At 45.5% G+C, this 62,269-nt stretch overlaps 2 protein-coding genes across 7 annotated transcripts; one reads left to right on the top strand and one right to left on the bottom strand.

Annotated features, from left to right (window-relative positions):
- The first annotated feature begins 1,762 nt into the window (after positions 1–1,762).
- On the top strand, positions 1,763–27,513 carry LOC123017944 (killer cell lectin-like receptor subfamily B member 1B allele C). Its single transcript, XM_044419636.1, has 6 exons — positions 1,763–2,335; positions 16,365–16,466; positions 20,970–21,119; positions 21,874–22,028; positions 25,549–25,661; positions 27,097–27,513. Exons 1-6 carry the CDS (start codon positions 2,218–2,220, stop codon positions 27,218–27,220), a joined length of 762 nt encoding a protein of 253 aa, XP_044275571.1. The 5' UTR covers positions 1,763–2,217; the 3' UTR covers positions 27,221–27,513.
- Positions 27,514–34,164: 6,651 nt separating this feature from the next.
- Positions 34,165–47,826, bottom strand: LOC123017941 (C-type lectin domain family 2 member D-like). Of its 6 annotated transcripts, XM_044419630.1 has the most exons (7): positions 47,752–47,826; positions 47,465–47,652; positions 41,735–41,931; positions 40,061–40,138; positions 38,112–38,296; positions 35,800–35,897; positions 34,165–34,682 (listed from the first exon to the last, which is right to left on the bottom strand). In XM_044419630.1, the coding sequence occupies exons 3-7, from the start codon at positions 41,811–41,813 to the stop codon at positions 34,547–34,549; spliced, it is 576 nt and encodes a 191-aa protein (XP_044275565.1). In that variant the 5' UTR covers positions 41,814–41,931; positions 47,465–47,652; positions 47,752–47,826; the 3' UTR covers positions 34,165–34,546. The 6 variants fall into 6 exon arrangements, with proteins under 6 accessions (XP_044275565.1, XP_044275567.1, XP_044275568.1 ...); XM_044419632.1 differs by lacking the exon at positions 47,465–47,652 and having other exon boundaries at positions 47,752–47,770; XM_044419633.1 differs by lacking the exons at positions 47,465–47,652; positions 47,752–47,826 and adding an exon at positions 43,402–43,472 and having other exon boundaries at positions 41,735–41,865.
- Between the last annotated feature and the right edge of the window lie 14,443 nt (positions 47,827–62,269).

Genomic DNA, 62,269 nt, shown 5'->3' with positions numbered 1-62,269 from the left:
AATAAAGGAGCTTCTCCTCCTCTCCACTCTGGTCTTGTGGTCTGTTTGCCAAGGACTGACAAGGCGTCCTTTGGGATATAACATTAGGTTAGAGACCACTGCTCTAATTAAAGAACACTTAATGACAAGCTTGTTAATGTTTTTTCCCCTCCTCCATTCATATGCCATCTTCTTTCTATCCTCTTTCACACTTAACTTGCACCGTATCCCTCATATCTGTCTGCCTGCCTGCGCCTTCCTTTCTTTCTTTCTTTCTTTCTTTCTTTCTTTCTTTCTTTCTTTCTTTCTTTCCTCCCTCTCTCCTGCTGCTTTTATATGCATCTCCTCTTATAACAATTTCCCTCCTTTCTCCATTTCTTTTTTATTTCCAGCTTTAAAAATGGCTGCCGCCACTGCTGCTGTTGTAGAAGTAAAAGCTGTTCAGGCCTTGCCTATTTTTCCAGTCAGCTTGGCCTGGTGGGAAAGTGGCCACACATGTGTCAAGAAGGCAGTTAGTACACAAGTTTGAGTGGGCTCAGGATGCAGCAACTCACCTCTGTCTGCGATGTAGTCCAGGTCTGCAACATCTCATGCTGTGTTTTTGATACAAGATGGGGTCTGTGCCTGCTGTAAATCAGTATCAAAGTAAGCAGGTAAGTGTGTTTTAATTAGTGCCTCTGTAATAGTTCTAAGTTGCACACATAATCACTGGATAGGATTCTCTTTCCCTCTGTATAAATGAGGAATGCAATACAAGCAAAGTGGTTTCTTTGTGGGGAGAAACACTTGTTGCTTTCAGGGGGTGTCCTGCCAGTTTCAGCTCTCATGCAATTGCTGATGTGCCTGGTGGATTAAAGCAGCTCACTTGGATGAACCTACAAGCAGAGTGAAATTCCTTTTCTTCCATGCTGTTGAAATTATTAGCCCTGCTTTTTTCCAAACTCCTCCCACCACACCTGCAGGGCACCTGTTGCCGCCAAAGCCAAGGTAGTCCAACAAAGAGGCACAGAACACTGCTGCACTGAGACCCACCTTATGGGGAAATGAGGCTCAAGCTGGGTCCCAGCCCACAGTTTCTCCACCGGGATACACAGGGTGTACCAAGAAAAGCCCTTCACTGGCCCTTGCCCCTCTCACACTCCTTCTGAAGCACAAATCCACCTGTTCTCTCACAAATGGCACACTTTTTGCCACCTTATCACTCTCAGTCCTGCACTTTTCTCTTCTTTGTTTACATTTTAGCAAACAAAGTTAGGCACTGCAGGCCAGGCTGTAATGTAACTTTCAGATCGTCAAATCTAAAAAAGGATGAAGAAGGGATGTCCCCTCAATTCAGAGCTCAGTGCCTGTAGGAATTTAATGTATAGCCACCCTGATGTCTCTATAATCCATTTCCCCAACTGACCTACTTTAAAGCACTTTTATTATGGTGAATGAGATTAACAGCCTTGTACTGGGTGCACATAAGTCTCTGTGTTCAGAGGGTTATGTACATTAAGGGCGGAGGATATTGGATCATGTATTTATTTATTTTTGGATTTATATCCTGCCTTTTTCCTACAAAGGGCTCAAGGCAGCTTCCATCATTCTCCTCCTCCATCTTATCCCCACAACAACAACCCTGTGAGGTGGGTTGGGCTGGCCCAAAGTCACCCAGGTGGCTCCATGGCCGAGCGGGGACTAGAACCCAGATCGCCTGAGTCCCAGCCCCAGGCTCTTGACCACTACAGCACACTGGCACATGCTCTAAAAGGCTTTACCAGTCCTTCAAGATATGGCAATCCCACTAAAAGAAAAAATATTTATGAACACAGCATCACTAATGCACGTAGCACTTTATGGGACAATGTAAACAAAAGAGAGGAATCTGATCCAAGGAGTCCACAATCTAAACTTAGCAATTTTATAAATGAAAATGGCACAAAAGCTGCAAGCTACAGAGGAATTGGAGAAGCAAGGCAGAAGTTCACCAGTATACCAGAAGTGGGACTTTATCTCCCCAGAAGTGATGTTCTGAACCTGAAACAGAAACCTGTTTGATTTCAATTCTTAACAATTGCTGTTGGCAACCTTGAGTAATCAAAAGCTTCAATCAGAGGTGTCAACAGGTGGTCAAGAGCTCAGAGGCCCCACTTCCTGTAAGATCTTCTGCTCACCTCAGAGAAGTTGAAGCTGCTTCACATGCAGAGTTGAGCTTGGGATCACAGGAGCGCTCCTCCACCTCGCTTATTTTATACCATGATTAGGGAATCACGTCCTGCTCAAGCTGCTTGTCAAATGGAAGGTACATCCTGTTACTTTAACTTCCGCCCAAGGAAAGAGCCATCAAGATTCCAACCTGAATCTCAACTGCAAGGTAAGCAACAGCATTTGTAGGAATCTGAGATGTCTGGGTTGTTACCATCCAAGCTATTCCAACTTAGGAACCTTGCTAGGGAACTCGGCATCTTAGGGCGAATGCAACCAACTTACCATGTAGCAAGGTTTTTCACAGGTAGGTTTCATGGAAATCTGTATTAATGCAAATACAGTATGGATTCTTTTCCTGCTGTGCATTCTAATATGGAATAAATGTTGGGTGTCTTCTCAATGACTAGCAGTCCTGATGGATCTATGCTAGCTCCACCATCAGAAACACATGTCTATGTACACCTACTGCTGGGGAACATGGGCAGGAGAGCACTACTGCACTCATGTCCTGCTTGTGGATTTCCCATGGGCAGCTGGTTGGCCACTGGGTGAAGAAGATGCTGGACTACGTACAGCCAGCTGAGCTCTTTTTTGGTTCTTCAGGCTTCTCTACATTTCCCACCTGACTGGATGGTCATCTGTATTACTGATCAATGGCTGGAGAGAACAGAAGTCTCTTGAGACACGAGCGTAAAAACCCTTTGAGACATTGCTGGGGCTGTACAATCAACAGAACATTCACAGTTTATTCAGACATACAGGAAATAGATGTGGCAAGAAGGTAGCACCCTCAAAGGGACTACCAAGATGGAGTGTGTTCTATTCTGTTCTGTTCTGTTTATTTATTGTAAGCCATCCCTAGATGTTCTGTAGGGGATGGGATAGAAAAGCTTTTAATAAATAAGAAGCTTTCATAACTGAATAATTATGTTCAGTTTGGAGGAAGGCCCAGGGGCAGCTTCGAGGCCCCTGCTGCGCTCTCTTTAGGGTCCCTTGGCTTTATCCCAGGCTGCAGCCACACACCCTTTCAAACAGGGGGCATCTCTTCGGAAACAGGACAGTGCTGTGTAAAGTAGGACACTGAGCCAACCAACACCTTGGCAGCCTCTAAGCAGATGCACCCACACACCTCACCTCAGGGCGAGAAATGCTTATCCCCACACCGGTATGCAAGTGCCATGCGGCAGTGAAGGACTGGCCCTCATGGCTGTGTAGGAACGGAATTTTAGTCCAGACTTAATTCTCCTACCGGGAAGCCCGTCTTCAGACAGGGATGTCCATGACTTCACTCACTTCAGACTGTTGGAAGTGAGTCTTCATGCTCTGTGGGCCCTTCTGCTGAGAAGCATCTTGGACATCTGCCCCAGAGTCCCACCCATACAACACCACACATTCTTCTGTCCAATTTCCTGTCTGTTACCCCAAATGCTTCCCCTTCTTCAGTCCTGAGTCACTCTGCCAAGATGGGGACAGCCAAGATGCAGCATGTGATTTCCAGAGGCACACCAAGAGCAGAGGAGCGGCCTTCTTATGAGAAGCCAGTCTCCGAGGATGCAGGATTGCACCTATTGTGACTGTGTATGATTAAATGCTGAGATTAATCAGCTTTTAGTTCACTGCATCAGCTTTCTATTCCAGCACAGAAATTTGATCTAAGCACCACACAGGGAGTGTTTCCTGTTTTCCCACCACATAACCTTTAGGTGGCATTGGGTCATAGTGGAGTAACACAAATACACAAGAGTAAACAGCACTACCTTTCTCTTTTACAATACTGCATTTTCTCTGCTCTAAAAATGCTTGCTAAAGCAGTCTGTAGTCACACCAGTTAAACTGTAGGGTCACAATTTTGTCGTAAGAACCTGTATGCCACTGTTAGTAAGGTATAACAACCACGTGATAAATGCCTAGTGTAGAAAGGTTTCACATCTTTCCTTCCATATTTTTTCCTGTAATAAAAAGACAGATAACACTATGGGGATACACATTGGAAAACAATGTCAGTCTATGCCCTCCATACAGTGATGTAAATGAGTCAAGGTCAGAGTACAGTAAACGGGTTTTTTTCCATCAAAAAGTACAGGGAAGAGAAACCTGTGTTAATATTGCTATCCCTGGATCCCGCCAATGGATGCCATTTGAATGGCTACTACCAGTTTTGGTATTTGCCAACCAGAAGTGGTACCATGAAGACACAATGAGTTTTGACAAGCTTCACAAGTATATTGTCAGAATATCTAATTCCTTCTGTTAACCCACAAAATTTGGTAGCTACAGCAAAAATGTTGCAGAAAATGGAAGTAGAGTTTTTTGAGAGTTGTAACCATGACAAAGTCTTTAGCATGGATGAAGGTCTGTGAAACCTGACAGTGACAGGCATGTGAGCAGCCCAAGTATACAGACAAATTCATTTGGTGGTCAGTTATAAGCAAATTCAAAACTGGGCTGGTGGAATAAATTCAATCTGGTTTGGGAAAAAAAAGTCCAAAGCAAGAGGAGAAGGGCAGGGGTAGAAAGCAAGAGCGAGAGCAATTGGTTTTGGACTGAAAGTACATGTTATGGAGACGTGAGGCAGCTACCAAAAATGGTCTTTTTCCATAATGGACCCTTCCCCAAGTTGGTACTTTTCAGGCCACAGCTGAAAAGCTGTGTTCTAGACTACAGATCCCATCATCCCTAATCATTTGTTGCAAAAGCTAAGATTAGTGGACACCTATGCTCATTCTATATTCTTTAATGTAAGGGTGGAGACAGAAAAATATTTTTCAGAGCAAACAGAACTCTCACTTGATAGTTTAGCACTTGTCAGTACTTCAAATGCCAACTCCTCCTTTTTCCTTTTTGAAGACACTGTGGGTAGATGTGTAAAAAAGCTCTTGTTATGACATGTTGACACAAGAGATGCTAGGAAAGAATTTGCCCCCTGATGAAATTGACTCTTGAGTCTGAGGGGGCTTTTCTCATTTCCTGTAGAATATGGAGCAATTTTCCATTCCTTGATCTTTTTTTCTTGGTGCAAGTGTGTGTCACAGCAGGGGTGGCAGACTTCAGGATTTCAGGGTCCACCTTTTAATTAGGACACTGAGAACTTGATCCGCATGCAAAGTATTGGAGTAGGCAGACTTACACGAGAAATTAAAGAACAAGGAGCTTCTGGGCACATGTTCAGCCCAGGATTTATGATCAGTACAGAAACCAAATATTCAAATCCTTTTTTGAGACCATAAGAAAAAGAAAAGCCATGCTGGATCCGATCAATGGTCCATCCAGTTTGTCACTCTATTCACATGGCTGAAGAGCTGCCCACAAGTTCAATCCAGATTCAGGCGAGACATCAGGAAAAGCTTCCTCATTGTCAGAGCAATACAACAGTGGAACCAGCTGCCTAGAGAGGTGGTGGGCTCTCCCGCACTGGAGACGTTCAAAAAGAAACTGGACAGCCATCTGAGTGGAATGGTGTAAACTGGTGTCCTGCAACAGTAGGGGCCTGGACCCGATAGCCTTCTTGGCCCCTTCCAACTCTACTATTCTATGATTCTGTGATTCTGCAATCCCTCGAGCAGGATGTGTGCAAGACTTACTCCTGCCAAGCTCCTCAGAAACTAGGGGAGGAGGCATGCTGCCTCTGGTCAAGGAGACAGCACACAGCCAGCAAGGCTAGGAGCCACCAATAGCCTCCTTCCTCATGAATCTATCCAATTCCTTTTTAAAGCTGTCCTGATTGGTGCCCATCACACTTCCTGTGGCAGCAAATTCCATAATTTAACTATATGCTGTGTGAAGTACTTGCTTTGATCTGTGTTAAACCTCCCACCAATTAGCTTCATGGGATGACCTCAGTGTCTTGTCTCATCAGAGAGGGGGAAATGTCTCCCTCTCTGCTTTCTCCACACCGTGCATAATTTTAAAGACCTCTATCATATCCCCCCTGACTAACCGTTTTTCTAAGCTAAACAATCCCAGTTATTGCAGCTGCTCTTCGTAAAGAAGTTGCTGTAGCCTTTTCATAATTAGCTACCCTTCTCTGCACTTTTCCAGCTCAATAATGCCCCCTTTCAGGTAAAGCAACCAAAACTAAAGCAACATTCCATGTGGGGCCAGACCAGAAATGTGTATAAGGGGATTATGAACTTGGAAGATTGGAGGACATATGAAAATGCTGGGCTGGGGTTCTGTGTTAACTATGGGGTTCTGTGTTAACTATAAATCTAGAATGTGCCCTTTTCACATTTGCGAGTGGCAGCCCAAAACCAGCATAAGAGGGGATTAGCAGATTTGGGGTTGTACATGCTCTTCATCCCAAAATATTCACTTTTCACTGTGTTTGCCTACCTGCCTGCTCAGAATGAATATCACATTCATACCCTTTGCAGGTACAAATAAGCACAGACATGTTCTCACAGTCTAGGAGTTTGCAGGAAGCAGTTGTGACTACCAGATTCCCCTGTTATGAAAGCATCCACACATATGGACCAAGATAAAGGCATGCACCTGTTGGTTCAAATACATTTTGGCAGATCACATACAGACCTCCTGCTTCGGGGGAATGCAGTGCACACTCGTACCAGGTCTCTTGTATAAACTTAGAACATGGTTTTAAATGCCTTTTAGCTTTAATATTCAAATTTCATACAAGAGTATGCAAGACACATTCAGGGAATAAAGATTAGGGATCGCTCTTGGTTGTTCCAATGTCTGGCCTGGCCCATGAAAGCTTATGGCACAATAAGAGCTCAGTCCTATACATGAGCTGGCTAGAGTTGCAGGGCTTTTTCCTGTGAAAACATGCATAGGGTTGCACCTTAAATCTGTTAGTCATTAAAATGTGATTTTTTAAATTGATTAGCATGCTTTGACACAGATAAACGGGATGCATGCCAGACACATCCTGTGTTGACCACAATTTTTAAACCACATTTCAAAAGCTGAGAAGAATCTTTGCTGAATCTTTGCTTCAATGATAATGAATCCTATCAGCCATAATTTCTGACCTTTCGACTTACCTTCTTTTTCCATAGTTGTAAATCAGCATTCCTTTGTAAGGTTATTTATCATGGGGATATGAATTAAACTGTATTCCATGTTATAGATCTTTAGATGTCTCCCACAGTAGGGATCGTAATTAAGAATAAAACTTCAGTATTGTAATTTCTTTATGCAAATCAATGTTGTGATCATTTTCTCAATTCTGTGTACTGTCACCACACCTCAAAAAAGGACACTGTAGAACTCGAAAGGGTGAAGAAAAGGACAACCAAAATGATCAGGCGGCTGGAGCAATTCCCCCATGAGGAAAGCTTGCAATGTCAAGGGCCTTCATCTTTAGAAAAAAGGGCAAATAAGAGGACGATGGGATTACAGAGGTTTTACAAAAGGAGGTATGATGTACAGAAAGAGAAGAGTTTTTCTCCCTTGCTCACAAGATGAGAATTCAAACCATCTGATGGAAATGATTGTGAGGAGTGTCTGGAAAGAGAAAAGAAAGCACCACTTCACAAAGCATGGAGTTAAACTAGGGAATTCACTGCCACAATTTGGTTTGGGTGGTCTTTCCTTGCACTGTGTTTATCTATTAGTGATTCAGCACACAAAAAGAAAAGAGAAGCGTGTCAGATAAATAAACACTGCCATACTGTGTGGAAGGAAATGGAGGAGGAGCTATTTTTCTCCCCTCTCCTAATGCTAGAACCCACTGGGAGCATCCCATGAAACAGATTTTGGGAGATTCAGGACTGATAAAAGAGAGTCCTTCACACAATGCATAGAGAAACTACGGAATTCACTATCACAAGATGCAGTGCCGGCCACCAATTTAAATGACTTTAAAAGGGGAATTAGACGAATTCCTAGAGAATAAGGCTGTGAGATTTAAAACTCCTTGAGACAGGATTTGAGTAGGTACAAGCAGTTTATTCCATACAAAAAGCGTTTGCAAAGGCTGGCTCAATGCCTCAGTAGTCTGAGAAACAAAGAGCAATCTTTTACTGTTTACAAGAGATTTTATACATTCCTTTCCCCGATGCTCAACACTATCCCCGCTTTGCCATTGGCTGGTTACTAAGAAGTCACAATCTTCCCCATCTGCCTATATCATACTACTCCTTAATATGTTTCCCCCTCCCACTCATACATCCCATGTTCATGCTAATGAGCCTATTACCTATGAGAGGTGTGTCGTTTACTATTCATGAGCCTATTAAGCAGTACCTTCTAAGAGGTCAACAGGCCGAAGTGGCCTTGAAAATTCTTACTTGAGGCCAAAATGTTTCTTAAATCTTGTGGGGAGGATGAGATAATGAAAACAGGCCTTTCTCCAGGCTCCTTATCACCAATTGTAAAGTAATCCATTGTCTGCTTTCCTCCACTGAAGGTGACAGTTTTACCACTGTCCCCCAATTTTACCCCTTCTGGTATTTTTCGGAACTTTTTATATAAGAAGCACTATTACTCTTAGAACAACCATTTACATGTTTTGATTCTCAGGCTTTTTTTACCTTAAGAGACTGTCGGAGTCCAGCTCCGACAACGGCGCGAGAAAGTTACACGAGAGAAAGAAAAACTGCAGTCCGGAGATCAGTTACAGAGCATGCTCGGTTTTAGTTGCAGGGGAAGAACAAAGAAGAAAAATCTTCCCCCTCCCCTCTGGCACCTCCTGTTATTACTACACAGCTTTACATAGGCATTTGCATACAACCAATTGGTCATCGAGTACAGGCGGCCAACACCCTAGTGCTTTGCGCAGACACAGAATACACAAAGCTTACAAATAGCTTTATATGGTTACAAGCCTTATATGGTTACACAGCTAAATTACAATACTATTGGCTGTCGTGGCGTACGTAACTACAGTGTGACCCAGCGATGAATTCCCACATCTCCTCCGTTTTGTTTATTTAAATGGACAATCACTTCTGCACTGGCGAAGTCAATTTTTGCTAATTGTATACGTCAGGAAGAGATGATTCCAAAGAACCTCTACGAACAAGCGGGGGGTACCCCACATCCTCATAAGGAGGAAGCAGAGGATTATGATCTTCATCATCACGCGAGTTCAAAACGTGATATTTCACTTGATATAGTTGCTTCCCTGTAAGGCCAGTCGGCGGGGAGGGCATGCGAGTGCAACAGCTCCTAAAAGTATTAAGGAGTGCAGGAACGCACTGGATACAGCAACATAGCATGATTAAAAGCACAGCAACAATGATAACAGACATGATTAGGGACCGAAGCCAGGAAAGATCAGGCAACCAAGACCAGAGCCAGGTCCACCATGACATGCCAGGGGTGGAGTACGTTTTGTGAACCTGGTGGGCAATCTCATGCAGTTTAGCTATGTCTGTCTCTATGGCACCAGAACGATTAATAAAATGACAGCAGGTGGTGTTCAACCAAAAACAGAGGCCACCCTCCTTGCTAAGGAGATAATCTAAGGCTAATTTATGTTGGGCAAGCTGTCCCGCGAGGGACTCAATCTCGACCTGGAGGGTCTCCAAGCCCACTGTGGTAACATTGGCCAGGGCCTCTAAATTATAGGAAAGAATACGGAGCTGTTTAACATTGCGAGCCACCCCATAATGGGGAAAAGCAATAGCTACGAAGCGTTCCCCTTCTGTCAAATAAGTATCATCAGGGTCATATCCCAACTTTTTGTCATAGGCGCGTTTAGGACGAGACCAACGGAAGTGAGGGTCCCATGCAGCAGGGGGCTGGTCCTTAGGATGAAACGCCAGACCCTCAGGTGCCACCGTAGCAATAGTGCAGGTGCCATTCCATACAGCCGACAGAACCGAGCCGGCCCATTCACTGCACGCCCAAAAGTACCCATCAGGCAGGCCATGGATGTAAGCTCCACCGTGCATAAAAGCCTGCTCCGTGAGGGCGATGAAGATTGACCAACCGCTCATGGACCCATTCAAAGTGGCTTGGCATTCGCGCTGTCGAGCAATGGAAAGGCCAAGCGAGGCATTATTAATGGTGGTATTGCAGGGGTTTCCGCTAACGCAGTCATCACAAAGATCAAGAGTGAATTTACAAAAAGGATAATCCCCCACTGCGGCACGGGGTATCGGCACCTGGACTTATTTGTTACTAGTGTCCATATAGGTAAAATACCCTGAAGGAGTAGAATTGTGCCAGCGAAAACAAAGGCTCGCAGTAGGCCAGGAGGATTTCCTGGTAAGGACGAACTGAGAGGCGTCGAGAAATCGACACCGGCTCTATTAAGTACAAGGAGACTTGCGCACTCTAAAGGCAGCGTAGCCCGTAATGTTCAGCGTGGCAGTGGGCACCACCGGCCATCCCTGAAGGGCGGAAGACGGGCCATGGGAACAAACCCAACATTCGGATTGATTAAAAGATGACAAGATGTCATGGACCAGTTGGTGAAAAACGTTCTTATGCCATCCCGCCCGGGCAACGGTGACAAAAAGGAGGATCACAGACACCCGGACAAAGACCTCCATGGGCGGACGCATCTCGCAAGAATCCAAAGGGGGCCGTTATCCAAGGCTACCGCGGCATATCCACGGCCCCAAGTTATCAACGGCACAGGTCCCTTCCACTTAGGATCAGGTAATTTTCGATAGCTCACAAGCAGTCGTGGAAGTTGTTCTTCAGTCCTGAAATGAAGCTCAACAGGTGTATGAGACCTATTATGGGGAGTGAACAAAAAATTCAAGGTATAAAGGACCTTAGCTACAACAGTTGGTATATCAACGGTGGATATCCCTCTCCCTTCCGTCTGCTTATACAGCACAGATTTGAAGGTGAGGTGTGCTCTTTCCACAATAGCTTGACCTGTAGAATTAAAAGGAATACCACGAGATAACTTTATTCCCCACAAATTGCAGAATTCTGAAAATGAATGAGAACAATATGATGGGCCATTGTCCGTTTTTATAGCCAATGGTTTCCCCATTACAGCAAATGTCCTGATGCAATGTTGAATAACATGTCTTGATGTTTCCCCCTTCATGGGTGTTGCCCAAATAAATCCTGAGAAGGAACCAACAGTTAAATGTAACTTATTGAAAGGAGCCAACGATGGTACATGAGTAACATCCATTTGCCAAGTCTGATTAGCTTGCGTTCCTCGAGGGTTCACTGCATCGAAAGGAAAGTTTATCGGTGATTTACAACATGATGGGCAGGCTGATACAATGTCCCTTGCTTGTGACATAGGAATAGAAAACATTTTATGCAAAACTTTAGCTGACTGATGAAATGTATCATGAGATAGGATGGGGTCATCAAATAAAGAAAAAACATTCTGTTTAAGTGCACCATCAGCTCGAGCATTTCCTTCTGCCAATAAGCCTGAGAATCCTGTATGGGATCTAATATGAGCCACATAGCAGAAATATGATCGTTCTTGGATCAATTGTTGCAGCTTGCAAAACATTCCATAAAGTTCTCTATCAATAGCAGGTGACAAATATGACAATGGTAAATGTAGCAACAACTTATAAACGTATTGAGTATCTACAATAAGATTAAAATCTTCTTGCGCAAACAATTGAAATGCTAAAATTACAGCTGCTAGTTCAGACCGCTGTGCTGATGATTGATTTTCAGTGAACTTCGATGACCAAGAGCCATCTGGCATCTGCCAAGTAACCACTCCTCGGGTAGGAGAACCATCTGTAAACAAAGTTATTGCATGTGACAGTGGCTGTAAAGAAAAGCAGGAGGTTAATTTATATGAAATCTGTGAAAATAGCTGCAAACGTTTATCCTTCGGTGGATTATGGAGCACTCTCCCTAAAAATCCGGCGAATGCAACTTGAAACTCTGAAGATGTCACCAACAATCGTTCTACTTCCCCCTGGTTAAAAGGAAAAAACACACAGTCAATATCTTTTCCAGAAAGCTGTAATGTTCTATTCCGGGCTTTAAAGAACAAGTCTGACACTGCTGTTATCCAAGGATATAAATTTCGTGATGGTGTATGTGGCAAATAGATCCATTCTATTATGCAGATTGTCTCTTTATCTTTGGGCACGTAAAGAATGGCTGTTGGTAATAATGGTGTTGACAAAATAAAACAAGACAATTGTGAATCCTCGTTTGGCAGCTGATCAACTGCCCGAACACGAAGCCTTTGAGCAAGTAATCTAAAAGCAGTTTTCATTTCTGGAGTGACAGGGATTTTATCTGCTGGAGATGAATGACTTGTCAGGGCCAAAAATAGTGGTGAAAGGTCATCAGTAGTAAGGGCTAAAGATGGCCTAGCCCAGTTAATATTCCCCAGCAAACTTTGGAGCTGTACCAAAGTCAATGTTTCTGGAATATGAAACTGTGGCAACACTGGCACTGAGGCCTTCTCCGAGAGCTGGTGTCCCAAGTATTTGAACGGAGGGACTTCTTGGACCTTTTCTGGTGCTACATAAAGTCCATATGCTTCCAACGAAACAACGAGAAAGTCCAGGTGACATTTATCAACATTTTTTCCTGCTATTAAGATGTCATCCATGTAATGATACACCATTAAGTCCAGAAATGCTGATCGAAATGGTTGCAGGGCCAAAGCAACAAATAGCTGACAGAGGGTGGGAGAATTTGCCATTCCTTGAGGCAAAACACACCACTCATATCTTTGCGTAGGGCGATCGTTGTTCAGCACTGGAACTGTAAATGCAATTTTTTCCCGATCTTGAGGGACTAGTAATATATTAAGAAAACAGTCTTTCAAGTCAATAATTTTCAATTTATAATTTTGTGGGATCAAGTTTGGATTTGGCATCCCACATTGAACAGGTCCCATCACTTGCATACATTCATTCACTTTTCTTAAATCTTGTCGTAATCGCCATTTTCCTGACTTCTTTTTTATCACAAAAATTGGTGTATTCCATGGGCTGGAACTAGGCTGAATATGACCCAACTGAAGTTGCTCCTGAATAAGGGCCTCCACCACCTGGAGCTTTTGTAAAGGCAGCGGCCACTGGTCTACCCATACTGGCGCATTTGTTTTCCATTGGATGGGCAATTCATGCAGTGGCGCTGAGGGGGAGGCCCTTAGGATAAATTTGTACTGATGGTAGCTCCTAAGGAGGAAAGTAAATCTCTGCCCCATAAGGTAATTGGGATGTCCATTATTAAAGGTCGTAAAGTCACGATGCGGCCTTCAGAGTGAAAAGTAATTTGCTGTACACTTCGGGAAGCAGCTGTAAAGCCTCCCACTCCATAAACAAGCGATGCAGGAACTGTGGGGAACTTGTCAGGCCAGTCCTTTTTTGCTATAACAGTCACATCTGCCCCTGAATCCAGCATCCCTTTTATACAGCGTCCTGCCATGGTGACAGATAAATAAGGTCTGTCCGTTGTCAATTGGATAGTTGCCATAGCAATGGGAGTAGTTTGCAAATTACTCGGCATAGGCTGGCAAGACTGCCGAGAGTCCCTTTCGCTTGACAATGGTATCAAAATCATACGAGCCACGGGTGATTCTGCCAGAACTTCCATATGCATAGTGGCCCAGAGATGCAGCACAACGTCTGTTGAACCGGATGGCTCATATAGTCCAGGAACCACATGCCAATGATCCAGGCCCATTATAGGAAGTAATAAACCAATATGACCTGCAGGTACCGGGTGGGATACTCGAGCAGGTACAGGCACGGCAAACCCCGGATTGAGCGTAACCGATGAAGCAAGAACCACAGGTAGTCCAGAACAACCTGGGTTATACTCATGTGGCTTTTGATCATCTCCTATAGTGTGGAGGCGAGGATTTGACAGGCTGCAAAATGGCCACTCTGCCCCCAAGGCCAGCTCAGGAAACGAATTACTCTGCAGTTCCCCTATTGTTTTCCCTGGGCCCGGGGTTGGCCCTTCCTCTCGTTTCCCTGGCTACTGCCGGATCCTTGTTGTCCCGCCTCGGGGCGTGAGCGACACTGGTTGGCCCAATGGAAACCCTTCTGGCAAATAGGGCATTTTTTCGAAGGACGGGCCGCGCTTCTTTGAACAGAACGGCAGTGTGCCCGGAAATGGCCTTCTTTGCCATACCCAAAACATTTCTTTCCAGCAGCAGGATTATTAGACTGTTGAAATGTCTGTACTGCAGCTGCAAGCAAACGTGCCTTATGAGTTTGCGAACCAACATTCTGGCACACCCGAAGCATAGATTGTATATCGGTATCTGGATTATTATAAATAGGTGTGGGGGCCGTCTTACAGTCCTCATTTGCATTTTCAAACGCTAGCTGCTTGAGCAATAATTTTCGGGCTCTAGGACTGTCAATTTGGCGTTCCACTGCCTGCATTAGTCTATTAATGAATTCTGTATATGGCTCCACGGCACCTTGTCTTATATTAGCGAAGCTGGACAAAGAATTATCTCCAGGTTCCGGAATTTTTTTCCAGGCTTTAATGACTATATTAGCCACTTGACTTAGGGCTTGATCTGTTAATGCAACTTGTTGTACGGCCGTTGCAAAGGCTCCCTCTCCTAGCAGCATATCTTCCGTAATATTGATATTATTCATTGCATTTTGGTATGTTTGCACAGCTGCCTCTTGCCGCCAGGCCTCCATACAAAGGAGACCTTGGGCAGGGGGGAGGAGAGAGCGGAGAATCATTTTCCAATCCGTTGGCGTTAGCCTCTGGAGGGACATGCTTTCCAACAAAGCCCTGGTATATGGGGCCTGTATGCCATTATCCCGAATAGACCGCTGTAACTCCTTCAATGTCTGCAATGGTAAGGGTTCATATCTATCCGGGACAGCTTGCATGCCTCTTCCCCTGGGGGCCCCTCTGAGCACCGGAAACGCTGCTGGGATCTCTTGTGATCCCGGATCCCCTTCCTCCATAATTGCTGTTTGCAAGGCAGCGGCTAAAGCGGCTGTACGCTGCATAGCAGGAGCCAGGGTTATGACAGGTTCCTCATTATCCGATCCCAAATCGTCAGGCGGTTTTGATGGCGGAAAGTGGTGGTGCCCCTCATATTTTGGAGGGGGCTTGGGTATTGGGGGCGGTGCAGGTGGTAATAACTGCGGCAGCGGTGCAGACGGAATGGTCCCAGTTTCCAATTGTTGGTTAAACAATATATTAGTTGGTGTTAGTCCTTTTAAACAAGCGCGGACTTTGCACCATGTAAACAAGATTCTTGATGTTATGTGGGGATGATCTTGAAAACATGTACCAATTTTACACCAATCCTCCAGCTTTAGCATGCCGGACTCGGGTACCCAGGGGTAAACATCATCAATTGCTTTAATTAATTCTTCGACCTCCTTTTCAGTGACAGAATGTCCCTCTTTAGTAAGTAAAAAATGGAGGTCGTGTTTAAACGCCTGTTGCTCGGTAGACAATGAGGAGCCCATTTCAGTGGCGTTCTAACTTGACCAGTCACACTCACCCGGGATCCGAAGATGCGTGGCGCCTGAAACCCTTGCCGGGCGTGGGGAGTTGACGATCGCGGGAACCGTCAGCTTTGCAGCCGAAGGTTGAATCGAGGCAATCCGTTTGCCTCACACGGGGCACCACTTGTCAGAGTCCAGCTCCGACAATGGCGCGAGAAAGTTACACGAGAGAAAGAAAAACTGCAGTCCGGAGATCAGTTACAGAGCATGCTCGGTTTTAGTTGCAGGGGAAGAAAAAAGAAGAAAAAACTTCCCCCTCCCCTCCGGCACCTCCTTTTATTACTACACAGCTTTACATAGGCATTTGCATACAACCAATTGGTCGTCGAGTACAGGCGGCCAACACCCTAGTGCTTTGCGCAGACGCAGAATACACGAAGCTTACAAATAGCTTTATATGGTTACAAGCCTTATATAGTTACAAGCCTTATATGGTTACACAGCTAAATTACAATACTATTGGCTGTCGTGGCGTACGTAACTACAGCGTGACCCAGCGATGAATTCCCACAAGAGACTTCAATGATCCTGCCCTATTCCTGTTTTTCACCCTTAACACTTAGTAACATTTCATTTCTCACAAGGCTATCTATGGCTACCAGTCATGAAGATTACGCATGGCCTCCTGGTTCTCCAGCAGCTGGTATCCAAGATGCCACTCAAGATGGATTTTTCCTCTGAGCCAGCAGGGCTTTTCTCATGTTTTCAAAACCAGTTTTAAATTGTAAACAGTGCTGCTGCAAACAGCCCAGAGTGTCAGTTATTGGGCAGTACAAAATGCAATCAAAGGAATAAATGAAATTAACCTGATCCACTTACCCTTGGCTCTTGCAGGGATCTTCCTGAGACACCCTCGATGCCATCGATGCCTTCTTGGGTTTGGATGCACCACAATCCTTGTTCTCTTTGCAGCCGTGATAGTGCTGAGCATTTGGGGTGAGTCATTTGAGGCCTAGATTTCATGGTGTCCTTCATGAAAGGTTATGTGTTCTCCTTTAGACAACTTCTGAGTTCTTGTGCAGTGCCTCAGAAAATAAGGCTTTGGAAACCTTCTCGCTGCCTCAGAATTCCCAACAACTCAGGAAAGAACAGGGAAAGCACTGACATGTCAAACCAAGTTGTGTAAGCGTGGCATAAAGCCAAGACTAGCAGTGCACCCACATTTTATTTATTATTTATTTACTTGAAACTTTTCTATACCATCCACTACCAAATAGTCTCAGGATGATCTTACAATAAAAGTATCCGGATGATCTTACAATAAATAAAGACTTTTTATGTGTTGCTGCCCTGCTGCAAATGCTGAATAAGACTGGATTCTATTTGTAAGCCCCTTGTGCCTTTTCTTACCACAGAAAATCTGTTAGGGAGGGAATGGCAAAATGGCCACCCTGTGCCTTTTGACTGGGAGCACCAGGAATCCTCCATCTGAAAGCATTCCCGGGCAACAGTAGCAGTGTGGATGCAGGCCAAGACATAGCCCCTGTATCTCCTACCAATGTGCTGCCCGATTTGCTTCCAGGGACTGAGGACTCAGAACTCAATAGCCCATTGAAGGGTCTAGAGATGGAATGAGATGAAACATGGTTTTTATTCAGCTTTATGAATAGAAAGAAAGCGGAGCATGGAGTAAATCCCAAATCATTCTCCCTGAATAAACATTTCACAGGTTTTTTTATACCTTCCTTCAAGCACAGTTTCCTAAAAGGCCCCTATTGTATTCCTTTCATCCTGCCATAATTCTTCTTATCTTGATCATAAATTGATGTTTTAATTCCTGTAGTTTTCCTCCCGTGCCATCAGACTCTAGTGCAGTCATGCCCTGTTGATCACCTTCTGTGCTTAAACCAGCTCAAACTTATCTATGCTACAATTAGTTCAGCCATAACTCATCTAGCTAGGGTTGATCTCTAGTTTACCAAGAAACCCACCCCCTCCCTCCTTAAGGGGCCTTCAGCCTCTGACCCCAAGTCAGGCCAACAGATGTGCCTTGACTTTCCAACATTGTCAAATAGCCTGGGTCCCTCCCAAAGGATTGTAGTTTGGTGAGATGGCGCTGTGGCATCTTCTTTGTGACTCATCCCTAGTTGGCTGCCCCCCATTACAGAACTACAGTTCCCAGGATTCCCCAGCAGAGAGGGAATCGCTGTTTTTGTTGGGGGAAAAAAGTTTTAAGTCTGTTGTGTGCAAATGTCCCCAGAATGGGTGAATTCCGATGGTGTACCAGATAAATTATTTTTGGCATGTGCCCAGGATTTTGTTTGTGGAATAATGAGGGCAAGTCCCTCCCCTGCATCTCACTGTAGGAGGAATCCTGGCTGCCTTCATAGGTACAGCCAGTTAGTTATTTTGGCGCTGGATCGGAAGTTAGAACGGTACGGGAGAATAGACCTTTTGCCCTATGATGCCTGCCTGTACTAAAGTTGTGAAATCACAAGTTCAGATGGGAGGCTGCCCATTTCTCTAATGAGGGAAGCTGAAGAAAGAATGGGTGGATATGCTGAGAAGGGGAAATAGTTCCTTTATATGGTCAAGATGGTTTTGAATTATTTTTTTAAAAACCTGACCTAGGTTGAATTTGTATTACTCCACAAGAGATTAGCTCATAGATCCAAAAACAGCTGCACTGGTATAAGAGTCTATTGCTTCAAGACTGGTTATGCTTGGTTATGAAATCTTCAGGGAAGGGTTTGTCTTGAACCAACATTTATTTAAAAAACAAATAAACAAGCTGTTTATAATTAGCCATGATTTTCTCTCATACTCAAAGTTCTTGTTTGATATGCTAAATAGTAGAGTGAGTGATGACCCCCTCGAAACAAAATTTAGATTTTTCATAATTGTTGACATTAGATTTAAAAAAAAACCTGGCATGTTTGCTGCTCTGCAAGCTATGAAAATTCCAAGCAACCAATAACCGTATCTTCACATATAAGAACGCAAGCCATTGCATTAAAAAAGTAGATGCAAAAAGCTGAAGGGGGGGAGCAATTTCACAAATTGTCAGTGATAATGAAAAATGGCTGCAACACTTTGTGACTAGGGTATTGTTTTCCAGAATTGGAAGCAGAATTAAATCTGTACACAACATTTAATATAGTACAATATTTTCCAGCAATGCCCTTTCCTCTGGTCGGGATTCTTTTATCATGCTCTTTCAGAAGTCAGTCCCACTGAAGAAAGACTGTCTCACTGCAGCTTCTGCCCCTATCGTTGCTTCCTGTGCAGCATGATTGGGGAATTAGTTATAAATTGTCTCTTAATCAGTCAGTCCCTGTTGCCCATGTGCACAATAATTCATAGAATGAGTGAGTCAGAAGGGGCTTCCCGGGCCTTCTAGTCTGACCCCCGGCTCCAGTTGGTTCTGCTCATGACATGCCCACCATGTGCATGTCTAGCCTATCATTGAACACCCGCACCGATGGGGCCTCAACCACCGCCCGTGGAAGCCCATTCCACACCCTCGGGGTCCTGACTGTCAGAAGGGCTTCCTGGCATCCAAATGGAACCCTGGTTCCCTGAGCTTTGCTCTGTTGGAGCGCATTCTGCCCTCCTCTGCAGGGGAGAACAGGTCATGCTACGTAATTAAGCATGAATTTTATAGGTACATTATATCATGATATTATTTTAATAGGTATTTGGTGTGATGATTACCAAATACTAATCAGGTGATTCGAGCTCCTGGGTAGATGACTTGGGCCTTGCCCTGGACGGGGTTGCACTCCCTCTAAAGGACAGGGTCCACAGCTTGGGAGTGCTCCTCAACCTGGAGCTGTCCTTGGAAGCTCAAGTGACAGCGGTGGCGAGGAGTGCTTTCCTTCAGCTTCGGCTAATCCATCAGCTGCATCCTTACCTGGAGGAAGATTGCCTAGCAACAGTAACACATGCATTGGTTACTTCCTGGTTGGATTTCTGTAATGCACTTTACGTGGGGCTGCCCTTGAAGACAGTCTGGATACTTCAGATGGTGCAAAACAGAGCTGCCAGGATGCTGTCGGAGACTGGGCGTTATTCTCATATAACCCCAGTCCTCTATCAGCTCCATTGGCTTCCCATCGAAGTCCAGGCTCAATTCAAGGTGCTGGTTATTACCTATAAAGCCCTAAACTGCTTGGGACCAGGATACCTAAAGGAACGCCTTCTTCCCTATTTGCCCTCCCACCCCCTGAGATCGGCAGCAGAAGCCCTCCTCTGGGAACTGTCTGTGAAAGATATTAGGAGGCAAAGTACCTGGAGGAGGGTCTTCTCTGCGGTGGTGCCCTGTCTATGGAATGCGCTCCCCAGAGAGGTCCACCTGGTGCCGTCATTATATGTTTTTCGGCGCCAGGTTAAGACCTTTTTATTTAATCAATATTTTAATAAGTTTTAATATTGAATTTTATCATCATATTTTATTTGCAGCCAGAGTGGGTCATTAATTAATTTATGTTATGTTAGATATTTGTATTTTATTTGTGTAAGCCGTCCTGAGGCTCTTGCAAAGGACAGCATACAAATATCCTAAATAAATAAATAAAATGATTAAATGAATTATCTGTTTCAAGACAAATACTGTTGTATTGGGTTTTTCCCTGCTGACTATATTGCTTCCTTTGAGAAAGAACTGTAGACTATAAATATTAAATGAAAAAAAAATGAAAGCTCCATTTCTGCTGCCATAAACAGCAGCTGCCTAATGCAGGGACAGTTAACACCAAGAAACCCCACCACACACACACATTGAACAGGAAGCAGAAGGAAACTTGAGGAGGAAACTTTTAATTAAAGGCACAGTAGCCCTGAAACATTTCAATAACATTTTGCCTGTCAATAGGGCCAGTTCCAGATATCAGTAGACGCTTGGCATGGGCCCTTCTGGTTCCCCCTATATTTTGTGGGGGGCACTAGTCCCTTCTATGTATTCCCCTCGGGTGCAGGAATAGGTAGACAAACACACTTGAGGTAAAACAAGGATAGTGACTGTGGCAGTAGAAGCTTCCTTTCAAAGAACTGCAGTAGTGGACAGCCACTACTGCAATTGCCTTCAGGGCTTCCAGTACACCCAGAATGCCATTGTGAGATACTGCAACTGCACAACACCCATCAAAGCTCCACTGGAAAAGGTGATCAAGGACAGTTGCAGTAAACTGCCTGCTAATGTAGTACAATCCAGTTGCATTGTTGCATTCATGTGCATATACAAAGAGAGAGTATACAAATCAGGTCAGGTCAACACAGTACAATTAGTTTAAAAAAACATGATAGAACAAGACAGAAAACACTGGAAAGAGGCATCAGATCAGTCTGCCTTCACCGTAAGAAGATGTGAACAAAAGATAGCAATTCCAGGGGACAGGGTTAGTATGAGATAACATTTTCTATAATTCCACTGGAGATGGATTAAACAAAAAACCCTTGAACACATAATCTTTATTACTTAAACTGAGGTCTCATTCAAAGTTTTGCAGAGGAAGGAAGCAACAGATGCTCTGGGGAAGACCAGTTCCTTTCAAGGACCCAGCAATGAAATGCAACCGAACTCCTGCCCAGACAACTGCCAGACTTTGCGCAAGTTTCTCTGCAATTCACATCACCAAAATCATTCAGCAGGTAACTTCAGTGCTTTCGCTGACCATTTTTAGAACAGCAGCACTGGTACAACCCAGTTCAAGTTAAGATGTTTATGTTTCAGCTTAAACTTTAAGGTTACATTTTACTGGTGAGCACAATCAAGTTCCATTGATTCCGGCACAAGAGAGCAAAAGGGAAAGAAATAGATGCACTTAACTTTCCCACTGAAGTCAGTAGGACTTTAGCAAGTACTGATTGGGCTTGCATTCAGGCCCATGCACTGTCTGCTCTTTTGTTTCTGAACCTGGCATGTGTTGAGGTTGTTTGCATGCAGAAATGAAGCTATGGAAACTTGTAGGACTTGATTTAAATTGGACAGTAGGGACTGGGCCTGCTCTGCATAAAATGCAGTATTTCAAGAGGGATATCTCAGACCCTGAATCTGAATTGAGGGGTTGTTTTTGCCCACAGCTCCCTTCAGTCCTAGCAAACATAGCAAAAGATGATGGATGAGAGATTTTTTACTCCAAAACATCTCAGGAGCCACAATCCCAGATATAAAGGGTTGCAACCAACATTTTTATGGCTGCTGCTGTTGCTATTGTTGTTGTTGTTGTTGTTATAGAAAGAAAGGAAGGAAGGAAGAAAAAGATACTTGTGCTTAAGAAAGTTGCCATCATGTCTAATTTCATGAATTGGCTTATAACAAGTTGGAGATCAATAGAAAAACCTACAATATTTTGAATGAAGTGTGCAAATGTCAGTCTTCATCTCCCCCTCCCTCCACAAACAGATAATTTAAAGTGCAAACTCTGCCCAAAAAACTGGATGCTTTATGAGAACAAATGCTATTGGACTTCTGATGAAAAACAAACATGGAACAAGAGTCAAAACATCTGTGCAGCCAAAAATTCACAACTTGCAGTGTTCCACAACAAGGAAGAACTGGTAAATACTGATGAATAGCTTCATGCCATAGATGTGTCTTGTTGGGAGGGGTGTTGTTTTCTGCACCACGAAAATAATCCATTATCTAAGCAGTCCTAGTTGGGTGCTAAGAAAATCTGAATCCCATGACCAGTATAAATTACTCAGATTATACTCAGACTTGAATTATACTCTGAGTTTCCACAACACTGCAGTTTTTACTGTTTTGGAGTGTGTGCACAAGGTACATGCACATTAAAACACAGGTGATCACACACTCCAGGTACCATCTCAAATTCGGAAGTATTTTATTTTTAAATACATGGACTCAAGGGGTGCAATCCTGAAACCTACATAAGTGAGGAGGGTAGAGAAGTGGCTTCACATATGAAGAAAGTATAAACTCAGAAAGTATAAACTCCAAATCCTGAAGTGCCGTAGGAATGCCACACAGGAAGGCAACCAGTTATGCAGTGCCAAGAAAGGGAGCAAATGGTTGATGGGCAGCTTCAAGGCCCCTGCTGCGCTCTCCCTCTTTAGGGTCCCTTGGCTTTATCCCAGGCTGCAGCCACACACCCTTTCAAACAGGGGGCATCTCTTCGGAAACAGGACAGTGCTGTGTAAAGTAGGACACTGAGCCAACCAACACCTTGGCAGCCTCTAAGCAGATGCACCCACACACCTCACCTCAGGGCGAGAAATGCTTACCCCCACACCGGTATGCAAGTGCCATGCGGCAGTGAAGGACTGGCCCTCATGGCTGTGTAGGAACGGAATTTTAGTCCAGACTTAATTCTCCTACCGGGAAGCCCGTCTTCAGACAGGGATGTCCATGACTTCACTCACTTCAGACTGTTGGAAGTGAGTCTTCATGCTCTGTGGGCCCTTCTGCTGAGAAGCACCTTGGACATCTGCCCCAGAGTCCCACCCATACAACACCACACGTTCTTCTGTCCGATTTCCTGTCTGCTGCCCCAAATGCTTCCCCTTCTTCAGTCCTGAGTCACTCTGCCAAGATGGGGACAGCCAAGATGCAGCATGTGATTTCCAGAGGCACACCAAGAGCAGAGGAGCGGCCTTCTTATGAGAAGCCAGTCTCCGAGGATGCAGGATTGCACCTATTGTGACTGTGTGTGATTAAACACTGAGATTAAGGCTGCAATGTTATGCATGTTTAGATAGGAAAAAAGCCTACAATTTCCAGCATGCTCCAGTTAGCCATTGTCAGGACGTCTTGAGTCACCAGCCATGAAAATGTACATTCAGGTTAACAGGGAGACAGATTTTGTTAAAACCTCAGCCGTTTATTAGATTGAGCCCTCAGGTACCCTCTGAGGAGACAAACCTCATGAACAGTGCTGCCATGTAGAGGATGAAACCAACTACAAGCTTCTAGAACATGCGTTTTATAAACTTCTAGTCACATAACGGGTACAGAGTAGCTGAGGATAGAAAAATGACATTGTGTCACAATGACAGCTTGAAGATTTCATACATGGAACAATACTGAAGATCAGCTAGCCGTTCGTGGAATAATAGATTGGAAAATATGAGTAATGGCAGGGTATTGACATGACAAAACAGTAAATTCTGGAAACTTTATGGAAGGGTGCTATCTTCTTCTCTGTTTCAACTTCCTTATGTGAGCGGTTGTGAAATCATTCAGAAACTCTGCCCGGCTGCCACATTTCAGGCTCGCTGCTTTGTAGCAAATTCCTGCACTCTGACTGGGTAGCTGCTTAGCTGGATACATCTTGCATCATCTGTGAGATCCTAAACACATTGAGAATACTTTGTAGAGATGAGTTACTCTGTATCAGAAGGCTGCTTCTGATTAGAACCCCAGAGTTCCCTGATATTAACCTGCGCCAGATCTCTCTTGTTCTGAAATTGGGGAAAGGTTGCTTCTGGATACTGAGACCATACTGAATCTTATGCAAACCACACACACACACACCCGTGTATTTTCCTCAATAAGCTTTACTTGGATCTTTATTTTCCAACAGCATGCGTAGCTTATTGCCTTAAATTGTGGTCTGTCTAACCTAAAGACCAATTGCCTTGAATACACCATGGTGTGATGGAGAAGGAATGTAGCTTCAGACCCTTCGGATAATGAGAACTTCCAGTTCTGTTGATTGTGGCAGATGAACATCCATGAAGGCAGAGGAAAGCCACCAAACAGAGGCTGTGTGCATCTTTTCTTTGGGGTGGTTCCCATTTCACATTAGCCTTTAAAATCCACCTTCCCCAACCTTAGGCCTTCCAGGCAAGTTTGGTCTGCAACACCCAGAATTCCCAGTCAATGGCCCTGCTGGATGGGAATTCTGGGAGTTGCAGTACGAATGCCCTTGGGAGCCACCAGGTTGGGGAAGGCTGTTTTACATGCTAAGTTCTTTGCAAAGGGGCTTGAATTTCTCATTCAAGCTAAAGATTGCATTTCAGCTGGCTGGAGATGTGCTTAAGCTCTGTGCACTGTACAAGTTGAGCCTTGCAGTCAGAAGCAAGTCCTACTGAGTTCTGTGGAGCTTTCTCCTAGGCATCTACGCACAGGGCTGCAGTTGTGCTGGCCCATTAAACAGCCACAGTGGTACCTTGGCTCACGAACTTAATCCGTTCCAGGACTCTGGTCATGATCCAAATTGGTCATGAGCCAAGTTAAATTTCCCCATAAGGGTCATGGGGGGTTCCCCATAAGGGTAAATTTCCCCATAAGGGTAAATAAGGTTCATCCGTTCTGTAACTATTCTTTAATCAGAAAAACGTGAAGCAAAGTGACAAAGAACAACAAAGATCACGGCCATCTCCCCCCCACACCCTGAGCATGAGCACGGCCACCCCCCTCCAGCATGACCGCGATTGTGCCCGTCATCCCTGCACGTGCCCGTCATCCTGACGTGCTGGGGGCGGGGGAGGAGATGGGCACGATTGCAGGTGCGCTGCGGGGGGGAGAGATGGGCATGAATGCGGGTGCACTCTAGGGGGGGAGACAGGTGCAATCGTGTTGCGGGGTGGGAGATGGCTGAGATCACAGTTGCATTCGTGCAGGAAAGACAGGTGCAATCACAGGCATGCTCCTGCAGGAAAGATGGAAGTGATCTGGCCATCTTCCCCCACCCCCAGCACGATCGTGGCCATCTCCCCACTTGGTGGGGGGAGTGGGGGGGAGTGGGGAGATGGCCACGATTGCAGTCACCACCCAATGTGGAGTTCACCATCTGAGTTAACATTTTTATGAAATTTTTGTTTGCGATCCAATTTGGTCATGAACTGAGGCATTCATGAGCAGAAGTACCACTGTATTATGTTATGTATTTCCGCCCTTTGCTTTGGGCAGCTTTTGGGACTCCAGGTATTTTGGCCAGTCCTTCATCATTGGCTGTGCCTGCTAGGCTTGATGGAAGTGAGAGGTCAAAACATCTGGTGGGCCACACATCCCAAGTTATGATAAGCTCCTGCTCTTCAACATTTATCACTAAACTGTTGTAACATATGAATGCATATTCTAGAATCTCTAGATTTATTAACATGTCTACAACAGGACTTCATTCGACGCATCACTGATGGAGCGCATCTTCTGTGGATTGGCCTGACAACCATATCAGGTGCACAGGAATGGTCCTGGATAGATGGCTCCCCGTTAAATACAACACTGTGAGTATTTTTCTCCTACCATTAATGTGAGTTTTGGCAGGTAAATTTGCTGTGTTGGAAGAGTCCACCTTCCAGATTCCACATCTAATCCTTACTCTTATCTTCACTTTGGATGTACAACTACCTAAACTTCAAGTTGATTATCCATTCTATGACAGGGACAGGGAACTTGCAGCCCTCCAGATGTTGTTGGACTCTAGTTCCCATCAGCATGGCCAATGGTCAGGGATGATGAGAGCTGTAGTCCAACGTCAGTTAGAGGACCACTGATTCTTCAGTTCTTCCGCTATACTCAGCTGGGTTTTTCAGAACAGTTTTGAATGCTATAGTTCAAGCCTTTCATGTTGGCAGAAGGTGGACTTGAGCCTTCCTCCAGTCCTTTCCTTTTCATCTCAGTCCTGAACCATGGAGGCCAGCGCCAAGCAAGCAAACTGGAGGGGACTTCTGAGCAATGCTTGGAATATCAGTGTGGCAATTGTTCAGAGGAAGAACTTCAGGATGTGTAAAGGGCTGAGTGTTTGTAGAAAGCTGTGCAGTCACCTGGCACCAAGGAGGGGTGCTGCCTAAGTAAGGCCAGTCACACCTCTTTTGGCCTGGTGGTTAGCTTATTGGGTGAACTCAGGACCGGACCGGTCAGAGGTGATGCAAAAATGACTCTCACGTCACTGGCATCCCCTATAGGGGGACATTTAAGGACAGGAAAAGTCCCCTTCAGTGTCCCCACTGCAGAAATCTCTAACCTGTGGCTCTCATCAGCTCCACCATGGCATCATCCTTTCACTCTGCCATGACTCTGCGAGCTCCTTTCCTGCCACTCCCCCAGCATATAAGAGCAGAGTGGGAGGGTCTCTTGCAAACTCTGTAGGCCTGGAGAGAGAAAGTAGCAGAGCTACGCAGTCCTCTGCACTTGCTTCCCCTTGAGCTGTTTTCTCCTATGCAACGCCTTTTTTATTTTTCAGGTGCTTACAATATGATCAATCAATCAATGTTGTGCTGTGGACTGCTTTTGTTGAGGGTTCAACACTTGTTCTGTTTATTCTCTCTCTCTCTCTCTCTCTCTCTCTCTCTCTCTCTCTCTCTCTCTCTCTCTCTCTCTCTCATGCACATGTGCTCACCCACACTTTTTCAGTTTTTGTTTTCCACTTCCGAGAGTTTGTCAGAATTCCAGTTCTGCAGCAAGAGGGTAACCAATTGATAATAAGTCACTGCAGGTATGGCTAGTGAGGAGCCAGAGCATCAACATGCAGCGCAATGAGTGTCTGTAAACCACGCATGTTACAAAGTAAACCCCACTTACCACAGTGGACATGGAGGAAAATAGCAGCCAAGGCTTGAAAGCTCAAAACAGTCAACGTATGTTGAAGAGGCAACTTCCCTTCAAGGTGAGGAAGAGGCTTTGACACTTTGAGTTTTCTCTTCTTTTTTGTCTCTGCAGGTTGGAAGTAACAGGCCCTGCTCAGGCAAACAGCTGTGGGATGCTGAAGTTGAACAAGGTGATATTAGAAGCTTGCACTGCTGTAACCAAATGGATTTGTGAAAAAGACGCTCTTCTTTTGTAACTGAGAGCAATGAAGATTATGGAAAGGCACTGCTACCAATCCCCTCATGTCTTCCTCCATTTCCTCTTAGGGCTTTTCTAGATTGTAAGGCTCCTTGTGAGCTGCCTTAGAGTATAAGGTCACTGGTCCATCTAGCCCAGGATTGCTGACAGTGGCCAGTGGCAGATCTTCAAGGTTTCAGGCAAGGGTGTTTCAGTGGCTTTTTATTATTATTATTATTATTACTATTATTACATTTTGTACAGCCCATAGCCAAAGCTCTCTGGGCCATTTATAGCAACAATCATGGAATCATACACTCAAGTCACCCATCCCAATTCTGACCAGTCCTGACCCTGCTTAGCTTCCACAATTAGGCAGGAGGAGGAACTTGAGGCTACATGGAAGTTTCCTCACCCTGTCTGAACATTCTGGGGCCTTCTTCATACAGGATGGGTCAGATGCCTCCAGGGGGCCTCCCATAAGTACGGCACAAAGTTGATGCCGTTTGTTCTAAGTTTCTGCTACTCCAAATAATGATATACTCCAAAGTACAGAACTTTTAACCTGTGTCAAACAGCAGCCAGCAAATCTTTGTTGATAGTTAAGCTTCACATACTTGGCGAGGATGAAAAAATATTTGAGAAGAATTATTTTAGGAAGACTTTGGCTTTTAGGTAGTTGGTGTTTTTTGGGGGGAAGGACTGAAAGTTCTTGGTTGTTGGAGTTTTAAGTAAATTAGTTGTCCTCTAGTCTTCAGGTACTGTATCTGTGGATTTAATTCCACGCAAAAATATATTCTCTGTAATAAAATAAACACAAGGATTTTGTACATCTATTCGAATCCAATGGTTTAATTGTTATGGGTTGTGCTCCCTTTAGAGCTCCTGGACTCTTTGACTGCATATTACCTCCAAATTCACAGGCAGCGGCAGGGTGCAATTGCACCCATGTTCTATGTGTGGGCAGTTGGTGGGCCACCGTGAGCATGGGATGCTGGGTAGGACAAACCTGCATGGCTCTTCTTGAGTTCTTATTAATTACTTCAGGTATTGGTGTTATTTTTTTTTTTTTTTCCAGCCAAGGAGGCGAAGAAGTAGCTGTGGGCTTTTCTGTCTCAAGGGTGGAAATAATTCAGCTGCTGGAAGGGAACCACGTGCCTTGACTGGAGGGCAGCAGCTGGGCTCATCTTTGCTGCTGAACTTCAGGCAGCAGCATGTCTTGGGCTGGCCCCGACTGTGGTGGAACAAGATCCATTTTGCCATGCATTGTTCCTTTCAATGGTCCCACGCAGCTACCAATCACCCTTCGAGCATCATGAGAGAAATCGAAACATTCCCTTCCCAGGGCCAGGTCAGGACATTTTATTGACTGAGGCAAGTGGCAAGATAGCGCCCTCTCCCATTCCACGTACAAAGGCTAAATGGACTGGCAGCTGAATTGCATCAGTAATGGCAACGGGAGAGCATCTTTCACTACACCTGAGGGCAGCAGGTTAGCTTAGCAGGTGCAGGGCCAGCCAAATGGCCCACACAGTCTCCTCCAGCCTGCAGCCACTGCCTCATCCTGCCTTGTGGCTGGGCTGGCCCTGCTGCCTATTCGCATGGTATATTTTCATAAACCTCCTTCATAGTTTTCTTAACCTGGGGAGCAGGTTGCTTTAACCCTGAGTGATCAGTTCTGGTGGTGGCAATCAAGAAGACATGGACAGAATGTGTGCAGTATACACACATTTATAGAAAGCAGTGGGAGGGAACCTTCAAGGGGAAGTGGGCCATCGACCCCAGCCAGCATAGCCAATCAGTAGGGATTATGGGAGCTATAGGATTTGGAGGATACCAGGTTGACTATCCCAGTATAAACTCATTACAATTGCCTTTCTTATTTTCAACATTGTTCCTATCACTGGAGTTTCCTTTTATCACAGTGTTGTTAAGGAAGTTTCCCACCTAATCCCTGAGAACAGTCAGTTAAGGGTCTATTAAACAGCATATAAATTCAGTCGAAAAGTGGAGACCTAAATGCATGCATATGTCTGGGATGGGATTCCTGGCAGGTGCTAGTGAGCAACATTAACAGTGACAAAAGAGATGTTACAAAAGAGGCTTCAAGGCAGAAGAGTCTCCTGTTGGTGAGATTTTCTTCCTGCCTCCAGCCTTCTCTCTGGCTGATAATTGAAATTCTGACTTGGAACATCATTACAAGAGGCACCTATTTATTTTTATTTATTTATTTAAAGTTTTTATATGCCGCCCCAGTACTAAGTACTAAAAGTCTCTGGATGGCTTACAAAAAACTAACAAAAAAACAACAACCCCAAAGCAACCGTATACAACAACAAACGCACAACACATTGCATCCAATAAATTATGATAAAAACAAGGATAAAATCAATTAACTGTTAAATATTGGGAAAATAAAAAGGTCTTTGCCCAATGCTGAAAAAAATAAAGTAAGGTGAGCCTCCCTGGGGAGGGTGTTCTACAGTGCTTATGACTGTGAACTTATGTTTTCTTGTGTTTTACCCAACAGTGATCCTACAGGGCCTCTCCCGTGCTTCACAAACATTTCTAGATTGAGGGAAATGAGGTATTGTTCTCAATTATCACATTATCTCCTCTAATTTTGCAGTCTTGCAAATCTGCAGCAGCACTTGTACTTGTTGTGCATGTATGGGAGGAGGTGATCCTTCAGATAACCTGGCCCCAAGCTGTTTAGGTCTTTTAATGTTAGGACTAGCATTTTGAATGGGCCCACATTTCAAGCTGCAGCCAGTGCAGCTGGGAGAGGCCTGGAGTAATGTGTCCAAGTAGCTCAGATTTTAAAAGCTTAGAGCAGCACTTTGAATTGTACTTAAAAGTAAACTGCAAAATTTCAAGGTTATCCAGGACAGACTTCAATCATAGATTGTGTCTGAGTCAAAAGTGCTGCTTTAGACTTAGAAAGTGCAAACTGGGTAAATTCTGAGCAAGAACAAACTAAGACTATTCTTTTAGTCAACCCTTACTGGTAATACAAGATGCGTTTGACAGAATAAACACCACAGCACATTATCCAAGTGGGTTTCCTTTGGTATAAGGCACTAGACAGGGGGAGACATTCTATTATTGTTATATAATAAATCGAACAAATGAATGAACAAATATATATGTATGTATGTACTCAGAAAAACAGGTTTTGCCATCCTGCCCCTCTGCCCGGCCGTAAATACATCAATACACCGTCTTAGAAGAAACCTCAGTGTCTGGTTGTAACGATCAAAGAACCCACCTCATTAACGGGTAACTGTCAAAGTGTAATCTCGATATTTTCCAGACTTGCTAAAGTGCCTCCCTAACCCAGTAAGTTCACACATGTAACCTTTTTTTGTTTGTTTACTTAACTTGGCCAGCCTGTTCAAGGTAACTTTAGTTTAGAAGGTCTGTCAAAGGCATCTAATTAGAGTGAGATATAACTCTTTCTATTATTATTATTATTATTATTATTATTATTATTATTATTATTATTATTATTATTATATCATTTCTATGCCGCCCCTTGCTGAAGCCTCGGGGCGGCTTACAACACAATAAGATACATTGAAATACAATAGAACATAATAAATTACCATTAAATACAAAAATACAAAAAATACACTGAGATACAAACATAATAATATAAAATTAAAATTAACAGTGTAAAATAAGTAAATAAAGAATATAGGAGGAGAAAAGAGAAGGAAGAAGAAGTTGCCCTGGCCAGATCATATATTTTAACAATTGAAATGATGTTTAAATAAAAAGGTCTTTACCTGGCGCCGAAAAACCAGTAATGACGGTGCCAGGAGGACCTCTTTGGGGAGTGAATTCCATAGGTTGGGCGCCACCGCAGAGAAAGCCCTCCTCCGAGTACTTACTCTCCTAATTTCTTTCATGGAGGGTTCCCAGAGAAGGGACTCTCCCTCAGATCTCAAGGGGCGGTTGGGCATATACGGACGTAAGCGCTCGTTCAGGTAGCCAGGACCCAAGCCGTTTAGGACTTTATAGGTCATAACCAACACCTTGAATTGGGCCCGGGCTTCAATGGGAAGCCAGTGAAGCTGACGGAGGACTGGAGTCATGTGAGCATAACGCCCCGTCCCCGTCAGCAACCTGGCAGCTCTATTTTGCACCAATTGAAGTCTTCGGACCGTCTTTAGGGGAAGCCCCACGTAAAGCGCGTTACAGAAGTCTAGGCGGGAAGTCACCAGCACGTGTGTCACCGTCGCCAGGCAGTCGTACTCCAGGTAGGGGCGCAGCTGATTAATCAGCCGAAGCTGAAGGAAGGCGCTCCTCACCACCGCTGTCACCTGAGCTTCCAAAGAAAGCTCCGGGTCGAGGAGTACTCCTAAGCTGCGGACCTTGTCCCTAAGAGGGAGTGTTGCACCATTCAGGACCAGGTCAAATCCACCCTCTCCGAAGCCCAATCTGCCAACCAACAGGACCTCCATCTTGTCTGGATTGAGTTTCAGTTTATTGGCCCTCATCCATTCCATTACCTCGGCCAAGCACCGGTTCAGCACAGCCACTGCCTCACCTGGATTAGTGGAAAACGAGAGGTAGAGCTGGGTATCATCAGCGTATTGATGATTCCACAGCCCATACCTCCTGATGACTTCTCCCAGCGGTTTCATATAGATGTTAAATAGCAAAGGGGATAGAATGGAGCCCTGTGGTACTCCATGGCATAGCTGCCATGGCGCAGAGACATAGTCCCCCAGCACTACCTTCTGGAATCGACCGTTGAGATAGGAGCAGAACCACTGCAAAGCAGTGCCTCCGACCCCCAATCCCGCTAGCCTATCCAGAAGGATACCATGGTCGATGGTATCGAAAGCCGCCGAGAGGTCCAGAAGAACCAACAGGGATGCACTCCCCCTGTCCTTCTCCCTGCACAGGTCATCGTACAGGGTGACCAAGGCAGATTCAGTACCGTACCCAGGTCTGAAGCCGGACTGAAAAGGATCCAGATAATCAGTTTCATCCAAGAGTGCTTGGAGTTGTCCCGCCACCACTCGCTCCAACACCTTGCCCAGAAACGGGATGTTGGCCACAGGTCTATAGTTAGTGGCCATCTCTGGATCCAGTGACGCTTTCTTCAGGACTAGTCGTATTACCGCCTCCTTTAAAGGGGCAGGCACTCGACCCTCCCTCAGAGAAGCGTTAACCACTTCCAAGATCCAGGTCCCAATCCCCTGCTTGGAGTTATTTATTCACCAAGACGGGCAAGGATCCAATAGGCAAGTGGTGGGACGTACTCGTCCAAGCACCTTGTCCACATCATCGGGCCGCAATAATTGAAATTCCTCCAATAATTTTGGACCAGACGGTAGCATTGGCGTCTCCCCAGAAACCTCTGATTCGTTAGTGGAGTCCAGCTCGTGACGAATCTGAGCGATTTTCTCCCTGAAATGCCTGGCAAAGTCATCACAACAGGCCTTTGAGGGTGGCATCGGATCTTCCTTAGGACCCAGGCAAACCAGGCCTTGTACCACTCGAAAAAGCTCCACCGGGCGGCATTGTGAGGAGGCAATGGAAGCGGAAAAAAACTTCTTTTTTGCCGCCCTCACCGCCACAGCATAGCCCCGATAGTGGGCTCTCAAGTGTGTTCGGTCAGATTCATCCCGTGATTTCCTCCACCTATGCTCTAGTTGTCTCCCAACCCACTTCATCGCCCGCAATTCAGGTGTATACCAAGGGGAAGAGCGGACTCTGCCTGGTGAGAGAGGACGCTTAGGAGCGATCGTGTCCACAGCCCTGGTCATCTCTCCGTTCCACAGTTCGACCAGAGCCTCGACAGGAGCACCAGTCTTGTCAGCCAGAAACTCCCCCAGGGCCTTCAGGAATCCATCCGGATCCATCCAGCTCCGGGGGTGGGCCCATACAATCGGGTCTGCACTCTTATAGACGGAGAGGCCGCTCTTGAGCACAAACCTCACCAGGAGGTGATCTGACCATGACAGGGGAGTCAAACATAAATTCCTCACCCTCAGGTCATCCTCTTCCTGCCCCGTCGAGAAAACCAGGTCCAGAGTGTGTCCACGTTCATGGGTCGGGCCGATGACGTGTTGAGACAGGCCCATGGCCATCATAGAGGCCATGAAGTCCTGAGCCGCCCCGGTCAGTCCAGACTCGGCATGGAGATTGAAGTCCCCCAGGACCAACATCCTGGGGGTCCTCAACACCAGGTCCAAGACGGTCTCTGTCAGCTCAGATAGGGAGACTGCTGGGCAGAAAGGTGCACGGTACACCAATAGAATCCCCAGTCTGTCTCGTTCGCCCAACACCAAGTAGAGGCACTCCAGCCCTGGTCTTGAAGGGACCGGAAGACCCATGAGAGAGATGGAGGCTCGGTAAACCAACGCGACTCCCCCTCCCCTCCCTTCTGGGCGTGAACAGTGTTGAACCAGATACCCGGGCGGACACAGTTGGGAGAGGGCAACATCCCCTCCCTCTCCTGCCCAGGTCTCCGTTATGCAAGCCAGGTCGGCCCCCTCATCCACAATCAAGTCATTTTATGATGCTGTGACCTGTATCCAATCACTTTCCTATCCAATCACGTTCCTGTGTATTGTATTCACTCCCCTTTTGTGTATTCTATGTACCCTAATGGAATTAGCATTGGGTGTTCCTGTCTCGGGCACCCACAGATCCATGCATTTAATTGTAAGTAAACCTATTTGCCCTTGCAAGAAACTGATCATTTGAGCCTTAATTGCGGGACTTCAGTGTGGTGTAGTGGTTAAGAGCATGGGACTGGGACTCTAACGATCTGGGTTCGAGTCCCCGCTCAGCCATGGAGCCAACTGGGTGACTTTGGGCCAGTCACAGACTCTCAGCCCAACCTACCTCACAGGGTTGTTGTTGTGAGGATAAGATGGAGGAGATGTAAGCTGCCTTGAGCCCTTTGTAGGGAAAAGGCAGGATATAAATAGAAAATAAATAAAATATTCATTATATATATTCATTATATATATTGAATCTATATATTCATTTCTACACTGCTCATAGCCCAACTCTTTGGGTGGCTTACAGCCAAACAACTTAAAACAGAATACTATAATAGACAAAAACATTAACAGAATTAAAATTAATTTAAAATTGCATAAATATTAAAAGACAGGGAAAGAAGAAGAAAGAAAAGGCTGCTGTGCAGTGTTTTCAGTTCTGCAGCTGCACCACAGTCAGCTTCCAGCTTCCAAGGCTCCATGTCAGTCCCAGTTCTCTGTGTTGGTACACAGAAAAACACCACAGGAGACCATTAGCTTTATGTTTCAGAAAACAGACAGTGCAAAAATGCAGTAGTTTCTCTCCTTTGCAATATCCTTTCTCAAGTAACAGGCAGACAAGTAGATGCAGCTGATTTGCGGCAGATCCAACAGTGTTCTACGTAGCACCTTGCGGAGCTTGCTTTGGTTTCATCATTGAAATAGGCACAATCACCTCCATCACCCATAACTTCCAAACTGCAATACAAGCACCACAAAGCTTGAGTCAAGCTTTCCCCAGTAGCAGCTGATAGTTATCTGCACGTACTATTGCACATACTATTGGGAAAGTCTTACTCAATCAAACATATCCCCAAACAGATCCCTAAATTCAGGAGTTTCAAAATGGGTGTCCCTGGCTCATTCTGAGGGAAAAAAAACTACGTAACCCTTGCATATATTACAGCATATCTAAATGTATACATCTAGAGAGAATGACTAGGATTTATTTAAATTTCACAGAAGGCAAAACCAGTAAATCGATTTCCCACCAAATAAAATACATTCTTTAATCAAGTTGCATCCCACACCCCAATCACACTAAATCTAGAGTTAGATTTAGTTTAGTTCTCTTCAGTTAGAATTGATTTGCAAAGGCTGCAAACAGGTAGGAAAAATGGGCAAAGGCATTGACTGGGACCAGTGGGCCCCCTGCCTATAATCATATTCCAAGCCACAGGTGACTATTGAGAAGGAAAATAGGTTCTGTGAATGAGAAGAATTGCTGCTTGAATCTGCCCACCTCTCTTCTACAAAAGAAGGCTGCAGCTCAAAGCATTTGGAAGTCACTTGGTGAAGCTCAGTCATTCTCCAGACTGGGCACTCTCCATTCGGGAAACTGGGAGAGATTTTTTTTTAGAGAAATCCGAGGTTTGCATTATCTTCTCTGGAAATAGGGGTATCAAGGGATTCAGCTCCTGAATTTTTGGGAAAGCTTGTTATACATTTTTCCAAAGTAGTGGAAGTCAGACACACTGACAATATTCGACTGGAAGATCTTAGCAGAAATGTTTAATGGGCCAGTGATTAGAGGGTATGGCAAAATAAAGGATTGGTAGATCATCCAGAACACTCTTTATTTTAGCCCTTCATCCTAGAATGCCCACTTCTTTTCTGCATGTTGAGGTGGGGTTACCACTAGAATGAACGCAGTAATTCTCTTTTTCTTGAAAATGCCTGATCATTTTTTGGGCAAACCTGGCTACCTAGAAATTGTGAATAGTCGCATCTCCAGTGGCTCATCTCTCACCCCATTACCATTTCTTGCTTATTACTGAGGCCTCATTTCTAAAGACAAATGGAACTTGGAACTCACGTTGAATTGCCTCCATCCAACCATTTCCAGGGCTGACCCGAATCTCTCGTGAGCCCAATCCAGCAGGAACCTTTGCCTTTGTTAAGCATCACGAAATCCTTTCAAAACCAGAAGAGATGGATATCAGAGCCCTGAGCTGTATTAGTGGCTTGCCAGCAACGAACCTTAGGGCTCCATTCAGTTTGGGAGATGCCTTTCACTGCCCGTGTCCCAGTGCTGGGTGGAACCAAAGGCAAGCAGGGGTGGGGGAAAGGAGACAGGGTCAAAAATACACAAAGCCAGCACAGTTTCACTGAAGAATTTTCCTGCCATGAGCTAAGCCTCAGGAGAGGCAGTGCAACTTAGTAGAGTGGGGAAAGAAATATAGAAATGCAAGAAAATGCCATGCAAAGTGGGTGGGGCATCGAGCACGACCATCTTGGAGGGCTGGCCTGGGACCCCGGCAAGCTGGATTTGGCCCACTGGCCTGAGATTCAACACCCCTGAACTGATCAGTTCTCTTTGGGTCCCAGTAGGACATTTTGGGTCACACAGGAATGTTTGGCAGCAGGCATGGAGAAACGGCTCTGACTGAGCACCTGGAGCATTGTATGCCAACACTGGGTGGGGCTGCCCGTGTCTCCCATGCACAGAGAGGCAAACTGGGCAGCAGTGGGAGAGGGTGCCCCTCCTCCCCCGTTCTGCTGGAGGTGGGAGGGCAAAGAGGGCCTTTTGCACAACAGACCAAAGGGAGGTCCTTTCCAAAATGTTAGTCCACACTGCAGGGCTTTTGGAGCGGAGGGGGAGGAGAAGGATTCCAATTTGACTTATTTTGGCTTGGTGTGCAGGTCCAGCTAAGGTCAGTAAGGAACTAATTCTAGGCTACATTGGTGAACACATGCGGCAGCCTAAGAAGGTTGGGCTGCTGACAACCACTTTTCTACCCAGAACTGCTGCAGCCATGAGATCCAAGCTCTTCTTTCCCCACATTTCTGCCGTAGGTGTGCAATGACAGAGTAGCTCAAATGTGCAAGGTGCCCTCCAGGTGGTTTGGACTACAACTCCCAGAATCCCTGACCAGTGGCCATGATGCCTGGGGCTAATGGGAGTTGTAGTTCAAGACATCTGGCAAGCACGTGGTTGCTTACCCCTGATTAAGTAGAAAACCATGGATCAGTTGATGACAGATGTGTGAACTAGAGCCAGGCTCTGGTACCCCAAAATAAGGTAGAGTAGGGTCTGGGCAGACCAACAAAAACAAGAATTAATCTCTTTTAAATATAGATTTTATGTATCCATAGCAATGAATGCATATGATATGCCTATATAGGCAAATACAGTTTGCAGCAATTTTACATAGCCTTGCTATTTCTCACCACCCAATCTCTCATCTACCCTAGCTTTCTAATTACTCATCCTAGCCCCTGGCCTGGGCTTTCTTTCCCGTTCACCCCTTTATCATGCTGTTTCGCTCCATGGCCCATTTCTAACTGCGCTTGCTCCTAACTGTGCTTGCTCGTTTTCTCCTCTGCCTTTTTAACCACCCCGCGTCTTGCTTTTAACTCCTTCCTGCTCTTTAGACTAGCCAGGCCCCTGTGGCAGCCATTCAGTGACTCACCTAACCTTCCCCAGAACCATTTTGCCGTGGTGCCCTCACATTTCTCAAATTTTGAAATGTGCCCATGGGTCCCAAAGGAATAAAAACCCCTGAACTATCTAGGCAATAGGAAAGTGCAGTCCTTCTACATACCTCAGAACAGGCCTATAGCCATAGGTGGGCAAGGGGACATTGCCCCAGCTAAATTTTCTCTGCCCCTATTGTTTTAATGAAGAAATAATTAAAAAGCAGCTTTCAGTTTTGTCTTCAAAAGGCCTGCAAACCAGAAGAACTTGGTTTTGACACCCTGCCCTTGAACATGTTGGTTGTCCACAGGCCTGCATTACAGGCTAGGAAGCCCCCATTGCCTGGGTGGTGGTAAGCATGAAATATAATGCTGTTTGTGGAGACCTGCAGGCTTATAATTAGCAGCTCAGTGTTAAATCCACTTTCTGTTCCACATCTTTGTGGATTTGGAGGTGGAACAGAGGCAAAAGGGGGCTGCAGGGAGAAAGGGAAGAAAGAGAAGCAAATGATTGGGTGAGTGAGTGAGAGCAGAACCAAGGTAAGGGGTCCACTCGTGGTGTGCTGTGACCCCCTAGTTTCGGCTCTTTTTTAACCTGAGCCAAATTCTCTCTCCTGCAGCAAATACTTGCTCTTTCTCTAAAGAAGACTAATACTGGGCAACCAGTTCACAGCAAAGGACTATGAAGAGCGGATTCCTTCTGTCTCTCACCTGATCTTTCTCTTCAATCCTAGCCAAAGAAGCATTATGGGAAGAGCAAAACTTCTGGCTTGAAGTCCAGTTTCTTTCTGCCTTCGAAAAATAGTAGCAGTTTTCCTTATACCCAATCCATGACGGTGGGCATGCTTGAATAGAGCGACAGTCACACTTGTTAATGATTGCTAGTACTGTTATCACTATGGAAAGAAAGAATGAGACATTCAAGGTTATTATTTTTTACAGACACGGATTAGCACAATGCAACATGTTCTCAGGACAGCCATCTCCAACCTAATGCTTTGGACTACAACTCCCAGCGCCCTGCCTAGTGCCCATGCTAGCTGGAGCCAATGGGAGTTAAGATCCACAACCTCTGGAGGACACCAGGTTGAGAAAGACTGGCATAGCCCTTGCGGTACTCACTTCCTTACTCACTTTAGCCCTTGTGGTACTCGCTTCCTTACTCACTTATTCCCCTGACCTTTCTCTGCTTAGGTTTTCTTGATCGAGTGGTAACTGCTCTTTGCTGCAGGTTCTTGCTTATGTATGCTGGCATCTGCTATTTTTGAAACAATTGTTCTCTTTATTACTGCACCAGCAGTGGGAGGGCTTTTATGAATTTTAGCATTTATTTATTTAAAGCTTTTATATACGATCCCTAGACAAGTATCCTTATACTGCTGCATACAACTTGGAAGGGCTCCTGCCCTCAAAAGTGTCCTAGAAATATTTTAAATCAATATACATAGAAATCAAAGTGAATAAATGCATTACAGGAAAAGCCATCATCAGTGTCTTTGGCTTAACTGAGATACACCTGTCTTCCTACAAAAAATTAAAACAAATCAGCTATTTTGCTGTCTTAAGATTCATTTTCTTGCCAGAAGAAGTTTCTTCAAGATATCACAGCAGTCAATGGAGAGGCTCACACAAAACCTTGCCAGTTCTACCAGATGCACTTTGGATCTTTTCAGATCTGCACCTACAGCCACAACCCTTCTGGCCAAGCTTCACAACTGCAATGTGAAGCGCATCTTTGCATTTAATTCACTTTCTGTTGGTTGGCCAGTTTATTTCGGCAATGCACACAGCAGGGGATAGGAGAGCTTCTAATTATCAGCTTAGCTGCAACACTTGCCCAGAGATGGGGATGATTGACAGCTGGCTTTAGCAGTGCCTGAAAGCCAAGCAGCAGCCCAATCCTGCAGCCACATCAACTTCAAGATGGAAAGGAAACTTCCTCCGTTGCATGAAGAGGATCTGCCACTTTTTCCTCAGACGTGCATTCAAGACTTTTTACTGACCGATGGAGAGAGAAGCTGACTGAGGCATAGTTCAGCACTGGCAAAGGGACAGCATCTCCATCACACCCGAGGGGGGCAGCCAGCTAGTTCAGGGGGTGCATGGAAGCCAGCTAGGTGCAGGGAAGTGCAGCACATGGTTAGGCCCCACAACAGACAGGAATGGCCAGAGGCAGCAGCTGCCCCCTTCGCAGATCCAGTGTGGTGCAGTGGTTAAGAGCTCAGGCTGGGACTCAGGCAACCCGGGTTCTAGTCCCGACTTGGCTGTAGAGCCAACTGGGCGTCTTTGGGCCAGTCACAGGCTCTCAGCCCAACCTACCTCACAGGGTTGTTGTGGGGCTAAGATTGAGAGCAGGAGGAGGAGAATGATGTTGGCTGCCTTGAAAGGAAAAAAGGCAGGATAAAAACATGATGATGATGATGATGAGATGCTACCCAAGGCAACTGCCACACTCTGCCTAATAGTAGGGTTGATCCTGTGTGCATTCCTCTCTCTTATGGGTATAAAAATCAATTTGGGATGAGTGATTTGGAAAGAAAACCTGCCCACTGGGGTGAAAACAAAATCCACAAGCAATTTCATGCTTTCATCAGTCCACCAGATACTAATGAAGGACAGACAGACCAAAGTGGAGTGTTTCCTGGATGTGGACAGCTTACCAGCTAAAAGGCTGGCACAAACAAGGATCCAAAAAATGTGCTCTTTACGTGGTCGCCACTTGCACTTCCTGGTGTTTTCTGGTGCAAAAAGGAAGAGAAAGCAAGAAACGTGTGAGTGCCCATCAGCCTCATTCAATGACCCGCTGGACGAACTCCGTGTGGCCCTGCAACTCAAATAAAGGCAGCCTTACAAGAGAGTAAAGTCCGGCTGCTTTTCTAGCAAGACAGCTTTTTGTTTAGAGTCATCTCTGCACTCTCCTACATGGGGTGGATCAGGAGGGAAGGAGAGATGTGAAAACCGCTTGCAGGAACCACGATTGCTGTGACTTGGGGAATCTCTCTCTGCCTTCCGCTCTGCCCCCAGCAAAGTGTGACACACATGGGGCAGGGGGTGAAGGGAAGGTGAGGGGCCACTGGGTGGAACCCGGCTAGCAGCAGCCAAAGGAAGCCTGCATTCAGGGCCAAGTAAACCAGGCAGCCTCACACACCGGCCTGCATCAAGAAATCCTCTACTGCCACAGTCGACCTCAAGCGGCATTGCATGGCACATCTGCAGCCAGGGAAGGTGCAGGCCTAGGCCTGGTTCAACACCCACTCAAGGCCCACACTCCAGGAGTGGCCCACTGCCAAGAACCCCTTAGATCTGCTCCTCTTCCTCAGCCTGGCCCAGACAAGGGTGGTGGTGAGGCGAAGGGGTAGCCACTGCCTCCTTGCTCCCAGGCTCTCCGCTGTCCAGCAAGCCAGTGGCAGGAGGTGCAAGAGCCGCTGAGGGCATCTGCATTGAGAAGGTCAGCTACTGAGAGAGGTGGCCCATGGAGGGTGTCTTGCCCAAGGGCCCCCCGAAACCTGGACCCAGCACTAATTTCTGCCAGGAAAAATAGAAACAAAGCATGAAGACAAGCAAGGACTTAGGAGAGATGTGATCAGATAAAATGGGGAAAGAGAAGCAAGCTCTGACAAATTAGGAAAGGTTGGAGGCTCCATCTACTCCTGGAGCAGACCCATTGCGGTATGGACATAAGTAATGGTACACACACTGCCGTTTCTCTGAGCAGTCCTTTTCAACAACACACAAGTGTGATTCCACAATGTACATTTTCTTTTGCGCATTCCAGTCAGGTCTAAGGAAAATTGCTGGATGTGCTATTTGACCTTGAATGTCCATTAACATCCTGCAGCTTCCAGTTTTAGTAGGTGTCCACATCTTATTTTTCATGCTGTGCCAAAACTCTCCCCCACATTTTTCTGACCATTTTTCTGGTTTTCTTATTCAGCTTGATGGAAAGAAATTGCTTTGGAAAAGCAATTCAAACGAAATGAAAAATTCAGAGAAATTCTCATGCATTGGCTTCTGCCAGCCCTCCAACACAGAGGAGTGTCCTCTATAAAATAGGGCACCCAGCCACCCTACTTTCCAGTAGGGGGGCCATTTGTCTGTTTTACAGAGAACAGTCCTATATTCAAAGGAAAGCCCAGTCCAAGTCTGGTTTATAAGAAGTGGGAGCATCAGGGACTTTGAAGTTCCCCTTCCACAGGTAGCACCTGAATGGCCAAAGGTACATATACCTCACATGCCAGAAATCTGCAACCTTACAAGCCCAGCAGTGCCAGACGCTGTGCTAGGAAGAACACCAGTTTGCTTCTTCATATGACAAACTGTGAATCTAACTTTACCTGCTTGGTTTGCTTGCTCAGGTCCAGGCAAATGCTCCAGTTCATTTGAATTACTCTCAGCACCATTTTGGGATGGCATCTTCCTTTTTTCAGGAGTGGTGTCCTACTGTTATTTTCAGGCTGTTTTATACCTTATGAAGAAAACAGTGTTCCTGAATCACTTCCAGACACATGAAAATCACCAGGCATTTGTTAATCTGGAATCACAGCAAAGCGGTAAAATAAACAAGCAACTGAACTTGAAACGGCACTCATCTGATTGTATTCAAAGCTGCTCCTCTACTGACAGAACAAACACAGCCGGCAGGATGGATTTCCCCTCCCTCCTTGGCTTCCACCTTGACTGCCAATTCTGCTCCAGTGACCTGGGCTGGAGCTCTGTGGGAGCAGAAATGCAGGGAAAGTCCCAATGAGGGAGAGCACAACTTGAACAATGTTGGATTCCACCCAGTAAATACCATTTCGGAATACAAGAGCCTTTTCAGAACACAGTGAACCTCATCGTTCTAATTTCATGTATCTGCACACGTAGCAAGGAATACCTTCTACAGAATGAATTACTCCATGGCCCATTATTGTAAGCATCAAATTTTAGATGCCACCAACCAGGTGCCCAGGGTGTTGTACAAGAACAGCATTCAATGCTCACGTAAAACAAAGAATCACAGGAGAAAAATGTTCCTCCACCATACAATACAATTTAAGAGTGGTATTAAAGAGCAACAAACTAGAAGTCCATAAAAAGGCAATAGTATTTACTGCCCTCCTAAACCAAAACAAGGAAGGAAATGATCTCACCTTTCCTGGGAGGGGCTTTTGCTGTTCCCCAAAAGGTTCTGCCTCAAATACCCACCAGGTGAGTGGGGGCACAAGCAAAAGAGTCTGTGCTTATGACTGTAACATACAGGCTGTTTCACATGGGTTTGTGATTACTCAGGGGGGTTGAAGGAAGAGGATCAGTGCAGTGAGTCAAGCTTAACAGAATTCTGAGCTCCTTGGTCTAGAGCCAAGATCATGGCATCAAGCTATACAAGAAATTTGTTGTGGTTGCTAGTTGTGAAGTCGCATCTGACCCATCGCGACCCCATGGACAACATTCCTCCAGGCCTTCCTGTCCTCCACCATCCCACAGAGTCCACTCAAGCTCACACCGACTGCCTCAGTGACTCCATCCAGCCACCTCATCCTCTGCCGTCCCCTCCTTCTTTTGCCATCTATTGTTCCCAGCATTAGGCTCTTCTCCAGGGAGTCCTTCCTTCTCATTAGGTGGCCAAAGTATTTGAGTTTCATCTTCAGCATCTGGGCTTCTAAAGAGCAGTCAGGGTTGATCTCCTCTAGGACTGACTGGTTTGATCCCCTTGCGGTCCAAGGGACTGGCAGGAGTCTCCTCCTGCACCACAATTCAAAGGCCTCAATCCTTTGGTGCTCAGCCTTCCTTATGGTCCAGTTTTCACAGCCATACTTTGCAACTGGGAAAGCCACCTTGACTATACGCACTTTTGCTATTGCCCAAAAAGAAGGGTTCTGGTGGAGGAAAGTCAAAACATTCGCTATGCAAGTCTAATTCCTGGGAGATAACTTTCGGTTCAAGTATGTCATTGTTACATTTTTAAGCCACCTAATGACCAAGATTTTAGATGATATATAAATAAATAGAATAAACTCACAAAAAAGATGAGATATTGTCAGGAAATCTCAGAATCATAGAACCAGGAGAATGTAGGTTCGGATTCACACTGAAGATGCTACATTCAGTTTCAGTAGTTTATTGACAGGACATCCCTCTCTGACAGAGAAAAACAACAACAACAACAACAACACTGCAGGGTACCAGTGAACCAAACCAACTACAAGCTTCCTGAGCATATACAGAATATTCTCTAGGTTGTGGGTCATACACAGTTTTGGAGTGATGATGAGGGATGAATGGATACATTTACAGAGGACAATACAAGTACAAACAGAACAATGTAAGGCTTGTTACAATGTTACAAAATGTTCCAGAGTTATAGGGTGATGAACAATGTTACAAAATGTTCCAGAGTTATAGGGTGATGAGGAGACAAATAGTTGAGCGATATGAATTATAACTGATCCCAGGTGTAGAAAGAGATTACATCAGGACAAAGAGAATCTATTCAGTGCTGCTTCTCCCAGCCGGAGAGCTAGCGGGATACTTTGTCTTACTTTGCAATTGCACGGTAAGTGTGGAATGTAACCGCAGTTTGAAGGCATGTGCAAGCATACCTGAAAGGGTTAAGGGTTCTCATCTATTGATAGGATGCATCTTGCAGCCTCCCCTGTATGATTGCTCTGCAGGTGAATGGATACAATTCTGAAGCCTCCAGGGCTATCTGCTTTCCCAGGCATACGGAACTGGGTGAAAAGTTCTAGTCCCTTCTAAGGGAGAGGAGTAAGGGCACTGCTTATTATTTTAATAATAAAAAGACTCACAATAAGCATACCTTTTTATGTAAGGCTCTATTTGGACTTTCCCAACAATATCAAAACACTCAAGATTGGTACTAGATAAAACCAGAGCGAAAGAGCAGCAAAGGATACAAGCAGTGCTATGATCTGGAAATCCCAAAACATTTTTTAAAGGATTGGGAAAATAAGGTCTCCACTTGGCACTGGGATGACCACAGTGTAGGTGCCAAGTGAGCCTTTCTGGGAAAGGAATGATGCAGCACTGAAAAGTTTCCCTCTCTCATAGCCACCTGCCTTGCCACATTCAATGGTGGGCCCTGCAGGGCTGAAATGATGTCCTTACAAACTTGGAAGAGTTATATGGAAGGAGACTTTCATTTTGGTAACCTGGTGCCAAGCCATTCAGGGTTTTAATATTGCCCTCTCTTTGAATTCAACATCGAAATGGATGGGCAGCCAGAGCAGATAACAAAGTACTGGCATAAAATGACCAATCTCAGTTAACCATCTGTCTGTCCTATTTTGAGCTGGTTTTCCAGGCAGCCCCTCATTTAACAGGTTGCAAGTTAATCCTGAGAGTAATGGGAGGTTACCGGAGCCAGAATAATGGTCTATTCTTGTGCAGGTAGCTGATACGAGGTGCTGTGAGCTACCACCGAGTCAAAAGCACCCCTATGCCCAGCCAATAAACTTTAACTTTTGGGGAAGTGCAGTGTGCCCCAGAACATGGTAAGCACCACTCAGCTGGACAGACAAGCCAAGCATCCACAGTGCTTTCAATTGTTTGGACTGGAGCTCACCTTTTTGGGCCTTCTTTGGTCCATTTCCCTCCCCCAGAACTGGCTCAGAATACCAGCTGCTTCACAGGTATTAGATGGAAAGGCAGCTTGGGGGAGCAGTGGGAGAGAACAGGAGAGTGAGAGCTGGTATCATTCACTTGCTGGTGGTACTTCAGCCCACATCTCTGAATAACCCCTCTCTGTAGTTCTGTGCTCCATGGGTAAAAGAGAGCCCCGTGAAACCCTGGAGGATAACTGCCATGGGGGGGGAGCAAAAATCCCCCAGCCGCAGTTTCTGAAACCCCCACAGTTCAATGCCTCTGCACCCCAGTCAGACAGACGATGCAGATCAAAAGCTGCTGAGTAACATAGAAACATATGACTCATAGAAACATGCAACTTGTAGAGCGAGTCAGAAGGGGTCTCCCGGGCCATCTAGTCTGACCTCCGGCACCAGCCGGCTCCGCTCACGACATGCCCACCATGTGCAGGTCCAGCCTATCTCTGAACACCCTCACCGATGGGGCCTCAACGACCTCTCGTGGAAGCCCATTCCACACCCTCGGGGTCCTAACTGTCAGGAAGTGCTTCCTGGCACCTAAATGGAACCTGGGTTCCCTGAGCTTTACTCCGCTGGAGCGCGTCCTGCCTTCCTCTGCAGGGGAGAACAGGTCTCTACCCACATCCGTGTGACACCCCCTCACATACCTGTATGTCACCAACATATCCGCTCTGAGTCTCCTCTTCTCCAGGCTGAAGAGACCCAGTTCCCTCAGTCTCGCCTCATACCCCATCCCCTGCAAACCGGCCACCAACCTTGTGGCCCTTCGCTGCACTGACTCTAACTCTAACCTGGCTATATCCTTCCTGTAATGAGCGGCCGAGAACTGAGCACAATACTCCAGTTGCAGGCGCACCAGAGCCGTTTAGGGCGATAGTGATACCCGAGTAGTCCAAGGGAAGCAGGGCTTTCATTTCAACATCAGGCCTGAAGCTGCACTGAGACAGATCTAGGAAGTGAGAAGAGTGCTGTGAGCAGATCAGCATCCACTTCCTGGAGCACCTCGCCCAACTGCAGGCCTCTAGTGCTTTTCATTCTCCGAGTCCAGTTTAGGTGTACCGTGTTAGATACACAATAGGGATGTATAGAATATATGTAACTGGTGCTTTGGATCTTTCTAACTCTTACCCCAAATTCTAATGTTTTGGTTTATTTTATTCTTGTTTTCTTTCTGTATGGTTTGGTTTTGGTTTTGTAACACACAATAAATGTATATTTGTAAAAGAATAAAGGCCCAATCTTCTATGAATACTGCTATTTGATGGTGGGGATGGGGGTGGTGGAGGAGGAGGAGGAGGAGGAGGCATGGGCAGGAGAGAGGCAAGCATTGATGTCAAGCAAGAACCTCTGGCAAACACATTCAAGGAGTGGGCATAAAACTTATGCATTCAGGGAGCCCAGATGCAACAGAGATTACGAGGGTCACTGTATTTTTATTTCAGCAGGTGGCCAGGGACAGCAAGGTGGTGGGGAAGATGGGTTCCCAGAGATCTGGAGCACCAACCCTCGTAGGTCACCCCCCAATACTGCCTCTGAGTGGTAGCATCTCCCCTCATTCATGCATTTCTCACTTTGGAATGACAAGCTTTGTTACCCTAGGCAGTTCTGCCACATAGTCTTACTATGCATTTATATCTCGCCTTTTTTCCTGTTGTGAGGAACCCAATGCAGCTTCCGTTGCTCCATTTGATCCTCACAAAGATCCTGCAAGGTGGGTGAGCTGAGAAGCCATTTCTGGCACAAAGTTGCCCAGTGAGCTTCATGGCTGAGCACGATCTAGGACCCTGGTTGCCCAAGTCCTCAGTCCCCCACTCTAAGCAGCATGCCATGTTGGCTCTCATATTTTTATAATCATTTTGTTTCGATATGTACAGCAGCTTCAGGAAAACAGCACAGAAAGACAGCACAGAGTAAGCTTGGCTCCATCTTGGCCCTGCTTGTTTTTTGAAAAATGACAGCACCAGTTTTTAGCATGCTATTTTAATGGGCACTTAAAGCAGGCTTCCTTGAACTGGGTGCCTTCCAGAAGTGCTGGACTTCAACTCCTATCATCCCCAGCAGCCCAGTTTCACTTTGCAAGACAGACTGATTGCTTCAGGGCCCCCAGCATTGTTGGGTTCATTTCTCTGTGGATCCTTTTTAGAGCCTCGACTCCCTCCCTGGGCTGGCCCTATCATTCGGCAGGTGGGACTGCCGCCCCAGGCAGCAGTTGCTGGGTGGAGGGGGGCAGCAGCTTTTGCCCCCTCATTATCAGCCTCGGCTGGAAGCCAGACCTGTGTGCTGCAAGCAACCTGCTCTGCACTCCCTCGATTAACTTGCTGCCCTCAGGAATGCCAGAGGATGTTCCTCAGTCACCAGGGCCAAAGCAAGGCTCACCCGCCTGTCCCGTAATCTGCTTTTGGTAGAACAGGAAGCACCATCTTGTTCCACACCCCATGCAGGAAATTATCTTGCACTGACCTGCTACTCAGGACCAGGCTTGGACCCTAGTCAAGCTTTTAAAACTTTTAGCCTACTGCTTCTGGGTTTTACTTCCCAGTTTAATTTCCAACCCACACGTCTCCTTGTTCTGCTCTTCTCTTGTTTCTCCTCTTGCATCCATCCTATTTACCTCCATATTTCGGCAAATGGGGTGGCATAGAAGCTTCCTAAATAAATAAATAAATAAATAAATAAATAAATAAATAAATAATATTTCTCCTTTCTCGTCTGACTGCTCAGCCCCTTCACTCTTTCCCCATGCTTACCTGTTAAGTTAGAAGAAGAGGAAGGGTACTCAGCTGTTTCTCAGAAGTTCTTTCCATCCGAAGTAAATCATTTCTCTTGCCCAAGCTGTGCTAAGCTCAGTAGGCTTGCAAATATAAATGACTTCCTTCCTCTGGAGAGCACCGCCCGCTGTCAGCTGAATGGAGGGAGGGAGGGAGGGGGGAGGCAAGAAAGCAGGACTGGTAGCAAAAACCAAGTGCCAAACTTGACAAAAGGGAGGCCAAACCTTCCTTGGCGCATGAGCCCTTCGAGGGTGAGGGGAGGGACAAGGCCAAGTTTGATACGGGACACAAGTATCGGCTCCTGACGCTGACACCGTTCATCACTTCACACAGCAGAAGAGAAGCCTGGTGCAGCCACCCTTGGAGAGGAACATCCAAAGGGTTCAATTTGTTTTACTAGCTGCTCGGATGTGAGGGATCCACGGGCGAGCCACCAACCCGAGCACCCGCTAGTCCACCCCCTCGGTGCGCACTGGATAAGTGCATGAGTGTACACAGAACTAGCAATGGAGGGCAGCCAAACATCTACTCTGTGTTAGCATTGTGGACTCCTGGCTAATTGTTCCATTGCCATATGCTAAATAATAATAATAATAATAGCAACAACAACAATAACTTTACAATTAATATTGTTTTAGTAATAATAATAATAATAATAATAATAATAATAATTTTACAGTCAAAACCTTAATCCGCTTTAAAGTAATTGGTGTGTGGCATGGTAATAAATTTACCATGATGCCCGATGTGAAGTGCCTGCTTCTCTCAGTCTGGGATCTCCCACTGGGTTCATGAGAGGGAGAAAAATGTCTTCCTGTCCACTTTCTGCATACCTCGCATCTCTGTCATATCTCACCTCACTCACCCCCTTTTCAAAGCTGAGCAACTTTGAAGTTCTATATTTGAAATCTTTTCCATGCAGGGGAGTTACTCCAGCTGATCACTTTTGTTGCTCTTTTCTGCATTACCCCCATCCAACTCCATACAAGTGAAGTGCCGGTGATTGAATGCCCCTTCCAGATTCGTCCTTTTTTTCAACTGCCATCTGAATTTCTTTGACTTTCATTCTGCACTTTGAGATTGAAACCACCTGGCAGATTCAGTTTCATGCCCCGTGGCCACAATGGACTTTCATCAGGATTCACCTAGCTAGGACCTCCCTTTGATGACAAGATCTTTCCTTGGGGGACCACAATGCGCGTTTGTGTCCAGATTGCTATTGTTGGGAAAATTCAGCTAAATCCTGGTAGAAAAGGGGTGCATATGTGCTTTTGTGTTATAAAATGCCTGCACTCCTTTCTCAAGGAAGCACCCAAAAATTCCAAGCCAGGTTATTGTTTGGCATTTGCTGTTACTTTAAGAAGTGGGACTTGATGGCTTCCCCCAAGAAGCTGCCAGGGCTCTTGTTTGGCTGATCAGCAAGAATTGGTCAGGCTGCCAGGTTGACAGCATTGCAACCACCCTCGTTTGCATGCCAAGACTCACAATAATCCTGTGATCCTTATGTTAATATCCTGAACCAAATGTTATCGTACTGAGCCCCTCTGGAGACCTCTCATCTGACCAAGTTACCTGAAGGAACTTCTCCTTCCTTATATACCCTCACACCCCTTAAAATCAGTGAGGGAGGCCCTGCTCCGAGAACCTCCTTGAAGGAGGTAAAAAGAACATCTACTCAGAGTAGGGCCTTCTCTCTGGTGGTGCCCAGATTATAGAAAGTGCTCCCCGGAGAGGTTCCCCTGGAGCCAAGCTTATATTCCTTTTGGCACCAGGTCAAAACCTTTTTATTCAACTGTCATTTTAAAAATTAGTATTTTAATGCAACAGTTGTGTTTTATTGGCTATATGTTATTTATTGTTTAGATTGTTCTAATGCATTTGATTTTACTGATTGTGAGCCATCCTGAAATGCCATGCATAAGAGACTGCGTATAAAAGTTTTATTTATTTATTGAAACACTCTGTGTATACGTTCTAAAAGCTTGTAGTTGGTAGTGGAGACCTCTACCGGGTAGCCTGCTGTCGTAAGTCACTGCAGTGGTCCTGGGTAATCTTTCAATAAAACTGCTGAGGTTGAAGGCAAAAGGGGCTTTCCTGACTGAACCTGGTTTTCTTTGTGGCAGTTGCCGTTGATGCTTTCCCGACACTGTCGCCCGTTTTTTCCCCCTGTGCCCAGATTGTTTTCTTGATATTCAGTGCAGTCCTGCTTTTGTGCTTTTTACCTTTTCTTTTTCACCCTTGGAATGCTGTACAAGATTAGGCATGAACATTTTGTGCAGTCCCCCTTTTGTGTCCTGGGACTGCAGCATCTTTGCAGCTTTGGGGCACTTCAGTATTTCTCCTCTTGGGGACATCTGTGCCAGTCGTAACTAATGCAGTACTGAATTCCAAGGGTGCAAAAAAAAGAAAAAAGGGGGGACAAGGCAGATAGCAAATCCTCCATTTTAAAATTTGTGAGGACTGGAGGGTTAGTCACCATCTATCTGCTGGAAGCTGGGAGCAAAACAGCAGACAGTCGACTGCTGGTCTGTGGTTCCAGCTCACCTTTCTAAAGCCACACGGGAAAAAGAACAGGAGTCCTTCAAAAGCATATGTTTCAGGTGTTGTTGCTGACACGGCCTGCGTTCCCTGCATCTCCCTGCCAAGATGTCACGAGCAAAGCCTTATTCCCTTATTGTAAGAAGGGGGGCAGCCCCACTGGTCTGATGAGTCCACCTGTCTGCTCTCCCACAAGCCACCCCCCCACCCCCACTTGCCCTTTACCCTCTGGGGAACGCCCATGGGCTACCGAGTCACAGGTGCAGATTTGTGCGACAACAGGATTGTTTTGCTATATACTTTTGAGCAAATGAGATGGCTTATAGAAATCAATCAGTCAATCCCAAGACTGGTCACAAAAGCCCAACAAAATGTGCTTGCGCCCCACAGATTAACTACAGCAAAACCAGAAAGCAGGGGAGCCATCAAGTAAGACCTGATGAATTCAAGCTCTCATTCAAGTTGTAGCACTGCTGAGGCTTTCCTCAAACAACTCTGTGGCTGTACTGTAATCCTACTGCATGCTTGCTCAGCAGAAAAGTCCTGTCTAACTCTCTGGAGCTTGCTTTTGAGTAAAAATGTAGAATACATAATAATAATAATGTGATTTCCACTGCAGCTGTGGCACTTTGATAACCTTTGAGAGGAGGAAGTTCCTTGAATGCTCATACAGAAACACACATACCCTCACACACCCTTTTGCAACATGTTTATAGCAAGTTCTCTGCCAGTGGAAGGAAGCGCAGCTAAGAACAAGGTGGAGCCAGTGAAGACGTTATGGGAGAGGAAAGAAATAAAGAAATGAGGGACCTCCCTTTTATCCAACTCCAGCATCATAAGGACAATAGTTAAATTATTCAGTCCGAGCTTTATGTCTTCTATGAAGAGGTCTGTTTTGTTTGCCGTGCTCACACTGCTTGCTCTCAGGAGGAAGGAACAGGCACTGCGGGGCAAAAAGCAGGAGAATGCTTGGAAAAGTGTAGGGCTGGCTGAACTTCAGCAGCTCTTAGCTGTCACACCGATCGGCAATATAGGCTTGGAATCAGTTTCGTGTCAGGGCAAACAGGTTTATTTACAATTGAATGCATGGATCCATGGGTGGCCAAAATAGGAACACCCCATGATATTTTCCTTAGGGTTATATAGAATACACAAAAGGGGAGTGAACACAATACTCAGGAAGGTGATTGGATACTTCGACATGGATAGGAAAGTGATTATCACAACACTATAAAGAAAAGTTACATTTCACTCTAATTACATGCCTTTGACATGCCTTCTAAACTAAAGTCATCTTGAACAGGCCTGCCAGAAAAGGTTACATTTGTGAACTTTATAGGGTCAAGGAGGCACTTTGGCAAACCCATAAAATACAAAAATAGCAATTGACCTAACTAAGAAGTTAATGTCAGTGCTTGAAAGGATGATTTGGAGAGGGGTGTGGAACGAAGGCAGAGTTTTCAAGCACAATGAGGCGCACGACGCTGCAGCTCACTAACACGCATGCTCAGTTGCTTCCCCGTTCTCTACTTCATGGGGGTGGGAGCAGCTGTTCTCGGAGCTTTCAGTTTCTGGATGAGTAAAGCAGGGGCAAACCGTTGCGCCACGAAAAAGCAGGGGCAGAGCGTCCCTTCCTGCAGCTGCTGGTGGAAAGGAAAAGTACCTTTTAGCATTTTTTCCTCCCTGCAGCGAGCACTTTTAAAAAAGTGCCTTGTCACTTTCTTATTACTATAAGTCACATGCTGCTTTCATCCTTTTCCTCCTCTCTCTGCTTGATAACACGATCTCCCTTTGCCCTCCCCAAAATCATCCAGGCATGCTGCCACCGCGGCCGCCAGACCTGTGCACAAGAGAGGTGCAACTGGCACCTACCTGACCTTGCTTTTGGCACCAAGTTAAGACTTTTAAAAAAATTAGAATCTGTTCTTAGATTTGGCTATTGGTTTGCTGCTGGTTTATTGTTTTATTGGTTGTTGTTTTATTGGTTATATCGTGCTTATTCTCTCCTGTTCTATTTATATGGTTGTATTTATATTGTATTTTAATCCTGTTATGCTTTATGGTTTTGGTTGTTATTGTTATTTATTTTATTTGTATTTTCATATTGCTCTGTGAGCTGCCCAGAGAGCTTCTGGCTGTGGGGCAGCATACAAATGCAAAAACAAACAAACAAACAAACAAACAAACATGCTGTCTCTTCAACACCAAAAAAAAAAAAAAACCCAAGAACAAAAACCAAGGGCTTGTGATGCCACTGTAGTCAGGCAGGCTGGCTCACTTGCTCTGCGCGGGGGTCTGGTGCCGTGGTGGTGGCAGCTACAGCAGGGAGGAACCAAGTGGGCAGGTAGAAAGAGGGGGATCTTGTGATGAGTGACAGCAGGGGGCAGTGCAGCAAACCCGGCACGGCGAGCAGCACAGCCCATGCACGGCTACACTGTGAAAGGCAGCATTTGATATCGGAGGGAGGCAGTGGCAGGGCCAGTCGGTCATTCCTTGCTGCACAGCACCCGATGTGAGCATTTCACTGTGCATAATGAATAGCCCAGCTCTGCCACTGATAGAAGTGTAATTTCAAAATCACGGGAAGCGATCATTCTACTGTATCCTGCACTGGTCAGGTCTTGCCTTCAGTATTGTGGCCGGTCCTGGGCACCTCACCTGAAGGAGTCAGAGGCACTGGAGCAAGTTCAGGGAAGGGCTAAAAGGGGCCTAGAAACAAAAACCTACAAGAAAAGACTGTAAGAAGTGGACGTGTTTCATCGTGAGTGAAGATTGCAGTGAGATATGGTAGCATTTCCCAAAACTGCAGCCTGCTGTTTGTCATCCAAGACTGCAGGGTATGAAATAGCAGGTTAAGTTATGCGCAGGCAGATGTTGACCTCCTCATGGTCAGAGCTTTCAGTGGTGGAACCAACTGCTTAGGGAGGAGATGGGCTCTCTATCACTGGGGTGTTCAAGTGGGAACTCCACAGCCATCTGCCAGAATGTTTTAAACTGGTTCCTGGGAATGAGCAGGATTCATTGGCCTAAAAGGCCCTTTCCAGCCCTGCAATTACATGAAAAGGCTATTCCTGCTGTAGCTTGTTCTTGAATTAAAAAAAAAAAAATGTTTTCATTCATTGGTGGCAAGAACTATGACACAACTGAAGTCTGTTAGTGACACTTCTTGAATGAACCTAAGTGGCACTTTGGCTGCAAAAGTGGCTATGCATTGTAAGGCCTTGGCAGTTATAGGTGGCCTATAAATACATGTAGATAGATAGATAGATAGATAGATAGATAGATAGATAGGCTGAATCCAAACAGTTTGCAGTTTTGTCTTAAAACTGTTTGCAGACCATTTATACTGCCCTCCTTTACTTTTTAGGGAACCTCCTTGAAATATTAGACCAGCTATGGACCTGAGTAGGATGCAAGTGAATAAAAAGGCATTCCTGGAAGGTTTTTTTGTTTTTGTTTTTGTTTTTTTTGAGGGGGTGGAGGAGTAATGGTTTAATGCTATGCCTCCCTGTAGTTTTGGGATTTACTGTTAACATATTGACCATTTTTTAAAATATGCCCCTTTTAACTTCTAGATCCCCAGCCCTGTTCTGCAGCAAACTTCTCCATAGTGCAGTGTTCCTCTGAGTTGACCATTGGTAATAAATCAGCCAAGTCCAATATGTTTGTTTTATGCAAAATGAACCATTCCTCCTCTGCTTGGCAAGGGGTCCTGGTCATAAACAAAGGATACTTGTGATACATGTTGAGTGGACACAAGAGTCACTTTTACATAACGAATCATCATCTTGCTGTCAAGAATGCTTGTGAAGTGCTCATCAGACTGTTGTTTTGTTGGTTGCGAAGTCGTGTCCGACCCATCGCGACCCCACAGACAACATTCCTCCAGGCCTTCCTGTCCTCCACCGTCCCCCAGAGTCCACTCAAGCTCACACCGACTGCTTCAGTGACTCCATCCAGCCACCTCCTCCTCTGCCGTCCCCTCCTTCTTTTGCCATCAATCATTCCCAGCATTAGGCTCTTCTCCAGGGAGTCCTTCCTTCTCATCAGGTGGCCAAAGTCTTTGACTTTCATCTTCAGTATCTGGCCTTCTAAAGAGCAGTCAGGGTTGATCTCCTCTAGGACTGACTGGTTTGATCTCCTTGCAGTCCTGCTTATTTAATTAATGAGTGTTGCACCCCTTCGTTCCCTCCTGACTCCCCAGATAAGGCACTCTGCACACACAAACCCTTTGTGCTGAGAAGGGGGAGGATTTCCACAGGATGCAAGTGGGGTGGATGCTGCTATGAGGTTGTATGAGGGAATCAGTTAGTCAGGGAAGGGTTGAGGAGAGGGAATAAGCCCCTTGGCAAAAAAAAAAAAAAAAAAAAAGGTTATTGGCCCGTGAAACAGGCTTAACTGGCCCAGTAATGCGTGAATAGGGGGCTCCTTTCCACCATTGCTACTGTGGCTTTGTACTCTGATTCAGGCCTGGTACCTCTTGCACCTTTAGCCCAGGTTCCACCAGCCTAGAGATCTTCTTTCAGTCCCACCACCTTCAGAGGCACGTTTGGTGGCAAGGGGGGCCTTCTCAGTGGATCTGCTGGAACCCCAGTCCAAGGGAGGCCAGGGTAGCTTCTTCTCTGTTGTTCTACTGGCAGGCAAAGAAGTTTCTATTGAGGTAGGCCTTTGGTGTATGTTGGGGAAATCCAAAAAAATCTTTACAGAGAAAGATTGCTTATATGTGCCTTTGTGGTATAAGATCAAACCTGCAGTGTCCCTGCTCCTCTTGTCCAGAAAGAACCAGAAATCTCAGCCAGGCCCCCTTTTCCTTGAAGCTTTATTAGTCATCTGTCCCTTTAAGAGACTAAGACTCTCCACTGGCCTGAGGCAGCTGCTACATTTAGTTGCAAAGTTAATCCTCTGTGGAATGCAGCTCCCAAGGAGAGTTGCTTTGTGTCCATTCTTCTGCTAGCTGCCACAAAACTGCTCTGACTGGCTTTTCTCCTTCTGGTACAATCCCATTTGCTTACTTGTTCAAGCTCAGACCTCTTATGGTTCATGTTCCTTACTGATTATCATATCAATACTCTGCAAACACTGGTATTTACTGTAGCAGTTATGTCACAGCCCTCTGCAGTTAACTCATATTGTTCTATTTATGAATGCATTATCCTTAGAAATGCACCTATTCTTTCCTCCTCAGCAACCTGCTCCTGTGCACGTGACTCAAAACCTATAGAACACTCTGTGTATGTTCTGGAATTTTGTAGTTGGTAGACATATCTCTACCTGGCACTGCTATGGTAGGTTTGTCTCTGCAGAGGAGTTTTTCCTAGATCTTCTCATCAATAAAACTGCTGAGGTTCCTAACACAGAGGTCTCCCTGTGAATCCCAGTCTATGTTCTGCTCCCCATCTTTGGAACTCCCTCCCTAGGGAAATTCACCTGTGCCATCTTTATTTTCCTTTCAGCACCAAGCAAAGACATATCTTTTTAGGAATTTTTTTAACATTTAGCCTGCATGCTGTGGCCCTTTTTAATTGCCTTTATAGTTGTTTAATTTGTTATGTTTTAAGTGCTTTTAATGTGTTTTTATTCTGTTACTGTGTTTATGCATTGTAAGCTGCCTAGGAAGGCCTCGGCAATTATAGGCTGCCTATGAACTGTGAATTCCCTGACATAAAAGTTACTCTGCTGCTAAGGAAGCTTGACTAAGCTGGGTGTTCTTTATTCCTTCTATTGTGCTTTTAATGGGTTTTAGGTTATGCTTTTAACTAAGCGTTTGTTTCTAATTTTGATTTGAAGGTTCAGTGCCTTCAGGTCCATTTTTCTGGCAAGAAGGTGGGATAAATAAAAATGCTCTGGTAGATACGGCCAGGTCTTGAGGTGGGAACAGCAGATGTGCCATGATACTGCTATGACATGAGTGCTTAGGGGCTCTCCAAATGTGAGAGGAAGCAAAGAGCAGGATCAAATGACAATTCCCACAATGGAACAGAGGTAAGAATTGAGGTAGGGGGAAAGATCCATCCTGGAGCAGTTCCTGTTTGTGTCAGTTATAGATGATCTGGATTTAGGTGAGAGCACTGAAGGAACTTAAATTTGCAGCTGACAACCAGTTATCGAAGGTAGCAAAACTAAAAAGGGGTTGCAAAGAGCTTCAGAAGCTTCACTCCAAATTAGGTGAATGCATGCTTAATGACAAATGCAATTCAGATATGCACCAACTGTATACTTTTCACATTAGGGTCTGAAACTCATATACCCACATGCTGACTGTCTGCTGGCAGTACAGATCAAAAACAGTGCAAATATACCATTAAGAGAAGTGTTTAGTTTTGGTTTTACAATTTTATTTTATTTATTTATTAAAACATTTTTATGCCGCCCCATTCGCCGAAGCCTCGGGGCGGCTTACAATTAAGTGCTAGACTTTCTCTGCTCTGAAAATACTTGCCAACACATGTTCTTTAGATACCGAAGTGAAACTGGAGTGTCACAACACTGTCTAAAGAACTTCTAAACAACCCTGAGTGAAGAAAGATGAGTGCACACTTAACGTCTTGTGTAGAAATGCCCTTCCTCCCTCTTGATTGTACAATGGGAGAATGAAGCAATGCATTGACTCGTGTATGCCTTTGAACTAGAGGCTTCCTTCCTTCCTTGTAGGGTGCAGACAGTGTCGGGAAACCAGCCCGACAAATGGCGCGAGAAAGTTTTAAGAAAGAAAGAAAACTGCAGTCCAGAAATTAGTTACAAAGCATGCTCGGTTTAGTTGCAGGGGGAGAACAACAAAGAACTTCCCCCCCTCACCTCCGGCATCTGCTTTTATTACTTCACAGTTTTACATAGGTATTTGCATACTGCCAATTGGCCGTCGAGTAAAAGCAGCCAGCACCTTAATGCTTAGGTTACAAGCCTTATATGGTTACACAGGTAAATTACAATACTCTTGGTTTTCGTGGCGTACGTGAGTACAGCATGACCCAGCAATGAATTCCCACAGGACAAAGCCTCGGGGCGGGTTATATGATTCCAGGAAGATGTGGTTTGTTCTCTTGCTCCCAGCAGGAGTACTTCTAAAGATACTAGAAGCCAGCGTGATGTAGTAGTTAAGAGCATGGGACTGGGACTCAGATGATCTGGGTTCCAGTCCCCACTCAGTCATGGAGCCCACTGGGTGACTTTGGGCCAGTCACAGACTCTCAGCTCAACCTACCTCACAGGGTTGTTGTGGGGATAAGATGGAGGAGGAAAATGATGTAAGCTGCCTTGAGCCCTTTGTAGGAAAAAGGCAGGATATAGAATAATTAATTAATTAATTAATTAATAAGCTAGTTCCAAGGAATCCCATCAAGAACAATGTTGCCACTAATACCCAGAAAACAAGGCAAGAGGTTCATGGCCTGTCAACTCAAAGGAGTAGGAATTTGGATTGCTAATAAACATAGTTTTGTAATGACAGATCAGTGGATGGGTAGATTTATCTTCATTGAAAGATTAAGGCAAGATACTGAAATAACTGCAGGGATCCCCAGTGGTGGAAGACGTGACTCATTAAATGGAACATTGATGGTTATGTACTGGCATTAGAAAATGTTATCTAGAACCCTTCCTGAAGAACTAGGCCCACTTTTGCCCCAATTCTTATCTTTCCCATGAAGCCCTTAGATAACTGCCTTTCAAACAATGATTTAATACAAGCAGTGAAGTCTGCTGGATACTTTAATAAAATGAACCTTTTGGCAAATGGTGTTGACCTGATGTTAAAGAACCTTAAAGTGTCTTTGCCAGCTTTCCTTAAGGAAATTAGGGAATATAGAGGAGTGTCAGGGATGAAAATCAATTATACATAAGTCAGAAATTATTGGTTATAAAATATAACTCTATTGAGAGCCAGGGTGGTATAGTGGTTAAAAGGATGGGACTGGGACTCAAGCAACCTGGGTTCTAGTCCGTGCTTGGTCATGAAGCCAAACTGGGTCACTTTGGGTCAGGCATAGGCTCTCAGCCCAACCTACCTCACAGGGTTGTTGTTGTGGGGACAGGACTGTGAAAATGTGGGGGACAATTTTGTGAGCCTCTTTGAGTCCATAATAAAAAGTGGGAGATGAATCTAATAAATGCATACATGGTTTACATCAATAATCTAAATAATATACATGCCCTAGACATATAAAATATCTTGAAGTTGCTATCACAAAAATGGAAGCCACTAAAGAAAATGCAGCTTTAATAAAACACTTTAGATCTATTAGATCTAATAAAAAGGGCCATCAGCTATCCTAGTTGGGGAGAACAGCAGCAGTGAAAATGATGGCCTTACTTCATCTGAATGACTTCATATATCAAAATATTAGGGAAAGATTCACAAATAATGTTGTTTTCAAACCAATGCACCAGGGAGTGCTTAAAATGCCATAATTCAGCACATATAGGTAATGTTGTTGTTAGTTGCAAAGTCCTCCCCAACCCATCACAACCTCATGGACACACTCCTCCAGGCCTTCCTGTCCTCCACCATCCCCTGGAGTCCACTTAAGCTCACACCGACTGCTTCAGTGACTCCATCCAGCCACCTCATCCTCTGCCATCCCCTTCTTCTCTTGCTGTCAATCATTCCCAGCAACATTTGGTGATACATTGCTAATAATAAAGCATACGTTGCAATGACCCGAACTCTTTAAAAGCAATATGTAAAACAGGACCAAATGGTAACATAGAAATCCCAGATTGGCAAAAACTATGGGAAAACTGCCATTCAAATAGGTACGAGCAAAAATACAAGAAAACAATATAAAAACAGCACATAGGTGGCACTGTGTTCCTACAAAACGTCTGATGAAATCCTCACTCTAGTTCTTTCTGCTGGGGAGGATGTCAGCAAGTGGGTCTGTATGTGGTGGAGCTGCAGGAAGGTTCATTCCTTTTGAGAACTGGTCTCCGTTATCACAGGACAAAATGTTCCTTGTGGGGAGGATTTAAAAGGGCCGTGGTTGATTTTCTAACCCTTTTTATGACTGCAGCAGGCTGATTCTAGCACAGTTGTTAATTGGACACTGGCAGCTTGGATGGGGAAGGGTGAGGGTGAGGGTTACTATGCAACGCTGTCCTCATGGCAACTTAAAGCATTGAAAACCACAAGAACCCAAGATGATTGAGTGAGAAACTCCAGGACCTAAAGGCCCAAGTGACCTTTTTCTCTATCTTGCCGGTCCAGGGATTTGGGCCAGCCAGGAAAAGGAGGGTTGCCAGGGGAATGACTGGCTCAGGGTGTGGTGCCAAAAGGAACACTTCGGGTTGCCAAGGGACTTCTGGTGAGGGATGGGGTGCACCTCATGAGGATGGGGAAAAGGTCCTTCAGAAATGCTCTGGTAAGCTTTGTCCAGAAGATTTTAAACTGAGCCGGGGAGTAGGATCAGCCCCCCAGAAACTTGTCCTCATTGGACAAGTGAGGGGAGAGGATCAGGGTTTGGGGATCAGGGAGTTAGAGGTACTGCAGGAGCTGGCAGGACTCCTACGAAGAGGGGGCCAGTATCAGGGAAGATGGGAGGAAGGAGGAGGCCAGGGGACCCAAAGAAAGGGATCTGTGGGAAGGAGCTGAGATGCATGTGCACCAATGCTAGGAGCCTGGGCAATAAGCGGGAAGAGCTTGAGGTCTGAGGCTCTCCTGGGTATAGGAGGGTATGACTTGGCGGGGATCACAGAAACTTGGTGGGATGAAAGACCAGACTGGAATGTAAACATAGAGGGGTATTACCTGTTTAGAAAGGACAGGAAGGGAAAGAAGAGAGGAGGCGTAGTGTTATTGTCAGGGAAGGGATAGGGTGCAATGAGATAGAATGTGGTGCAGATGGGGATCTGGTAGAGATGGCTTGGGTGAAATTAAGGGGTTATGACGGGGGGGGGACCTGACAGTGGGGGTATGTTATTGTTCTCCAAGACAACTTGAAAGCCTGGGCACCAAATCTGAAGGATATCTCAGGGGAGGGACACAGTAATTATGGGAGATTAGTTGGCAGACTCATGTGGTGGCAACAGCTAGGTCATGTCACTACCTAGACACTATAGAGGGATGGTTTTTCATGCAGCGGGTCTGGGAGATGATGGGGGGGTAACCTTGACTTGGTCTTGACCAACAAGGAGGAGCTGATAGATGGGGTGCAGATTAGGGGAGCTCTGGATGCAAATAATCACTCCATCCTTTGCTTTGAGATCAGGGGACTGGGGATGTGCAGCAGGTCAAGCACTAGAAGCTGGGACTTCACGAGGGCCAACTTTGGTCAATTGAAGGCCAGACTCGGGAAAGTCTCCTGGGAGAGGGTACTGGTAGCAAGGGAGTTCAGGAGGGGTGGATGGCACACAAAAGGGAGGTCTTGGAGGCACAAGCCTTGACGATACCTCTAGTCAGTAAGACGGGGGGGTGGAGGAGAGCACCACTGTGGGTGTGAAGAGAGGTTGCAAGAGGGATTAGATCGCAGAGGAACCTCTGTAGGAAATGGGCACTGGGGCAAGTAGACAAAAGGGTATACCGGGGGGAGGAGGCCCGTTGCAGGAGGATTCTTCTCAAGGCTAAGGCTGATTATGAGCTGAGGCTTGCACAGAATATCAGAAGCAATAAAAAGGGCTTCTATCAACATGTAAATAGCAAGAGGAAGGGAAGACAGGCAGTGCAACCACTAAGTGAGGAAGAAAGGGATTCAGTGACTGATGTGAGGGAACAGGCACAGATGATAAATGATTATTTTGCCTCTGTGTTCTCTCCAAAGCAGGACGGGGGAGATCTACATAGGGGACCAGATGATTTAAGGGCACAGATTAGAGCAACCTCCCTAGCAGTCAAGGTGCTCCTCAGGGCACTGGACATTATAAAGGCATCAGGCCCAGACAGGTTACACCCAAGGGTAATTCGGAAATTGGCAGTGGTACTCTTGTGCCTGTTGGCCTCGATTTTTGAGGCCTCGTGGAGAACAGGTGAGGTTCCAGAGGACTGAAGGGTGGCATCAGTGGTCCCAGTTTTCAAAAGGGGTAGTAAAGGGGACATGGGGAAATACAGACCAGTTAGCCTTACGTCCATTGTAAGAAAAACAATGGAAAGGCTAATAATAGAGAGAGATCTAGTGATGCTAGATAGGGAAGGGAAGTTGGAGGCCACTCAACACGGCTTCGTCAAAAACAGGTCCTGCCAGATGAACCTTGGGGCATTCTACGACAAGGTTTCAACATGACTAGATGGAGGGGATGCAGTGGATGTGGTTTACCTGGATTTCAGCAAGGCCTTTGACAAAGTGCCCCATGATATCCTGGTTGAGAAACTAAGGAGTTTTGGGATACGCCAAAGCACTGTCCGATGGATTAGGGCATGGTTGACTGACTGAAAGCAGAGGGAAACCATTAGTGGGGAATCATCAGGATGACAGCCAGTGACAAGCGGGGTCCCCCAGGGCTCTGTCCTGGGATTGATTCTGTTCAATCTTTTCATCAGTGACCTGAAAGAGGGGGTGACCAGTCTGCTGATGAAATTCTCAGATGATACTAAAATGGGGGTGGTGACTACAACTGAGGAGCAAGTACTCCCGATCCAAAAGAATCTGGACAGACCGGAAGTGGGCAGGAGACAACAGGATGGCCTTCAATGCGGATAAGTGCAAGGTCTTGCACTTGGGGCATAGGAATGGTGTCATAAGTACAGGTTAGGGGACAAGTGGCTGGAGAGCAGGACTTGTGAAAGGCGCCTCAGGGTGCTGGTTGACTGCAGGCTAAACATGAGTCAGCAGTGTGATGCTGTGGTCAAGATGGTGAACGCCACCCTTGGCTGCATAGCCAGAAGCATGGCTTCTAGATCAAGAGAGGTATTACTGCCACTCTATATGACTCTGGTGTGCTCGCAACTGGAGTATTGTATTCAGTCTGGGCTCCACATTACAGGAAGGATATAGCCATGTTAGAACTGGTTCAACATATGGCCACAAGGATA

This window comes from Varanus komodoensis, unplaced genomic scaffold (assembly GCF_004798865.1).
Source record: "Varanus komodoensis strain SLA01 unplaced genomic scaffold, ASM479886v1 scaffold105, whole genome shotgun sequence".
Taxonomy (NCBI): domain Eukaryota; kingdom Metazoa; phylum Chordata; class Lepidosauria; order Squamata; family Varanidae; genus Varanus; species Varanus komodoensis.
This window is presented reverse-complemented; position numbering and strand designations above follow the sequence as displayed.

Coding starts and splice junctions, on each gene's coding strand:
- LOC123017941 (XM_044419630.1), bottom strand. CDS start 41,813: ATGCCATCCCAAAATGGTGCTGAGAGTAATTCAAATGAACTGGAGCAT. Junction 40,139..41,734: donor TGAGCAAGCAAACCAAGCAG/GTAAAGTTAGAT, acceptor TTTTTGCACCAG/AAAACACCAGGAAGTGCAAG. Junction 35,898..38,111: donor GGATTGAAGAGAAAGATCAG/GTGAGAGACAGA, acceptor TGGTTTTGAAAG/GATTTCGTGATGCTTAACAA.
- LOC123017944 (XM_044419636.1), top strand. CDS start 2,218: ATGATTAGGGAATCACGTCCTGCTCAAGCTGCTTGTCAAATGGAAGGT. Junction 2,336..16,364: donor ACCTGAATCTCAACTGCAAG/GTAAGCAACAGC, acceptor TGGCTCTTGCAG/GGATCTTCCTGAGACACCCT. Junction 25,662..27,096: donor TCCCCGTTAAATACAACACT/GTGAGTATTTTT, acceptor TTGTCTCTGCAG/GTTGGAAGTAACAGGCCCTG.